Source organism: Zingiber officinale, chromosome 6A (genome assembly GCF_018446385.1).
Source record: "Zingiber officinale cultivar Zhangliang chromosome 6A, Zo_v1.1, whole genome shotgun sequence".
NCBI lineage: Eukaryota > Viridiplantae > Streptophyta > Magnoliopsida > Zingiberales > Zingiberaceae > Zingiber > Zingiber officinale.
Genome location: NC_055997.1, coordinates 138,136,771 through 138,208,859, shown reverse-complemented (window position 1 = coordinate 138,208,859; position 72,089 = coordinate 138,136,771). Strand labels below are relative to the sequence as shown.

The 72,089-nt window shown below is 37.9% G+C and overlaps 3 protein-coding genes and 1 pseudogene across 3 annotated transcripts; 1 reads left to right on the top strand and 3 right to left on the bottom strand.

Annotated features, from left to right (window-relative positions):
* Positions 1-17,156: 17,156 nt before the first annotated feature.
* LOC121994477 lies at positions 17,157-18,430 on the bottom strand. Its single transcript, XM_042548493.1, has one exon. It carries the CDS (start codon positions 18,361-18,363, stop codon positions 17,533-17,535), a length of 831 nt encoding a protein of 276 aa, XP_042404427.1. The 5' UTR covers positions 18,364-18,430; the 3' UTR covers positions 17,157-17,532.
* Positions 18,431-36,151: 17,721 nt separating this feature from the next.
* On the top strand, positions 36,152-36,307 carry LOC121998955 (annotated as a pseudogene).
* A 3,787-nt stretch (positions 36,308-40,094) lies between these two features.
* LOC121998300 lies at positions 40,095-41,678 on the bottom strand. The gene has a single exon (XM_042553155.1). It carries the CDS (start codon positions 41,453-41,455, stop codon positions 40,187-40,189), a length of 1,269 nt encoding a protein of 422 aa, XP_042409089.1. The 5' UTR covers positions 41,456-41,678; the 3' UTR covers positions 40,095-40,186.
* Positions 41,679-43,387: 1,709 nt separating this feature from the next.
* Positions 43,388-52,952, bottom strand: LOC121998299 (uncharacterized Rho GTPase-activating protein At5g61530-like). The gene is made up of 10 exons (XM_042553154.1): positions 52,817-52,952; positions 52,509-52,591; positions 52,119-52,390; positions 48,665-48,727; positions 48,573-48,591; positions 47,695-47,793; positions 47,538-47,615; positions 47,212-47,456; positions 44,222-44,381; positions 43,388-43,907 (listed from the first exon to the last, which is right to left on the bottom strand). The coding sequence occupies exons 2-10, from the start codon at positions 52,567-52,569 to the stop codon at positions 43,762-43,764; spliced, it is 1,143 nt and encodes a 380-aa protein (XP_042409088.1). The 5' UTR covers positions 52,570-52,591; positions 52,817-52,952; the 3' UTR covers positions 43,388-43,761.
* Positions 52,953-72,089: the final 19,137 nt, after the last annotated feature.

Sequence of the window (72,089 nt, the reverse complement as noted above, 5' to 3'; positions counted from 1 at the left end):
CCCTTCAGTTATGTTTATTAGCCCAGTTAAATGCATTAGTAGCATTTAAATTAGTAACTTTGCTCACTACAGCTTATATGGGACTATGGTCCAATGGGTAGGCTCCCACAGTCGCCTCTAGGTTCAGATAACCTAGCTCTAGGTTCAGATAACCTAGAAACAGCATGTTATATCAGTTAGCTATAGATATTAGTATTTTATTTTCAGTGGCACTGTACTGGATTAGATATCCATTGGGTTGGACTCCCACAGTCGTCCCTAGGTTCAGACAACCTAGTAAACCCTGCTAAATTCGGGACTTGCAACCCCGGGTCTAGTAGGGATGCGCGCACAGCAAGTACAGTTGCCGGGCCCAACAGCATGTTTATTATTTTCACTTATTATGTATTAGTTTTCAAAACTCCACACAAGTTATGCTAGTTGAGTTTGATTGCAGCTTCAGTTTAGTTAGTTTAGCTCAGTATTATATTTCAGTTCAGTTCTCTATGTTAGCTTTATAATTGGTTGTATGCTATGCCATGACTAGTTCAGTATGCCATGTTTATATGATTGTATGCCATGCCATGCTAGCCTGTCCAGTATGTTTTCGAATAGCATGTTTTCAAATCATAACTGCATCGTATGCATGATTTTGTGAGGTAGATGGCTTCTTACTAAGCGTTAGCTTACAGATACTACTTTTCTTATACTACAGATACAGGTAAAAGAAAAGTGGATTAGCAGTGGAGGCTGGAGGTCAATGCAGATGAGGGTGTGTGTGTGTGGAACTGGAATGAAAGATCTCAGGGATCTAACAAGTTTTAGTTATGCATTAGAACTCGTTAGCATTTACTTTCAGCTTATTAGTTTTGATACTTTCACTTTCATGCAATTTAGATTTGGGACGCATTGAACTATGAAAGAATGTTTTAAAATGTCAGTAATCATGTTAGAATGTTATTACATGTTGTTAGAATAGTTTCTGATGCATTAGTTAGAGGTTATGTGGGGTTTTGGCACGCCAAAGTGCTGAAGTCTGATTTTCCGGGTGAAATCAGACTCTGATCGGTCTCCAGACCGATCAGAGCCTGACAGTGCCACTGGATCGGTCCGCCAGATACAGTATGCTACAGTATCCTCCTGGATCGGTCAGCCGACCGATCCAGTACAACACAGTAGCGAGTCCCAGGTCTCCAGGTGCCTGGATCGGTCTGCAGACCGATCCGGACACACTTGGATCGGTCAGCTGACCGATCCAGCCTCTGTCGGATCGGTCCGCAGACCGGTCCAGCAGGGCACAGCATCGCAGCGAATTTGATCGATCCGTGGATCGATCGGCAGCTAGTTGGGAAGTTTAGTTCCTAGTCCCTAGCTTAGTTGGAATGTCCAGTTCCCTTTTCAGCATGTGTACACCAGAAAAGAAGGTCTTTAGACCTTTCTTATCAGCTGTCTTAGTCATAGTAGAGTAAAATTTCAATTTAGACCAGTTTTCCGCACAGTATAGCTTAGCAGTAATGTAGCGATTCGCCTTACAGCCTAGTAGTTAGAAGGCGGGTCCTTACAGCCGGCCCCACGGATATGGAGGGAGGTTCATGCAGGTACACAGGCCATAGGACTGTTGCTCCGCTTTCTTCCATTTTTCTGATGATTGACTTGAGCATTGGAGGGCCAACGCTTGGGACCCTTTCCTGGCCCGACACTGATGTTTCTTGTTACAGAGCGCAGCGGATTCTACACGTGGTCAACCCAGAAGCCACATACCCATTAGACTTCTTCTTGATTTTCGGACAGGATCTTATTGGCACCATATGTGGGAATGTAGCATGTATATGATAAGTGAATATGGAGGATGCTGGATGACTCACCACGGTGACTTTAATAAAGGAGGAGTGAGATATGCTGATACAAGCCTAAGCAGCAAAAATGGTGGAGCAACAACAACAGCAAGCGCTGGTCGAGCACTAAGTACATAAGCCCGCGGCATCAGCAGCGGATCAGCAGGCTAGATATAAAGACCGAGCGGAACATGTATCTGTTCAGGGGCAGAATAAGAAGTCGACCAGCACCTATGAGGACGCATCCAATGCACTGATCCCCTTTCATCGTGCATTATTCCAGACTCCCTTAGAGGAATAATGCCGAGCGGATAGGGAAACAGGATCCTCCTCGGGCGACGTGCCCGTTCGGGATTCATGGAAAGGGAAAGCGCCAAGAAATGATGATTCTCCTAACGGATCAACTGACAGTTCTCTCAGGGGATCTTGGATGACCCTCTACCCGATATTACGCCCCATTGACGATCAGAGAATACAATGGAACAACCGATCTGGATGAACATATGACCAAGTTTGATAACGCGACCACACTCCATCAGTGCACCGACGGAGTGAAGTGTTGGGTCTTCCTCACCAATCTTTCAGGATCAACGTAATGCTCGTTTAGACGCCTATCGATCGGATTGATTCACAGCTTCAAAGACTTTCGAGCAGTATTTTTCCACCACTTCACCAGCAGTTGCTGCTACCAGAAGACAAGTGTTAATTTGGTCGTGTTGAAGCAGGGGCAAAAGGAGGCACCGAGGGTCTACATTAAGCAGCTCAATCAGGTGGTCATGAAGATTCCATCACTCCTAAGAGATATTGGTAAATATCTTCTCCCGGGCTTACTCAAGGAAATTCTTCCGCTCCCTCATCTAGAGGCCACCAAAAGACTTCAACCACCTACTCAGGTAGACTACCGAATACATAAGCGTGGAGGAAGCCTAAGCGCCACAAAGGAAGGAAGTGCTTGCTGAGCATACTGTCACCCTTGAATGACGACCGACCAGTAGCCATCAACCACCAAAGGGCCCTCGATTAGGAGTAGCATAGCTGCACCAGAAGCCAAGAACATATGTTGTGAAACATGTGTTATCAGAATGGCCGAAGAACGTAGGTCAGCCCAAAGCCATGAAAGGCAAGACTTGGATGTCGTTGTTTTTCTCGTTCCATCAGTCGACGACGTATAACACTCGGGATTATTACCACTTAAGGCCGATTTCCAGCCGACATACTCCTCCAAGATACCGTCGTCGCTCACTAACTCTCGAGCGACGACATCGACGACAGTTGGACAGGTGAAGAGAAGAAGATAGGCAGACGAACAATGTCATCGTCATCCTCAAAGAAGAAATAACCAAAATCTCGTCTGAGCTTTTACTGAGTAGACTAGATCCTCAGCTCGGAAAAAGGAGAACCAAAGCAACGCCGCTCGGGGCGAAATTGGAATAATTATCGATGTGCCAACCGACAGTGATTCCAACCGAGCAAGAAAGTCGTACGATCGACGATTGGAGATACACGCTGTGGGATGTAGTAAAGAGAAGGCTGAGGGACCAGAGATCAGTTTCGGCCCCTAAGACTTAGAGGGAGTAGAGATCTCTCATGACAACGTCTTGATCATTCGAGCAACAGATCACTGGCCCAAAAGATCCTGTTGGCGGGATACTTTTGGCCCACATTACAAGATGACGCCGCACGGACAGTGGCCACTTTCTTGTCGTGTCAAAAGTATCATAACATCCTGCACCAACCCACTAAGGAGATGAAAGCATCCATGGTGTCTTGTCCGTTTGACTAGTGGGGCATGGACATTGTTGGGTCGTTTCCCATGGCGACTGAGCAACTAAGATTTCTACTTGTGGCAGTAGATTATTTTTCAAAATGGATAGAGTTTGAGCGACTAGGCAAGATAACCGAGCATATGGTCATCAAATTTATATGGCAAAATATCTTGTGTTGGTTCGGCAACCCTGACAGGATCATTTTGGACAACGGAAGACAGTTCACAGGATGGAGGTTCAAGGAGTGGTGCGAAGGTTACTAACAGACTTTCACCTCAGTGGTCTACCCCTAGAGTAACGACCAGGTGAAAGTCACTAATAGGGAAATCCTCAGAGGGTTACGGGCTCGGCTCGACCAAGCTAGAGGCAGCTAGGCAGATGAACGCCCCAGCGTATTGTGGGCCCATCGCACCACACTAAGGGAGACGACCAACATAACCCCGTTCCATCTGGTGTACGGGGGCGAAGCATGGTTCCAGTGGAAGTTAGAGTAGAGTCCGACCATGTGCAGCTCTACGATGATGGAAACGTTGAACGAAGACTCATGGAGCTCTACTTGCTAGATGAAGTACAGGATAAAGCCGACGTCCGGCTCATAGCATACAGGCAGCGCATGAAGTAGAGCTACAACCGCAGGGTGATCCTAAGGTCATTACAGGTCGATGACTTGGTATGAAAGAGAGTGAAGTCGGTTGACGACATCACCAAGCTAGAAGCCCCAAGGATCCTACAGAGTCATTCAGAAGCTCCACCGGGAGCCTACTACTTGTAAAATGAAGACGGGAGAAGGCTTGAGCGCCATAGAGCGCAAATCATCTCTAGCCCTATAAGGTCAGTTGAGAGGTACGTGGTTAAATTCAAATACACTTATATGAATGTACGTCCTATATGTGTAGGGAAATAATGAATAAAGATCCCAACTTCTAGACTTTTATGTCGTTCGACCAAATTAAAAGTCGAGCGGTGACTAAAAACCCTTGTCTACGCAATCAACAATCGAGCGGCGACTATAAACCCTTGTCTACGCAATCAACAGTTGAGTGACGACCATAAACCCTTGTCTATATAATCAACAGTCAAGCGACGACTATAAACTCCTGTATACAAAATCAATAATCGAACAATGACTATAAACTCTTGAGTCTACGACAACAATCGAGCGACAACTATAAATTTAGAGAATTTTACAAACTACTAGAGGGGATACAAAAGACATCTTGGAAAACGAAAAAAAGAAGGTTATTTGAGATAATCCAGCACGTCATCTGGCAGCAACTCGGTCAACTTCTCCCGATTTATAATCTTGTTGGTCATCGCAAGAGGGAGATAGCCACTGTCCTTTAGTTGTTGGATGACCCCATCGATGCTAAAATTGAAGAGGCGAAGCGCCTGATCCGTTAGTTGGTCGTTGAAGGGGATCGACGGAGATAATTACGTTTGAAGACTTCAAATTGACCGGGCTCTTCCTCTTGATAAGCTTTGAAGGCCGCTCGTGACGCCTCAAATTCAGCCTTCAGCAAAGCCAGCTCGACATCCTTGGCGTCGAGCTAAAGTTTAGTAGCCACTCATTCCTCCGATTGGCTCTCCCGTTTGGTCGCTAGAGCGGACTCCACCTCCTTCGGATTTTGCACTAAGACCCTGGCCTCTTTATTTTTATTCTTTACGCCCTTTATGGCGCGAAGCTTTCGGTGTTGGTGGAGTTAATTTTGGTCTCAAAGCTGCTAGCCTACTTGTTGAGCCGTTCCAGTTGGGAGGCTTACTTAACACTCTTGTTCCACTCAACTTGAAGTTGTTCGGAGCTCCTCTCCAGATCGGCCTTCAATTGGGCCACCTATGCAGTCAGTTGCTCAAAATGAGCTTGGGAGGCCTCGGAGGGGCCGCTCTGGGCATGCAACTATTGGAGTTCATGCTCCAAAAAGGCTAGTCTCTAGCACATGGCCAAGTTCTCGACCCAGAACTATAGGAAAAATAAGTTAGTAAATGCTGATCGGGAAATAAGCAAGTAAGCATAAAGGTAATATACGTACCCCAGTGTCCTTCTAAGTATGGCTGCCTATGACCTCCCTTGGGAAATGGTCATCACATGGGTCCTAGCATCGACCCATACTTGTGCTAGCAGCCCTTGGATCCGAATTTGGTGTTCAGGGAAACGCGACTCAGAGTCTCCCGGATGGCGCCACGCATCCATTAGTAAGTGGATAATGGCTATTATGTGTCTCTGGCCACTCGGACCAGAAGGCTCGGAGGTCGCTTGACCAGTGGACTTAGGCAGGGGAGAAGATCGGATTGTGAATACCTAGGCGGCCAACAGGGAGGAGTGTGGAGGCATATACTCGACGGGCGGCACACATATGGTCCCTGACGGCAACTCAAACAACGAAGGTGTCCGGTCAGAGGATACAGAAGTGAGAACCATGACGATCCCCTGCTTAGGAGGGGTGAGTGATGAAGTCTCGACCCGCTCGGAGGATGGACGCGAGCCGGTACTGGCGGGGGTCTGCAAGGCCGAGGTTGCCAAACGAGACGAGGCTTCCCCTCAGTGCCTCTTGCTTCGTATAAGAGGCTTGCCTGAGGTAGCCGACTCCGATGGCACCGCGATCAGCAACATTGAAGGCTGATCGAGGGAAAGTTCCGCTGTGGCAGCTGCGACATCGTTAGCTGATGTACGACTTGCTCCGGCCTCACTAGTTGGATGGCTCCCTCCCAAATCGCCGGTTGGGTCATCGAATTGGTTGACCCGCTGTAGACCACAACTCTGTAGCTCGGCAATGTCAATGGCATTAATCTCGACGTCCGCAAGCTTGCTCTTGTCGCTCAGACGTGTTGTCAACATGATTTGAGCTGCAAAAAGGAGGAAAAATCAGTTAGGTTTAAAAGACTGAGGAATGAAAGAGCATACCTAGGGTGAGGGGCAGCCACGTTTGGATTGGACTCAACCCGAACACATAAAAGACATTCTCCAGTAATAACATGTGTATATGGTATTTCTAACAGGCCAAGCTGGAAGCTACTTGAAGGTAGTCCTATCGGCTTTGGTATCTGCTGAGTGACAAAGCCTTCATCACTTCCATCTGCCAGCTGGTCGGAAAGTCGGACCGAACGGGGAAGTGAATGAAGTGCTCCCTCCAATGTTTATTAGAGGACGATATTTTTTCAAAAAAAGACAGAGCCCACTCGGGCTTGGAATAGAAAGGTCCATGGCTCAGAGAGTTTGGGATAATAAAAATAATAGAATACCCGAGGCATTAAGGGAATGTCATGCAGACAGAATAGCACGACTACCCCACACAGTAGTTTAAAGGAGTTCGACATTAATTGGCGCAAGGAAATAAGAAAGTATTTACATATGACTGAGAAGAAAAGGTGAATGGGAAAGCGAAGGCTGATGCAGAATTAGTCATTAAAGAAGGGTAAGAAGCCAGTGGGAGGTTGATGGAGTCGGTCGTAGGTAGAGGGGATGACAATCTGATAGTCAGAGGGGAAACGATAGGTGAGTCTCATCTGGTCAATCTCATCCTCGTTAAACTTGGATCCGGAGGAAGTGTACTAAAGCCCGGGGATGGATGGAGGAGGTTGAGGGGGGCGACTATAAGAAATCGAGAAAGAAGCGAAGAACAGATTCAAAGAAGGAAAGAAAGGAGAGGCTTACTAAGAAAGGTCGCCGACGAAGATGAGGAGGAGGAGAAGCGTCACAGAACGTGCTCGAGGTTGAAAATGCGAGGAAGTGTGAAGACGACGACGAGTAAATAAGGGCTTATAAAGCCCAGCGAACTATTGCTCCGAGTCGTCCGATCAAGGGTTACGAAAAATAATCACAAGATCTGGCCGTGGAATTTGAAAAGGGGTCTGTCACATCATCAGCGGATATCCATTTGTCACGTCAAGCATGAGGCGACAGAGAGTAGGACACGGGTAGCCGACCACGGGAAGCCATTTATGGGCTTAATTAAAAAGCATGGGCAACATGCTCAGCTATAATGATCGAAAATTTACACAGTCTCCCATAAATTAACATGACGTCAGCAACCATCAAAGGGCGCTCATCTGAGAAAGTGCCGAGAAATGAAAAATTTGCTAAGTGTTGTCATTAAATATTCTGATCGGCACAGATCTCTAACTATACAATAGTCGAGCACGGTTCAAAACCTAGTCTTGTGAAGTAAGATCCGAGCGATAGCTACATACTTAGGTCAGTAAGATGAAGCAGAACGACGACTAAGAAGATTATACAATCCAATTGGAAGATCACCAAAAACACTACCTGTCCAGTGAGTCAGACTTACAACCTCCTTCGACTAGACTTGAGGGGAAAACATTGCAGGCTGATCGAGGGAAAGTTCCGCTATGGCAGTCGCGACATCGCTAGCCATTGTACAACTTGCTCCGGCCTCACTAGTTGGATGGCTCCCTCTCAAATCGCCGGTTAGGTTGTCGGATTGGTCGAATGGCTATAGACAATGACTCTGTAGCTCTACAACACCAATGGCATTAATCTCGGCGTCCGCAAGCTTGCTTTTGCCGCTCAGACGTGCCGTCAACATGATTTGAACTGTAAAAAAGAGGAAAAATCAGTTAGATTCAAAAACTGAGGAAAGAAAGAGCATACCTAGGGTGAGGGGTAGCCACGTTCGGATTGGACTCAACCCGAACACATAAAAGACACTCTCTAGTAATAACCGGTGTATATGATATTTATAATCGGTCAAGCTGGAAGCTACTTGAAGGTAGTCCTATTGGCTTTGGTATCTACTGAGTGACAAAGCCTTCATCACTTCCATCTGCTAGCTGGTCGGGAAGTCGGACCGATCGGGGAAATGAATGAAGTGATCCCTCCAATGTTTATTGGAGGACGATATTTTTTCAAAAAAAGACAGAGCCCACTCGAGCTTGGAATAGAAAGGTCCCTGGCTCGGATAGTTTGGGATAATAAAAATAATAGACTACCTGAGGCATTAAGGGGAATGTCATGCAGACAGAATAGCACGACTACCCCAAACAGTAGTTCAAAGGAGTTCAACATTAATTGGCGCAAGGAAATACGAAAGTATTTACATATGGCTGAGAAGAAAAGGTGAACGGGAAAGCGAAGGCTGATGCAGAATTAGTCATTAAAGAAGGGTAAGAAGCCAGTGGGAGGTTGATGGAGCCGGTCATAGGTAGAGGGGATGACAATTTGATAGTCAGAGGGGAAACGATAGGTGAGTCTCATTTGGTCAATCTCATCCTTGTTAAACTTGGATCCGGTGGAAGTGTACTAAAGCCCGGGGTGGATGGAGGAGGTTGAGGGGGGACGACTATAAGAAATCGAGAAAGAAGCGAAGAACAGATTCAAAGAAGGAAGGAAAGGAGAGGCTTATTGAGAAAGGTCGCCGGTGAAGATGAGGAGGAGGAGAAGCGTCACAGAACGTGCTCGAGGTTGAAAATGCGAGGAAGTGTGAAGACGACGACGAGTAAATAAGGGCTTATAAAGCCCAGCAAACTATTGCTCCGAGTCGTTCGATCAAGGGTTACGAAAAATAATGACAAGATCTGGCCGTGGAATTTGAAAAGGGGTCTGTCACATCATCAGCGGATATCCATTTGTCACGTCAAGCATGAGGCGACAGAGAGTAGGACACGGGGTAGCCGACCATGGGAAGCCATTTATGGGGCTTAATTAAAAGCATGGGCAACATGCTCAGCTATAATGATCGAAAATTTGCACAGTCTCCCAGAAATTAACATGACGTCAGCAACCATCAAAGGGCGCTCATATGAGAAAGTGCCGAGAAATGAAAAATTTGCTAAGTGTTGTCATTAAATATTTTGATCGGCACAGATATCTAACTATACAATAGTCGAGCGACGGTTCAAAACCTAGTCTTGTGAAGTAAGATCCGGGCGACAGCTACATACTTAGGTCAGTAAGATGAAGCAGAACGACGACTAAGAAGATTATACAATCCAATCGGAAGATCACCAAAAACACTACCTGTCCAGTGAGTCAGACTTACAACCTCTTTTGACTAGACTTGAGGGGAAAACATTGCAGTCTGATCGAGGGAAAGTTCCGCTATGGCAGTCGCGACATCGCTAGCCATTGTACAACTTGCTCCGGCCTCACTAGTTGGATGGCTCCCTCTCAAATCGCCGGTTGGGTCGTCGGATTGGTCGAATGGCTATAGACAATGACTCTGTAGCTCGGCAACGCCAATGGCATTAATCTCGACGTCCGCAAGCTTGCTCTTGTCGCTCAGACGTGTTGTCAACATGATTTGAGCTGCAAAAAGGAGGAAAAATCAGTTAGGTTTAAAAGACTGAGGAATGAAAGAGCATACCTAGGGTGAGGGGCAGCCACGTTTGGATTGGACTCAACCCGAACACATAAAAGACATTCTCCAGTAATAACATGTGTATATGGTATTTCTAACAGGCCAAGCTGGAAGCTACTTGAAGGTAGTCCGATCAGAATTAGTATCTGCTGAGTGACAGAGACTTCATCACTTCCATCTGCCAGCCGGTCGGGAAGTCGGGCTGATCGGGGAAGTGAACAAAGTGCTCCCTCCAATGCTTATTGGAGGACGACATTTTTTCAAAAAAGACAGAACTCACTTGGGCTTGGAATAAAAAGGTCCCTGGGTCGAACAACTTGGGATAATAAAAATAATAGAATACCCGAGGCATTAAGGGAATGTCATGCAGACGGAATAGCACGACTACCCCACACGACAGCTTAAAGGAGTTCAACATTAATTGGTGCAGGGAAATACGAAAGTATTTACATATGGCTGAGAAGAAAGGGTGAACGGGAAACCGAAGACCGACGCAAAATTGGTCGTTAAAGAAGGGTAAGAAGCCGGTGGAATGTTGATGGGGCCGGTCGTAGGCAGAGGGGATGACAATCTGATAGTCAGAGGGGAAACGATAGGTGAGTCTCATCTGGTCAATCTCATCCTCATTAAACTTGGATCTGGTGGAAGTGTAGCAAAGCCCGGGAATAGACGGAGAAGGTTGAGGGGAGATGACTATAAGAAATCAAGAAAGAAGTGAAGCGCAGATTCAAAGAAGGAAAGAAAGGAAAGGCTTACTAAGAAAGGTCGCCGGTGAAGATGAGGAGGAGAAGCGTCACAGAACGTGCTCAAGGTTGAAAACGCGAGGAAGTGTGAAGACGACGACTAGTAAATAAGGACTTATAAAGCCCAATGAACTATTGCTCCGATTCGTCCGATCAAGGGTTACGAAAAATAATGACAAGATCTGATCGTGGAATTTGAAAAGGGGTCTGTCACATCATCAGTGGATATCCATTTGTCACGTCAAGCATGAGGCGACAGAGAGTAGGACACGGGGTAGCCGACCACGGGAAACCATTTATGGGGCTTAATTAAAAGCATGGGCAACATGCTCAGCTATAATGATCGAAGATTTGCACAGTCTCCCAGAAATTAACATGATGTCAGCAACCATCAAAGGGCGCTCATCTGAGAAAGTGCCGAGAAATGGAAAATTTGCTAAGTGTTGTCATTAAATATTCTGATCGGCACAGATCTCTAACTATACAATAGTCGAGCGACGGTTCAAAACCTAGTCTTGTGAAGTAAGATCCGGGCGACAGCTACATACTTAGGTCAGTAAGATGAAGCAGAACGACGACTAAGAAGATTATACAATCCAATTGGAAGATCACCAAAAACACTACATGTCCAGTGAGTCAGATTTACAACCTCCTTCGACTAGACTTGAGGGGAAAACTTGTGATGCTGTGATAAGAGGCCCACCAAGTGCAGGTCAAGGACGGAGGTAGCAGATGGTGTGGAGGTCAAAGTCAAGGCCAACGTGGAGGTCAAAGTCAAGGCAGTCAATGCCAGAGAACCAACGAGTTCACCAAAGGTGGGCTGAGTGGAGGTCTACTACAGTTGTCGATCGGGCATAAAGTGTCTGATTGGCAAGTGGCTTGTTTGAGCAGAACACCTGTACAACCAAGAGCATTAAGGCAAGAACGTCAGATGCTCATCACAAAGCGGAGGAACGCTAAGGCTACCAAAGTGTTGGTCCGGTCGGGTCGAAACGATCAACTGAGCCAAGGGATTATGAAGACAATCGGTTGAGTTCGAGAGGGCGGAGATCCTTGGCAGAGGGGCTCCTCCTCTCGGCTAAACAGTGAGACCTCTCTCATATATCTTAAGATCCCTTTGGGAGATAATGTCGCTAACAATGAGGTATGGTCAACATGCGGATCGTACGACGAAAGCTTTTACTGTCTTATAAGGGATTTGTATATTTTTTTAAGGTATGACATCAGAGCCACTTTTCTGAGATGTCATTTTATAGGATAATTTGGAGAAAGTGCCCATGACTTGAGGCGTGTGCACGTCGCCTACTGGGGCGCTATATAAAGAGGGGGTCCATGCACCGACGGAGATACGCGTTATTCACTATTCACACCTCTGCTTACTGTTGCTTTGTTTTCTTCCATTTTTTCGATGACTGACTTAAGAATCGGAGGGCCAACACTTGAGACCCCTTTCCTGGTCCGACATTGACGTTTCTTGTGTTGTAAAGCGGAGAGGATTTTACACGCGGTCAACTCAGAAGCCACATTTCTAGCTAGACTTCTTCACGATTTCGAATAGGATCAATGTCAAATCTAAGTTTGTTCAAATATCAACAGTTGATAGGTGAAACTCATAATTAGCAAGTTTCCTAATATAAAAAAAGTCGTTTGAAATCTTTTTCAAGGTCCTAAAGATTTTGTTATTTTTAATATTTTTTGGATTATTTTATAATTTAGATTATTTTTCATCTTTTGTAAAGTTAAGGTTAGGGTTCTGAAAATCTTTAACATCTATTTAGTTGTGAAGAGTTATTTTTTTATTAATAATATTATACCGCTTCCTTTTTTTAATGAAATAATAAGTTTTTATATGTATATTATCTGATATTTTATAAATCAATAAGTCTTAGTATTATTATGGTAGAATGTTAAATAAATTATTAGTTAATTTAAATTTATATATGTGATAATGTCATTTGTGGTGACAAATATTGGCGATTATATATATAATTATTAATCATTTACTATAAAATTTCAAGAGTTTTTAATATGCTTGTACGATTTTACGATTCAATCCTGACCAATCCGATTCTGATCACAAATCAATTTTGCGTAGAATCCGATTCTGATCCGATCCGGTAAGATATGCAACATGATTATGCAAACTATGTTGGCGATAGCTACATCCACTGAGTTTGAGGTTTCAGAAACTCAAAGACACGCTGCTATCCAGTTGATGGATCGTGCACGGACGTACAAAGACAAAATCAAGACTAAAATAAAGGAAAGTTGCAACAATTTGATCGACAAGAAAGAGGTTCCATGGTATACAACTTGACTGAGTTTATTTATTAAAGATGCCTTGCGATCCTTACACAATTAATCATTTTGCATGAGAAAGAAAACTATAGTGGAGGGAATTGGAGGGCCTCGCTACGAGACAGCATATCTGTCTTTTTTCCAACAAGCTTTAGTGAGGACCGAGTGTGAGTGCTGCTTATGATGCCACCACTTGGCTCTTTCAGGAACGCAGTGACAATCCTGAATTCCAATTTCAAGTAAGGGCACAAAGGCTGTCCATACATCATGAATTGCCATAATATCATGAGGCATGTACCTAGAAAACTGTAAAAACCTAATGTTTTTTGACATGCCCGACACCATATCCAAAACTCTACTGCAACAACTGGAGTTTTCAATTTGATTTACTGATGATTTAGCACTCACTCCTTGATACACTTTCTGTGATAGTCCAAGCATATCTTGTAGTAAGTAGCCTGACCTTTGCTCATGTCAATGTCTTCGTGAAAAATCTTCAACTTATTTTTCTATCATGCAAAATCTTAGTTGGGGTTTATCTTTCTCAATTTAGCTACACCAAACTTGTGGCGTTTGTTTCAGTACATATAAAATCGTTTTTAATGCTAAGGTTTTATGACCTGATCCTGATGGGTATATACACTTATATATGTGGTTAACAAGAGTTGCCGTACAGTACTTAGTGTGCCTATTTTTCTGTCATTTGTGTCAGCATTGGTTAAGCTATTAGCTACCTGGGTTGACATTGGAGGCAAAGCAAATTCAGAGAAGTGAAACTTCAGTTTTCCTTCCCAAGAAGTCAAAGCTTACACATGTTAACATCGACACACAATCATGATCCAAGCAAAGACACTCCTGCAATTAGTGTGCTAAGCTTAATTGATGGATCACTTATCTTAACACTCAAACTATTAAGAAAAAAGTAATCAACTTATGTATCTTTATTAAAATAGGTTGTATTTGATATGAATTCTCATGGAAATTATTATTATAGTTAACATAGTATACCGATACATATGTTTTGGGTACAATTATCATAAATATTTCTAACACCGTTCTAAGAGTTTATTCATGCTTTACTCTATTCTATATCCAATACTTTATATATTTTGCTGGGTAATCAATCTTTGTAGAAACAAGAACACATGCGAATGAGAGGCTATCCACCCTGCCCATCTAGCCTCTTGAACAATCCAATATAACCTTGAAGATTATTACTTATTTTATCTGTAGCAATCTTGGAAAAGTGTGTTTTGAATATGTTATTGTATCTAGGCAAGTTCTATATAGTAACTTAGGAGTTCGTCTACCTTATGCTAAATTCCTAATAACAAATATATTGAGGATTTTTCTATGTTAAATTGAAGTCAATTTCAATTTTTTTAGTGACTTGTGAAAGGTTTTTGGGCCACAAATGCACCATTGAGCTACTTTCACTAAGGGTAGGCCAGCCTAAACTTTTATCTTGGCCAACCTAGAATTTAAATTTCCCCAACCTTTTCAATTTCATATTTTTAATGGTTATTGTCTACTTGGATGAACAAAGGCCTTCTTCTAGGTTGACCTAAGGATTTAAATATGTGGGTACCAATAATTTTTTTTAGAATTGGTTAATAGTTATCCATCAACAATTATCTAGATTTTTCTCTAGCCTAATATGTATGTTTGGTTGACCTAACCTCAAAGATAAGATCCATTTCTCATTGTACCTATTAGAAATTCACTATAAAAGGGGCTTAGAGAGTTGTGATCTTGAATATCATTTTATCTCTAAGTGTTGTTTTGAGTAGTTTCGCCTTTCTAGGTGCCTTGTGTTCATATTATGTTGTATATGCACATTAGGGCTCGATTAGCATGTTAACTCATTCATTTTCTAGTATTATAGTTACTCATTTACTCATGAGTTTTGTTTTCTCTGCTTGAACTTCCATTACTCTTAAAGAGAGGTATATATAGATCGAAGATCAATCTAGTGGTTTCATCCTTTATGAAAGATCTAAGATTTGAACTTTTTTTTTTTTTATTCCATTCGCTTGGATATGTGCATTTGTAGTTTAAAGATCTAACATCTCCGTCTCACACCACCCCAACTTTGATGGCATTGACTTCAATCGTTGGAAGATCAAAATATACTTTCTTCCAACACAACTTCAAGATGATGATAGAAAGAAGTTGACACAAACGGAAAGAAGTTAAATAAAGACAAGTGATCACATGACCATATAAAGTACATTGCATATGAATGGGCGATGTACACCTTGTTATGAGGACTATCAAAGAAAGCGCTTAACAAATAGGTACATATTAGTATGCTAAAGAACTTTGATCTCAACTAATTGATTTACACGAAAGGTCCTTCGAGTCCAAGCTCATTGAGCGAGACTTTTTAAGAGTATAAATGATGATCCGCTAGATGAAGGAAAGGGAAATTGTAACATAGATGCATGGATGATACTAGAAGATCATCAACAAATTAATAGTTAGCCATTGGGGGATAGATGACCGATATATGAGATTGTGTTGAATGGATTGCTAGGAACCTATCTCAATGTATAAGAACTTAGTGAAGATAACTCTTGAAGACTTGTGTACAATTATGGGGCTTCATGAAGCCAATTATATCAATCAAAAGGAGGAGGAGAAGAAAATTCCCATGAAGAAACTATCTCCACCATTCATTGAGATAAGCTTGTTAGATTGTTTGTATTTTTCATTTAATGATGGTGAGATAATACAAAAAACTGATGAGAATGAATCAATACATGAGCACAATAAAACTCGAAGAAGATGCTCCATAATGGAAAGAAGAAACAAGAAAGAAAATAAATCTAAAGAAAACATGGCCTACTAAGAATGCAAAAAGAGACATTATCAAAACAAGTGCCTAGACGTCAAGAAAGAAGAACAAGGTAAAGCAAATAAGAAAAAGGCCTTCATTGTGGCACAAGACGACTCTCACTCATCTCATCTGAGGAAGAAGGTTCCCCAATACTTCCCAATCACAAGACCCTAATCGTCATCATAAATGAAGAAGAACTATTGTGTTGGATGAACTAACACAAGAAAGCATATGCAATCTGAAAGCCATCATCATTCAAACACAACTTGCTATTACATAGCTGACTGACATCACTAATTATGGTTTTGGGCATGCAAAAAACCAAAATGATACTTAAAACCCACCTGAGCTTTCAATCAATACTTAACACATTCAAACAAATGCTGCCATTTATATTTTGATAGATTCAGGGATGGTCAATGAACTCACATTTTGAAGCATCTGGACCAGAGTGGTCCCATCCATGTCTTTCTCAAATATGCCTAAAGACGACTGACTTGACTACTGAGCATTTTAATGAGGTTGTGCTCCAGCTGATACAGCTACGCATTGAACTTGACCAGCAGCAGTATCGTACACCAACGCCACAGACTAATCATTTTGAGTTGTGTCAACATTTTTGGGCTGTTAATTCAACGCTAATATGATCGGTCAAATTGATGTTATCCAAAAAAAAAAAAAAAACTGATATATAGATATATATATATAAAATCTGTTTGTTTTTCCTGTGCAGCTATGATGATATATGCATTATCCAGAAACAAATCTACAGACCAAATCCACATGTTCTGTGAAAGTTTTGCCTGCCTACTCGAGTATACAAGACACTTTGACTACTGTAGCATCCTGCAGCAAATAAATGGGTGTTGGAAGAGTTGTTGGTGGGACCAATTCACATATCCAGCCTATGAACTTCAGAATTTAGCCTGTGCAGCCATGATAACATCAGAAACTTCTACTGTTTCACTGCTAAGAGTTTGTGGTAATCCTTTTTATGTTTGTCTCTTAAATCAAGAGAATGTTGCTGCCCTTTAACATGGATCAAAACAAATGTTTGTGTTGAGAAAAACAAGCAATGAGTAAGGAGCATGGTCGAGGAGACATGCCTGAGTAAAGGTAAGGAAACCATCATGTAGGTTAGCAATTACGAAGAAAGATTAAAAAATATATATTAAAAGAAAGGAGAAGTTGGCCTCTCAATTCAAAGGTTTGGTTTCTTCTTCTTCTTCTTCTTCTCTCCTTCTCGGCTTCAAAATTTTCAGAAGTCAGTAATGATAGTAGTCAGAAACACCTGCTTGTCTTCTTCCTGCAGATTCAAGACTCCATTCTGAATTAGATTTAATATTGGAAATTAGAGAACAAAGTAAGTGGGATCTGTCATTGTAGCTGCTAAAAGCTTGTTCCTGCCATTTCACCGGACAAGTTCATATGTTCTACATAACACCAAACAAATCCAGCAAGAAGGGGAAAAACTCCAACAAAAAAGAGCCAAATTTCTTACAAGCACAGAAAAGTATGACACAAACATACTTAACCCACAACAAAGAGACAAACGTAGATGCTAAAAAAAACAAAAAGCACGAGATGGAAAATAGTTTCCGTGCTCACTTGAAGAAGAAAAGGGCCAATTTTTTTACAACATTAGGACACACAATCTCCTGAATCACCGAGGCGCCAAGGAGTCGAAAGTCTCAAAGAAATGGTGAGATTTTGATTCGGAAAAGAAAGAAAAGTGAGTTAATGGTGGATTAGAAGTCTTGTTTAGAATTTGTAGATGATGAGGAAGCAAGGGAGCACCGCACGGTGATCAAATACCACGAGCTCCCCGCAAGTGAGGCTGACCGATTCGGCCTCCAACTCGTTTTCTGGCTCGGCCCTGACCCGGCCGGCGACCACTCGGCACACCAGCATCCCACGCCGCCCGGCCGAGCCACCCCCGCTAGCATGCGCTCTTCCGCTCCCGGAGAAGGTCCTCACGCCCTCCACCTTCTTCCCCCCTGACCACACCGAGCTGCGCACCACGCCGGCGTCATAGACCCCACCACCGGCGCCGCCGCCGCCGCAGTGAAAGCGCAGCATCTCGTTCCCGTCAGCTGCGCAGCGTACGTCGTCGGCTCGTGCTCGTGCCGCCGCGCGGCACTCCTCGAACCGGGCCACCGCCCGCGCCGGGTTGTGGACCCGGAACAGCATCTCGATCTCCCCCGGGAAGGCGGCGCCGCTGCCGCCGCAGGAGGAGGAGGACCAGCTGGAGGAAAAGATGATCTCGACCACGCGGCGGGACGATTGGCCGGCGGGGAGATCCTCGAGCGTCGGGAAGGGCACCGCGGCGGCGCGCGGCCCCGTCGCCGGCGAGGGCGGCGGGCGGGCAGGCCTCTGCTTAGCCTTGGTCTTCGCCATCGACCTCTTGGCCTTCGGCTTCGACGGCGACGAGGGGATGACGTCCCTGACGGCGTGAGAGGCTTGGCCGCAGGAGACGGAGGAGAGGAGCGGCTTCCTGGCCAAAGACGAACACGACGACGGCGTCCGGGAGTAAACCACGTCGTCGACGGAGTTAGACTTGCAATGCAGGGAGCGCAACCACCCCGTGGCCATATGGGCTGGGACGGGGACTGCCGGCGAGATGGAGAAGCGAGAGAGGAATCCCAATTCCTTTGGTTGATTAATTAAGGAACCATGTGGCTCGGCTACGGAATGGCTAAATAGGGACTGAGATTGTATCCCTTTTTTTTATTTTGAATTGTATTAACTCTGTTTGTTTTTATTTTAAAAAAAAACTTTATACGCCATAAAAAAATTATGGCAAATAAAAGTGTCAATAGAAATATTGCTAGGTCAATATTATTTATTTATTTTTATATTATCTTTTAAAAAATTATTTATGCTACCACCATTTCGGTAGTTGGTAGAGGTTTGGAAACTCAATATGGGAACTCAAAGGGTTGTTAATGTATTATTGACTTCATAAATAAGTCAAAATTTGGAATGATCAAACATATTAATATGGAGCGAATAATTCACCTAATTATTCTTAAACGACTTATCCTCATCCTATAGTACGTTAATTATTTTTTTTAAAGAAAAATCAATAGATCAATTATTTTATGATGATTCACGTGTTAATATAGTGTGGTGAATAGGAATTTTGTACATATTGTTATTAAATTAAACTGAAAATTATTTTTATCATTTATTATTTTTTCAAATGCCATGTACAGATGATACGTCAATTCTCTCTACCAAATGATTACCGAATAATCCTACCCAATTTCATACGGTATCCCACTTCAAAACGTACTTGTAAATTTAAATTTAAATTTAAATTTAAATGGCCATGTGCATGCACGCTCATGGCTTGTCTGGCAAAATGCCAAGTTTTGTTCGCAAGTCAGGTAGTGTAGTAGGGACGTAGGTCTGTGCCTGCAGGTAAAATCGCTAGACTGCATCCTAACAGGTTGAGATGAAAGATTTATATGACAAGAATTGATGATAATCGTACAAGAGTAATTTTGCTTAGCATATCCAACTTCTATGAAGGGTGCTTCCCATTCAGGTATCTTGACATCTCCCTATCAACTGAGAAACTCTGAAATTTTGATTATGGGATACTATCATTGGTAAAATTAACAAAGTATATAGACTCTCTCTTATGCTGATAAATGGAACTCATTGGCTTCAATTCTGTAAGGTGTTAGAATGTTTCTAGCCATCTATATTCCCAATCCTATATGGTGCGGATGTATTTGGGGGCCAAGGGAATTGGGGAGAATGGGGAGGGCATTTTGGTCAAATTTCCATTAGAGCTTTTAGAAGGGACGAAGGGCTTTGAGAGGAGGGTCTTTGGTTGGGTTCTTCTGCTGCCACCAAGGCCACACACGCGGACGCCACCTTTGCCATCTCCAACGCTGGCCACATCCAATGTCGACAGCCCCTCGCTCTCACGCAGCTCTCACGCAAGAGGGCGTTGCCCTTACGTGAGCACACCAACTTCCCCCTCCTCCCCCTTTCTCCTTTCCATGTTGTCGCCAGTGCCGCTTCTCCCTCCTGCTCATGTAGTTGACCACCAGCCACATAGCCGTTCGACGCTGGTCACTATGACCTCTTCTTCCTCTTTCTCTCACACTAGCACGCCGCCCCTGAACCTTCCTCATACACTGTCAAAGAGGTCACTCCCCTCCTGCTCACGCCGTCGACTGCCAGTCATCTGTCACCCCCCTCTCCTTGTCACATGCCGCAGCATTTCCCCCTCTGTGAGGGCCGCCGCCAAGGACACATGTCGTCGTCTCCGGTGTCCCTACCAGAGGCAACTGCCTCCCTCTCCCGCTTCCAAGGCCGCTGCCCCTCCTCTACACTGGCCAACATCGACGCCACCACCACTATCATCGCCTCCAACAGTCGACGCCTCTAGGGCAACTACTACCTTGGTCCTCAAGTCAACTCGCCATCTCTATTTGCATTCCTACCTTCGAGCCACTATTCTATTCCAGTCTTACAGCAGATATGGTGTTCCGACCTTTAAGATAATATTGTGTTCTAGCCTTCGAACTAATCTTGTGTTCCGTCTTCGAGCTGAGACTATGTTTTGGTCTTTGTGTCATCCAACTTGTGTACCGTGGTTCGATCTGTGTGCTACCTTCGGGTCCATACCACGTTCGGCTCTGTGCCGTTAGTTCCAGCTCCTCATCTGGCTCACATTTATCTATTCTGGTCATGACGACTCGATCAACATCACAACTAGCTCACCAGTCTACTAGAGGGCACCCCTGGGCTAGGGTACATTTTTCATACTTATTCTCCATGCACTTTATTATTCTATTATTTATTCGGGCTCTTTATAAGTTATTGGGACCTACCTCGAGCATAAGGGTGATAGGGACCGGGGTAACCCAATGGTTATCTGCAGGTAGCATTGACCAGAGGTCTTCTAAGAACTTGGTCAATATAGAAGACAATTCATCATGCCCTCCCCCTCCAGGTCATGACAACTTGGTTAACATTCCAGCCACATCATTCTGATCATTACGTCTTCTTAGCTTTCAGACAGGATCATATTTGATGTCGTCTGTGAGAACTTCACTTAATCTAGAATGTGAAGATGGGCGACACTAGAAAACTTTGCCATCATCATGATCTCGATGGATTTTGATGAACACATTATATTTTCTCCTCACTCTACGGAAATTTGGGAGTCGAGGAACCAAATCAGATCCTCAGTCGATCAGGAGGTCAGTTCTTCTATTGCATTTTCCTTCCAGCCATAGGATATGCTATAACTCTTCGATCAGAGAATAAGGGTCTAACTCCATAATTAGAAACTAGGGCCCTAGATCATCAATCTATTGGTATCTCAAGATAGTTTTGATGTGATCAAACAAGTTAGGTTAGGTCCTGTTGTGCTTAACTCTGTGTTTAAGTGTACAAGAACTTAGGAGCACAGGAAGTCGAGCAAAAGACGCAGCTAGCGAGAAGGACAGCACGGGAGAGAGTTGACGAGCTCTGTGCGTCTGAGGGACGAGGTGTTGCGAAAGAGTACATTGATGGACGAGAAGGGAGGGTGCAGTGTTTCCGAGGAACGAGAAGCCGGAGTGAAAGATTCAAAATACCAAGTATGTAGATTAAAAAAAGTATATTTATGGTTTAAAGTAGACGTCTCATCAGTGGTATAAGAAATTTGATGAAATGATTACCTCATTTGATTTTGTAGAGAATCTTATTGATGTCAAGTTTAGTGGGAGAAAATTTATAATGCTTGTTCTGTATATGGATGATATATTGCTTGTAAACAATAATAAAGATTTACTACATGAAATCAAGTCATTTCTATCAGAAAATTTTGAAATGAAAGACCTTGGTGAAATACCCTTTGTATTAAGCATACAAATTTATCCAGATTATTCAAAGGGCAATTTTATACTTTCACAAAAGGCCTATATTGAAAAGGTCCTTATTTGATATAACATGCAAAACTGTGCACCTAACGATATTCTTGTGTCTAAAGGTGACAAATTTAGTTTGTCGTAATGTCCACAATGTGAACTTGAATTAAAGGAAATACATAAACTCCCATATGCATCAACTGTCGGGAGTCTTATGTATACACAAGTTTGCATGTATCCGGATATTACATATATTGCAAGTATTGTGGATATAATCTGTAAGACTGTAAATACATTAGAGGGGGGGGGGGGGGTGAATAATATTTTTCAAAAATTATGAATTAAAATGAGTTACGTAACGGAATAAAGAAAACAGAAAACAATGCTAACACAGATAGTTTTACTTGGTTTGGAACCTATGATGACTCCTACTCAAGGCCCGCGATCGTCAATCACTTTCGTTGGGCAATCACTATCAATTCGAATAATTAGTTACAAATATTGATTACAAGAACTGAAATTAGTTGTTACCGACAAGCATAAAGGCAATTGGATAACTCGTTCTTCGAATTTCGGAGCAGCCTTTCGGTGTCATCGAAGCCTTTTCAAAGCAGCACGCAAGAATGAAACTTGTAGTAGTTGATGTTATGAAGCTGCTGGTCGAAGACCCTTTTATAGGCCCATTTCGGACGCCAAGAACCCCTCCGGGTGTCTAAACCATTACTGTCATGGTGATCTCTCATTGAAACTTCATCTGTGAAGTTTATCCACTTCCAAGCGCCCGGACCGTTGACGTGAGCTCGGCTAGTCGACGCGCTCTAACTCAACTTTGGGATAATTTTTCTAGTCCGAGCGCCTAGATCAGCTCTGGGCGCTCAGACACCCTTTTTTCATCTTTCTTCCCTGCAAAAAAATGTTAGTCCTAGGCAAATAAAAATATGTTTATCCTGCATAATAAAGTTAGCACAACATAATAAGATTGAAGTAGTAATTAGATCTTGTCTCTTTAAGACCAGGATCTAGTCAAGGTCTCAACTTAGATTTCCTAAATGGATCTAAGTTGGACCGACGCCTACACTTTCCTCAACTGGGAATGCATCCTCACGGGATATCTCCTCTAGTTGCTTACCTCTTATTTACCAACTGCAATCCCTTGACTTACCTTTGACTCACCAAGTCTTCCCACTAGTTGTCAGATCCCGCAGACTTAACTGGACTTTGGCCAGTTGTTAGGTCCCACTGAGCCAATCAGACTTCCCGCCAGATATCGGGCCCCGGGGATCTATCTGGACTTTCCACCAACTATCAAGTCATGCGGGCCTAGTTGGATTTCAGCCTGGTGTCAGGTCCTTCAGACTCGTCAACTCCTACACACTCGGTAAAGTAATTAGATCACACAACACTCTAACTTTAATCCCCTTATCATTCATTAAAAATGAGTTAGATCATTAGTGCAAATTGCACCAACACAATCAAAGTCCCACATTGGAAAGATATGGAAGGATCATGAGTTTAAAAGGATGTAAGATATCTTCATTGGTACAAGACCTTTTGGGTAGACCTTTTGAGAATAGACATGTGCATATTATATTTCATGCAATTCTCACGCTACACATCCACATCTCAATCTATGTCATTAATGACATTAGTATTATAATTATTTTTGGAGTTTGCTACACTTATAGTAATTATGACTTATTTAGTCATATGCCAATGAAGTTAATGGACTAGATTGTCTAAAAGAGTATTTAACCCATAAAATTTTGGCATTGTTGAGCTCAACTAAAGTGTTAGGACTCATGCGAGCTAGGGGAGGGGGGATGAATAACTTTGATCACTTCTCTTTAAAGTTTTGTTCTTGTCGTTGAATGCGCAGCAAAAACTTTATTTTAATCTCGACTTCACATATACAACACCTTGGTTTACTTGGTATCCGCTTCCTTGAGGTAACTAATCCAAGGGTTTACTCCTACCAATCTCTTCCACTAAAAACTTTCTCTTTCTTAGAAATTTTTCGGAAGTGGAGAAGCCTTTTACAAACTCGTCCTTGCAAGAACACCATAAGAAATAAGAAAGCAAAGATAAATATAATCGAAAATGACTTTACAATCAAACCCTTCCTTGCTTAATCTCTTGTAGCTTGGAAATATCTCTTGATGGTTCGAAAATGCAACATCACTATCCTCCAAAACCCCCAAGGACTAGTTTTAAAAAACTCCTCAAAATCCCTTTTTTAAAGCTTTTAAGTCGGGTCGGATTTCTATCTCTTCGTCAACTGATCTTACCCATCAATTAATTAATATAGTATCTGACCATTGAATGACTTCTGAACTTTCTGAAATCTATCTAATTTTGTTGATTATTCAAAAAATCAGTCGACTAATGTAAACCATCATTCAACTAATCTAATCAGTCGAATCGAATAAGCGAATCTGACTCACTCTTATTTAACTCTGATCGACATCAGTCGATTGATTTGAACCATCAGTCGATTGATGTCATCAATTAAATCGAATCAACCAAATCCGACTTGCTTATGTTCGATTTTTGAAGTCATCAGTTGACTGATATCAACCATTCGTTGATTGATGTCATCAGTTGAGTCGAACAATTGAATCAACTTGCTTGTTATCAGTCGACTAATCAAACCCATCAATCGACTGATACATGACTTTTACAAATATAGATCTCTGAATGAGATCCGTTTTCTAATGAAAATCATCTCATTCTAATATTCGAATATAAAGTTATGACCTTCAGAAGTTTACTTTGTCAGAACATTCTTGTTTCATACCAACTCCTTGTTGGTCTTTTAATCACTAAGTGTCCAATCAATTGTGGCACGCTTGGACTTTCCACAGCTCTCAGCTGATCTACTTTGAACTTAACCTAATTACTAACTAAGTTTGCCTAATTCTCAACTAGGTCTTTCACCACTTAGCCTTGCTAGAACTTCTATTGCCTAGTTCCTAGGTCTTCCACTGTCTAGTTGTACTAAGATTTCCATCGCCTAGTTTTCAATCAGGACTTCCATTACCTAGTTCTCAAGTAAGTCTTCCACTGCCTAGCCTCGCTAAAACTTTCATTGTTTAGTTTCCAACTAACCATGACTTCCCTTTGTACAATCCCCCTATGACTTTTATTATCTACTCTCACTAAGACTTGCACTACATATATATTGATCAAATATCGAAATCCAACTTAAGTCAACTCGAGCTTGGCCAATTTTGTCAACCCTAATAAAGGTCGATTTTATCAATATAAAGTATTGTGTGTTATATATGGTATTACATGTAGTGCAAGTGGAAGATTATTAGATTTAGTTGTTGGTGCAAGTTGCACCAGAATCAAACCTGAGTTTTGATGTTGTCAAAGGTTCCAAGTTAAGTCTTGTTGTGATCTAACAAGTTGATTGAGTGTGCAGGATGTCTACTCAACTGGAAAAGTCCTAGCTGGAGGCTAGGTAGAAAAGTCTTAACAGATCGTGGAACTCAGGTGCAAGTCCAAGCAGGTCAAGGGGACCCAATGCTTGGCGGTGAGATTGAGAAGTCTGGAGGACTGAAGATCAAAAGAAAAGTCCTGGGGAGCCGATCAAGGCTGAGTGAAAAGTCCAAACTGAATCTGGAGGATCAAAGTTTGGCAGGTAGGTTGAGGTAAGCAAACTGGAGGAGCGACAATGAGGTCGGGTCCCCAGAGGGAACAACCTTAGGTCGCTGATCCAACTGAAGAAACCGAGAAGGTTTCAAAGTTGAGATCAAGACAATTCTACTGTCTTTTATATTACTCATGCATTATAATATTATTGTGCTAACCTTTATGTTGCAGGATATTTTTGTTCTAACACTGTTTTGCAGGTCAGGCTTGATTGGTTGACCGAACCAGAGGATTGGTCGACCGAAACAGAAGTTATCAAAGCAGTGTTTCAGATCAGACCAAAACAGACTGAGGCCGATCAAAGCTTGATTGGTCGACCGAACAATAAGATCGGTCGACCGAACCTTGGTGACTCAGCACAGCCAGTGCATCAGACACGATCTTAAGCAAAGGAAAGAAGGGCTGATCGGTCGACCGAACAAGAGGATCGGTCAACCGATCCAATCAACATTAAACGCGCATTAATTCAAGATTCTGGCAGACTTCGACGAACAAGGTAAAAGCTTGTTCGGTCGACCGATAAAAGGGTTCGGTCGACCGAACCATTGAAGGCCAGTTAATGCAGAATTTACGAGCCAGCGTCAGACTCCAGCTGTGGGTGATCGGAGCTGGTTCGATCGACCTAACAGAGGGATCGGTCGACTGAACCTCAGTGCACCTATAAATTAAGGCTCGAGGTCAGAGGCTAAAAATAACTTTTACTGATAAAAAAATTGCTGTTCTGCAAGCTGCTCGAAGCAACAAGTCTCCATCAATCTCTACATTCGCACCGACCACAAGCTTCGACTTTCAAATTCATTTGTCAGTAAATTTATTATTGTTGCACTTAAATTATATAAGATAGTAGAGCTGTTACTATCTTATATCTCTTGTACTTGTACGATCTGCTTCTCTCCGAGGAGTTCAGAGAGAAGAGTTTTAGTGCTTTGCCCATCGGTGCGGTCAAGGATTACGAGCCTTCGAGTAGGAGTCGAGCTAGGCTCCGAACGAAGTAAAATACCTTGTCTCTTTTTATTTTCCGCTGCACGACTTCGGTTTCAAAAGAAAAGAATAGTTTTAAAGCGCGCGATATTCACCCCCCTCTATCGCTTCAAACGATCCATCAATTGGTATCAGAGCGAGGTTAGCTCTGAAATTTCTTAATCGATTTTCAAAGCAACTTTTAAAAGCTTTTCTTTTCACTATTTTTTTTGAATAATTTTTATTTTTCAAGCACTACTAATCCCAAGATAAAAGTCTTGGAAATACTTTTTCTTTTTGATCTCTGTTTTGCAAGGATGTCAAACTCATATCAAGAAGGCTATAGCACGATTCGACCTCCACTATTCAAGGGAGAGAATTTTAGTTACTGGAAGAATAGAATGGAGTGTTACTTGAAGTCTGACATCGAGCTCTGGTTCACAATTTTGAAAGGATATACTCCCCCAACGAAGGATGAAACAACAATAGAACCAGAAGAATGGACTCCCCAAATGATCAAGAAGGCACAACTGAACTACAAGGCGATCAACACCATTCAGTGCGGACTTACGATGGAGGAGTTGAACCTAATTGGTCCCTACGACAACGCCAAAGACTTGTGGGACTTACTAGTCAAATTACACGAAGGAACCAACGACTCGAAGGTAAACAAACAAGATCTTCTTTTAAATAATTTACTTAATATAAAAATATTTCCTGGAGAGACGGCCTCGCAACTACACGCCCGACTAAAGGACATCCTCAACGGTCTTCACTTGATCGGACACAAACTCGAAAATCGCGATACGATAAGGTACGCTCTAAACACTTTTCCAAAGAATGCTTTGTGGGCATCAATTGTAGATGCGTACAAAGTTTCCAAACATCTTTCAATTCTTAAGTTAGATGAATTGTTTTGCGAGTTAGAATTACACGAGCAATCTAACATAAGTCATGTCGAGAAAGGAGTTGCTTTGTATGCAGGTTCAAGCAAAGAGACAAAATCAAAAACGAAGATCGAGTCTGAAAGCGAGTCAGACTCAGACTCAACAAACGAAGAAGAACTAGTCAACATGGTCCGAAGATTGTTGACTAAGAAAAAGTTCAGAAGAAATATCAAAAAGACTCCATCGAACCAGATCCAAAACAAATCAGAAATGATTTGTTATGGATGCAACAAAAAGGGGCATTTCAAAAACGAATGCCCAAATCAGAAAGAAGAACGACCCAAATCGACAAGACGAAAGAAGGCACTTCAAGCAACTTGGGATGAAACCTCTTCCGACGAATCCGACACGGAACAAACAAAGCACTCAAGCCATCTTGCATTTATGGCAAGAAATGAAGATTCCGACTCCGAGTCCGAGGACGAGTACGAGTCCGAGATCGACATCAAAGGCAATGGATCGGAAGATCCAAATATGGTAACGATTTATTCAAAGTCAAATTTACTTAAAGTAGCTAAATGCTTGTTTAAAAAATTAGCAAAATCGGAAAAACAAAATAACTTGTTACTTAAGGAAATAGACCACCTTAAGCAACAAGTTAACTTGAGTGACTCAGCTAACCAAGTTCAAGTCGGAACTTCAACTCAAGTTGAAAAACTTGAGGAAGAAAATTCCGATTTGAAAGGTCAAGTCGAGCGACTCAAGAAAACGTTGGAAAGGTTCGAAATGGGATCCAAGTATCTAAATATGGTACTTGGATCGCAACGAGCCGTGTACAACAAATCAGGACTCGGTTACAAACCCAAACAAACAAACAAACCATACTTATCATTAATTAGTCAAAATGTTAGAAGTCAAGTCCAAGCATGGGTCCAAACAAAATATTTAATTAAACAAATTAAACCAAACCTCTACTTGGTCCCTAAGAGTCAAATCCATTACTTAGATAGACCATATCTAAGCTATGACTCAGGGGGAGTAACTAGAAAAACAATCCAACCAACTTAATTAAAACAAACTCAATACTTAGGATTAGGATTATTAGAACGGTTAGATGAAAAACGTTTACCAAACCCTATAACATAGCACTGGAATGGATTGGGATGATAGTACGTCAAGGAAACTCTGTCGAAGGCATGTCTAGGTTGAATATGGAATTCTACCTAGTGCACTAGACTTAGTGGATCTGACCAAAGCTATCCCAGTCAAACATGGGCTAGTTAAACCAAGATTTAGTATTAAGTTTTTTGGGCAGAAACAGTTTGGAAAGTTTTCAGCAAGTGGTCTAATGATATTCAAGTAGGCCATATGCATCGCCACTGAACTGAAACTTATCCTTAGGACGCCTGCTTAATTAACCCAAAGCTAAGTTTGAATCTAACATGGGTTCAATAACCTTTTTCAATAAAATTAATTCTAATTCAAACTAATTTCAATTCAAACTAAAATTAATTCTAATTAATTCAAATCTGTTTCAAACTAAACTTATTAAAAATTATTTTAAACTTATTAAAAATTATTTTAAAATTATTAAAAATCATTTTAAAATTATTAAAAATTATTTTAAACTTATTAAAAATCATTTTAAAATTATTAAAAATTATTTTAAACTTATTAAAAATTATTTTAAACTTATTAAAAATTATTTTAAACTTATTAAAACTTATTAAAAATTATTTTAAACTTATTAAAAATTATTTTAAAATTACTAAAAATTATTTTAAACTTATTAAAAATTATTTTAAACTTATGAAAAATTATTTTAAACTTATTAAAAATTATTTTAAACTTATTAAAAATTATTTTAAACTTATTGAAAAATTATTTTAAACTTATTAAAAATCATTTTAAAATTATTAAAAAATATTTTAAACTTAATAAAAAATTATTAAAAATTATTTTAAACTTATTAAAAATTATTTTAAACTTATTAAAATTATTTTAAAATTATTAAAAATTTATTTTAAACTTATTAAAAATTATTTTAAACTTAATCAAAATTAAAACTTTTAAAATTACTTTATATTTAAAACTTAATCAATTTACTTGATTCGAACAATAAATAATACATATTAATTTCATGTAAATCAATTAAAGTTCAAAACTACTTATTTAATCATTTAACCACACTTTGGTCTCATCCTACATTTTGTAGGATTCCAAAGCTCTGGATAAATGGATTTTGGATAGCGGGTGTTCCAGACACATGACTGGGGATCAGCACAAATTTACCAACATTGAATTCAAAAATTTAGGGTCTGTTGTCTTTGGAAACAATGGCAAGTTAAAGGTAATCGGTACAGGTGAAATTCAATTATAGTCAAACATTTCAATTAAAAAGGTTTTACTTGTTGAACATTTTAATTATAATTTACTTAGTATAAGTCAACTTTGTGATTCAGGTTTTAAGGTTCAATTTTTGTCTTCTAAATGCTTAATAAGTTACAATGACTCAACTAATGTTTTACTGAAAGGTTTTAGAGACAAAAATATATACTCCATTCATCTACCTAAAACAATATCTAAATGTCTTCTAGCAAATAATGATGAAACTTGGTTATGGCATAGGAGATTAGCTCATACTCACCTTAAAAATTTATTAAAATTAAGCAAAAATGGTTTAGTTAAAGGTTTGCCAAAATTAGGAAATCCTTTAAATAAATTTTGTAATTCCTGTCAACAAGGTAAACAAATTAAATCAACTCATAAACTTACAAATCAAAATAGAACAAATAAAATACTTGAACTAATACATTTGGATTTACTTGATTCTCATGGAATAAAATCTTTTAATGGAAATCTATATTGTTTAGTAATCATTGATGACTACTCTAGATATACTTGAGTAAAATTTTTATCTAATAAAAATGAAACCTTTGAAACATTCAAGCATTTTTGTAAACAAGTAGAAAATGATAGAGATATTAAAATAAAAAGGATAAGAAGTGATAATGGAGGAGAATTTAGAAATCATAATTTTAATAATTTTTGTTTAGAAAATGGTTATCACCATGAGTTTTCATGCCCTAAAACACCACAACAAAACGGCTTAGTAGAACGTAAGAATAGAACCTTACAAGAAGCTGCCCGAACCATGTTAAATGAATACAATACACCAAAATACTTTTGGGCTGAAGCTGTTAACACAGCTTGTTATGTTCAAAATCGAATCATAATTAATAAAGATCAAAATAAAACATCCTATGAAATTTATTTCAACAAAATTCCTAATATAAAATATTTTAAAGTTTTTGGTTGTAATGTACATATTTTAAATCTTAAAGATCACTTAGGCAAATTCACTTCAAAAACTAACCTAGGAATTTTTCTAGGGTATTCATCTACAAGTAGGGCCTATAGAGTTTATAATAAATCTACTTTGAAAATTGAGGAAACGACAAATCTAACATTTAATGAAATTGATAACGTTTCTACTACTCAAACTCCTTCAAATGGTAATCAAGAAGACGATGAAGAATTAACCAACCTTAAAGAATCTGAAAATTCAAAATTATTAAAATCTAACCCTCACCATCCAGTCAATCAAATCATAGGAAATCCTGAATTGAGGGTTCAAACAAGATTTGCTTTTAGAAATCTAAGTCAAATAGCATTAATATCTAAAATTGAACCTAAAAATATAAATGATGCATTAATAGAACCTGACTGGGTAATTGCAATGCAAGAAGAGTTAAACCAATTTGAACGAAATCAGGTTTGGGACTTAGTACCTCCACCGATAAATAAAACGGTCATTGATACTAAATGGGTGTTTAGTGTTGGTGCAACCTTAGGTCAAGGTTGACCTGGTTGACCTGGTTGACCTGACTCGAGTTGACCTGACTCGAGTTGTATTTTGATGTTTGATGAGAATAGAAAAGTTCTATTCTGATGTTTGACGAGAATAGAAAAGTTCTATTCTGATGTTTGATGAGAATAGAAGAGTTGTATCTTGATGTTTGACAAGAATATTGGAAAACTTGGGAGGTTGTGGGTGCAACCCTTGGTCAAGGTTGACCTGGTTGACCCGACTTGAGTTGATCTTTTTCGAGAAGTCCAAGCAGGGAGCTTGGCACGGGAAAAGTTCAAGTATGGAGACTTGGCACGGGAAAGTCCAAGCAGGGAGCTTGGCATGGGAAAAGTCCAAGCAGGGACTTGGCACGGAGAAGTCCAAGTATGGAAGCTTGGCATGTGGAAGTCGGAGAGGGCTTGGTAGCTCGTTCTCCGGACTGTGGTCAGAGAGGGCTCGGTAGCTCGTTCTCTGGACCTGATGGAGTCGGAGAGGGCTCGGTAGCTCGTTCTCCAGACTATGGTCAGAGAGGGCTCGGTAGCTCGTTCTCTGGACCGGATGTCGAAGTCGGAGAGGGCTCGGTAGCCCGTTCTCCGGACTAGGTCAGAGAGGGCTCGGTAGCTCGCTCTCTAGACCAGGAAGGCAGATAGAAAATCCTGGTGAGTGAAGCCAGGTGAAAGTCCTGGTGAGTGAAGCTAGGCAGATTGGAAATCCTAGTGAGTGAAGCCAAGTGAAAACCCTAGTGAGTGAAGCTAGGTGAAAGTCCTGGTGAGTGAAGCCGGGCAAGGAAAAATCCAGATGGATCAAGGATGATCGGACATCTGGTGTTGAGAATGTCAAGTAGGTCAAGGGAGTGACCGGATACTTGGCACGAAGAGAAAAGTCCAAGTGGGTCAAAGGGATTGACCGGACACTTGGTGGGGAGTCTTAGCAGGTCAAGGGAGTGACCGGATGCTAAGCATGATGTACCAACAGGTCAAGGTTGATCGGATGTTGGTGTGGGAGCCTTGGGGGAAAAACCAAGCTCTGGATCGATCTGGGGACCGATCCAGTGATACGGCTGATCGGTCTGGTGACCGATCAGTAACCAAACAGAATGCTTCTGTGGATTATCTGATCGGTCTGAAGACCGATCAGGCAAGCAAAGGAAAGAAGGGCTGATCGGTCGACCGAACAAGAGGATCGGTCGACCGATCCAATCAACATTAAACGCGCATTAATTCAAGATTCTGGCAGACTTCGACGAACAAGGTAAAAGCTTGTTCGGTCGACCGAACCATTGAAGGCCAGTTAATGCAGAATTTACGAGCCAACGTCAGACTCCAGCTGTGGGTGATTGGAGCTGGTTCGGTCGACCTAACAGAGGGATCGGTCGACCGAACCTCAGTGCACCTATAAATTAAGGCTCGAGGTCAGAGGCTAAAAATAACTTTTACTGATCAAAAAATTACTGTTCTGCAAGCTGCTCGAAACAACAAGTCTCCATCAATCTCTGCATTCGCACCGACCACAAGCTTCGACTTTCAAATTCATTTGTCGGTAAATTTATTATTGTTGCACTTAAATTATATAAGATAGTAGAGCTGTTACTATCTTATATCTCTTGTACTTGTACGATCTGCTTCTCTCCGAGGAGTTCGGAGAGAAGAGTTTTAGTGCTTTGCCCATCGATACGGTCAAGGACTGCGGGTCTTCGAGTAGGAGTCGAGCTAGGCTCCGAACGAAGTAAAATACGTTGTCTCTCTTTATTTTCCGATGCACGACTTCGGTTTCAAAAGAAAAGAATAATTTTAAAGCGCACGATATTCACCCCCTCCCCCCCTCTATCGCTTCAAACGATCCATCATTAGTCTCCATAAAATGTGCTAATATGTTAATTAATGATACACGGATTGCCATTGTAGATGAACCTATTAAAGTATATAACCTAATTTGTTTGTTGAATCATGAGTTTGTGGTATTAGATGTGGACTCATATATGCAGAACTCATTAGCTCATTACCATTAGCATTGATTGGTAGCTCACAGGTTTGAGCCCGTTATGTTTACAAGGGTGTGATCCTCGTAAGAGAGGAAGAAAAATGACTTTTTTGCTATCCCCATTTGACCAAGATTATGAAGCTGTTGCCCTCACACCTACGGAAGATAACGCCCTAAGATTGATTGATGTTTTGATCTTCAAGTTCTTCTAGTGACACTAAAGACAAGGATGTCTCTAAATTTGGATTTACAATTTTCTATTATTTTATGTTTCCGTCTTTATTTTACATATATGTGTTGTAGATTTCTGATAAAATTCTGTGTTGGATCGTTTAAATTATTTTGTTAATTCATACGTAGCGATCATTTGGAGGAATATGTGAATTTCTATCACAAGCATCCTCTAAACTTTATCTAGAGGAATATTTGTTATTCATCTCCTTTACCCTAACCATCTGCTAGCCCGACCATCCGCTCCTACATTTAGATTAATATTATGGTTGGGTGAAATGCAATATCCTCTAAGCATATACTTCATAATTAAAAAGAACACACATTCTTAAATTAAAAATTCACAGCGTGCGACAGTGATATAAAGGTAAGAGCAATAATATACACAGGAATAAATATTAAAAACTATTTCACTTTTTTAGGTCATATTATTTTATATGCCTATCTTTAAATATTTTCTTACAAATTTTTTTCTATACATATCATTTTTCTAAAGGTAATTATATGACCATATATATCCTCAGCAAACACTTCGTTTATTTTAGACTCTATGTTAATATATTAATATATTTTACAAATCAACTTCAATTTTTTATATATATTATTAGTTTTTTTTAATTGTCTAGATAACATTTTAACGAAATTGTTTTTTTATAGAATATGAATATCATCATTCTACTTCTTTAATTCATTATTATTATTGTTATTATTTATTTTTCATTTTGAGGTTGCTTTCACCCAGCTTTTCTTAGCTGCTTTTGCTTAGCCAGAGGAGAAAAAAATTAAAAATTAATAATAAAAATAATCAAATTTCTTTCTTTTTTTAAGTTGACATCTATTCAATTCTTCGAATCATACTGTATACATTGTGTCACAGTTGAAATTCAAACATTAAATTTTTTAATTATTTATTGAAAAACCTAACCATTAGACCAAAAATAGTAATAATAATAATAATAAAATTTCTTACCTACATTTCACATGTAGGTCCCAATCTTGTTTGTTAAGTGTTGGTTTAAGTGTCATTTTCTGAACAAACTAAGCTCTCTATTTTACTCGTTAGGATCTTTCAACCCCTTAATGCCTAAGATAAGAACAGTTGTTCATGTCAATTAAAAAGATATGGATGCCTTAGAATGAAAGAGTGAAGTTACCTCATGTGTTATTCAACGAAAGTGATGACGCCAATTGATTGAAAATGAATCAACATTTTTAATTGACCTAATGGATGATTTGATCAATTGTGTTCCTGGTTATCATGATTTGATGATCCATGTACATGTTGAATTATGCAATCTATAAAAATTGAGTTGATAATTTCTCATGTTTTGTTATCACTTGTTGATCTAAGATCCACCATCTAATTTTGCTTAGGAGATATGACATAACATTTTTTTCATTTTTTGATATTGATAGTTTAATTTATTATTTAGGATTTGATTGACAACTTTTAATTTGAGTTACTAGTCTGATCTACAGAACTTTGAGTATTGTCTTTCTTGTCGTTGGGCTATATTAATTATGGACTATCATTATTTGGATCGAGTTACATGGTAAATGGTAACGAGTTGTAGTGTTAATGTATAATTTGACTTAATTGTTTGAATCTTAGTTTGGTAGTTTGGTCTAATAAACTACTTCACACTCTCTTTAGATAAATTATGGGGGGCATTTGTCCTAGCAGCTATTTGTATAGGGAAGTTAGGCATCCAGCGATGTGTTTTGTACTTATTGAAAATTGATCCCAAGTCCTATTATATTGGAGCAACCACCTATGTACATACCAACTGTGTCAACCCATGGGAGCTAATAATAAATGCATTATATATGTTTTTTTTTTTACTTATCCAGTTATCCAACTCTTCGAATTGACTTTATCTTGGAGGTAACCGACATAACCTTAAAAAAAATTTCCACCGACCAATAAGAAATGCATTATTGAATATAGTTAAGTTGAATTTCATTTTGATATAATATGAGCTCAAATGTATTCAAATTAAAGTTAAACAAATAAATACAACTAGCAATTCATGCAAAATTAGATAAGTTTGAATGATTCAAAACCCTAAATAAGGTTAAAGTGTTGATAAGCCTCCTAGTAGTGTTGCTCTTTTTCATCAATATGTTAGATTCTAGTGTTTTGTTGATAGAGGCAAAGTTGTTGCTTATGCACTAATTCGGTGTTGGATTGTAGACAGCTCCCACCTTCCGCTATTGAATAGTGCTTGATGGTAAGCAATGGCCGTCTTGCATTAACATTATAAACTTATATACCACCTCATTACTTTTTGAGATGCCTTATCCCTTAGCTTGTTCCTTTTATTGTTGAAATCAAGTTCTTGTGCACCTTCATGTGTGGCCAATGAGCGATGATGCATTCAAGATATTTTTTAGTATCAAATGCTATAGAAAACTCAACCAAGCTAACAATTTAAGCGGGAAGACTCGACCAACCATTGAACCGAGTGGATCATTTGTTCATCTAAATTAGATTGGCTCTATCCTCAAATACATGAGGAATCCAACTAGAGAATTGAGCAACTAACCAATAATGTTTGTGGACCCAATCTTGTACTAGGATGATAACAAATTGATATCAATGCTTGCCATGAACAACTCCCAGCTAAGTGTATTGGAGTACACGAAGAAAGTAAAAGAAATACTAAGAAACAATAAATCAAGAGGAATATGTTATTATTATTTAATTAAGAATCTAAACTCTTTAATGATTAATTTTGATGAAGCACATAATTAAATTAAGTTAATGTATCTTTTTTCTTTTCATACTGAAAATAATTTTAAGTCTTATTAGTAATTTTCTCTAGAAATTTTTTATATAAAAAAATATACATTGTCATAATTTTATTTTGTCTCACATCTTTGAATTGGCAACAACGTGAGAAGAGAAACTTATATAAATACTTTAAATTGACAACATTAAAAATATACATTTCTCAGCCTTTTTGCTAAGATCAAATGTAGTATTTGTTTTTATCAATTTAATATTTGATATAAAAAATTAAATTAATTTTTTATGAGGGAGAATCTGTTACAGTAACTTGTTGTTGGGGTTCTCAAGTGTTGCCCCGGACACTAATCCGATCACTAATAATGTTGAGTAGAACAACTACAAACCAACGTCAATCAGGGTGCCAGAGGAGGAACAACTCTAAAGGGTGTTGCCCAACATCAAGCTTTGAGAACAAAAGAGTATTTCACCTTGCTACTAATGTGGGGGGCCACTTTAGACGTACATCAAAGGCATTTAGTTAGGAAAATTTAGAAATCACCTCCTGTGAACTAGAAGAAGATGCATATTATGAACTTGTTCATAGAAGAAGATGCATATTATGATTTTTGTAAATTGAAATTGATATTTTCAAACTATTGTGGATGGAATGCAAGGAGCTTGCGATAACCATTTTAGGTCGCTAGAAGGATTAAAAAAAAAATGAAATAATTGGCAAACTCTACCCAACACACTTTAAATGACTAGCTTCATGAATCGAGAGGTCTCACACTCTAGTTGAACAGTTGAAGATAAGCCCTATAGATAGATCTCTTACCTCTTGATTTCTACCTCTCTAGGAAATTGAAGTGAAGGTGTATTGCCCCAAAGATCTTGTGAACACGATAAACCCACCTCTGACTCCTTTATGAACAAAAGTCATGTAAGCCTAGAGAATTGTAATTTGAATACTGGCCTAATGCAAACCCCCACTACTGATCTTCTGGCAATTAACTAACATTGAGAGTGAGATGGTCCGATGGGGTAATAAAGGCCTTTGTGATGGAATTTCCATTTCTCTCCTTATGATCGCGCTATAGCATAATAATCCATCAAATGATTCAAACAATCTACCACAGGATCTTGTCGAAGATCTACAACATATATGCGAAGAACTTAGAGAAAGCATTAAACGAAAACTATAAATTAACCCCTAAATTCAGAGACATCCTCATCTTCATTTCCGTTGGAGGAATCTTAATATCAAAACACCAAGTAGTAGCTATAAGACATGATCTTCCTAGAGGCGGATGATGGCTCTGTAATAATGGGAAAACAAGAAAGTCATTCAATTCCCTCTCCTACGGGAATCACACCCTTATATACATATTGGGTCCAAATCCATTAGTTATCCATCAATGCTAATAGTGATAAACTAATGAGTTCTGCCCATATAAGCCAGCATCCAATAACACATAAACACGTGATTAAACACCAAATTAGATCATGTCTTTGATATATATATATATAAAATAAATTCGTGTGTTAACGATTAACATGTTAACCCACCTAGAGATTAAATCCAACACTTTTCTCTCTCTCCTGTCCCTCTTTCTCTCGACACCTCATTGCTCTGCTTTGTGAACACCGCCATGCTCACTGAGTACCTTGGCCTCCTCCGATCGGTCGAAACACCCTCATGTTTGATCATCGAAATATAATTAATCACGAGACTTTGATTTTCTTTTGCTACATTAGTTAGTTAAAGCTCCTAAAGAACTTTAACTGGAAAACTGTGACTCACGGCATTCCAAGGATCGGTAGCACCAGCCAAGATATAAGTGCAGAAGCAGAAGCAGCCAATTATTTGTTAGATTTTCTCTTCTTTTTCTTCTTTCTGGCAGTCCTCCATTCATGATTCTAGTGGGCCGATTCAATAAAGTGAAAAGCTGGGGACAAATATAATTAAAGCCATCGGAAACACGTACTACAGCTTTGGGCTTTATGGCACCGGGAAATTATCAGCATGTGGAGTCTCTGCTTGTGGTTTGTGCACCAAATAATTAAGCTACGACTGATTTCGCCTCAGACGAGGTGGGCGGCGTCGTTGGTCAGCCTTTCTCCTCCCACGCCTTAACTACCACGAATCATATAGCTCGGTGGTCACTTTTTTTTTCACCTTGTTAAGCATACTTTTCTTACTTTTCTTCTGGGCATGCAGCAACTGCTGCAACTGTATCGGAGGATTAATGGTTCACTGTTCAGCTTTGTGTTCTAAGGTCGCATGTAACTAGACTACAAGCCTAAAACCAAATAGAAACCAATGAAGCTTTTTGTTGTTTCGTAAGCTGTAACGATATCTTTATTATTAACTTAATTCTTCTTCTTGGGTTAGTGATTTTCATCTGTGTGATTTAAGAAACATGCATGCATGGATTCAAAAAGACAATATCCATGATCACAAGTACCCCAGCCGTTTACTAGTTTAGCAGCAGAATAGTGGAGACAACAGGGATTGATAACTAATCAGTTGTAGTGTATCTCTTCAACCCGAATCAACATCTGCAAGTTCTGAAGAGCTAATTTCATTCTCTTCAGGGGAATTTCATTGCTCGGGCGTGGATATTCAGTCATTAATTGAAGGACGTTATCATCGTTCAGTCCTGAACGCCATGCCATTTCTTTGAAGAAGCATGAGCCCATTGACAAATAACTCTATTAATCTTTGGTAAGTTAGAGGAGAAGTCCTGTGGGTTTGAGGATTAGAGGCTCAGTTTAATCGTGGAACTCAGTAAGTAGGATCTGAAGACATGAGAATCATTAGAAATTACATTAAGTGATTATAATTTTTTTTTATTTTTATCTTTAGACATGTAATATCTTATAACGATGTTCTGTTTGCCTAGATAATATGTGAGCTGCATGGCTTGATAGTTGTGAAGCCTTTGATAAAGGACTCCTAAGTCATATTTTTTTTCACCAACTCAAGTCTTAGAGCTTTGCATAGACTTATAATTGGTTGTAAGTCAAGTGAAGGGGATTACCCAATTTTAGTTAGTTAAAATCGCATTCCAATTGACTAAGCAGATCAGTAGTTGATCAATCGATCAATTCATTTTAATTTCTAATGAATAAAAACTGCTTTAAGTCTAGTTGACTAGTCAGCCAATCGTCTAATGACCTAGCAAATGACTAGGCAATCAACTAACTAGAGTGTCATTGGCTTTCAATATCTACTTTTGTGCACTTGCGATCCACTAGAATTATTCTTTTAAAAAAGTAAACTGAAGGTGGCTAAAAGGTATCTGTTTTAAGAGTCCAAACTATATAAGCACTTAGTGAGCTTTTACGTACTAAGACTCAAGTGATACAACTACAAGTAATGGTGGAGCCAAGTGAACATGCACCCGGGCTGTAGTCTAGGCCCAATGACAGTAAAATAAAAGAAAAAAAGCTTAGTTTTACTTTTGGAAAAAAAAAATGAACAATAGTGGAAGGTAGCCGAGGATGTCCGTGTCGACATAGTCCACAACCCGAGTAGATCATTCATATTTGGCTCCACCATTAACTACAAGTACTCAAAATGATTCAAGATCTTGGAGAAAGATTAGAAGATTTTAATCATCAAACTCTGGATAATTTATCTCTTTTTAATTTTGTATTCTCATATTCATAAATAGGTGAGAACTTTTTGTGATAATTTATTGGAGTACACGTGAAGTCGTTAGTTTAGCGGTCTTTTTAGGATAACTCCATATTATCTGAAAGAGATAAATCATAAAGGACATTAGTACAATGATCTTTTATACGAGGGAGCTCAGAGATCTAACGAGATATTTTATATCAATTAAAAATTGATCCTAAAATTTATTGAAACAGTTACTCAATAACGTCAACTTGTGAAACTCTGGTGATAACTTAGGATCTCTTACCAAATAATTTTTTAAGGATAATATCTGAATTAACCGTCCGTATAGTAGGAGCCGAATCTCCAAACTATATTATTTTTTCATGTTATCAAGAGATTAATTATTGTGATAATAAATTGGTCGTCATTATAATACTTTTATTTTGTCGAAATCTTTTATAGGTTATGCCCAAATCCACAAGCCACAAAATTCTACACCAAATGAACAAGAAAAAAATAAATAAATTATGCCTTGCGAGAAAATCAAACCGATATTCAAAGAAGTTGAATAAACAAATAAATGCACGACAGGCTGATCATGAACAATAGCAATCTCCTTCAACGCTACTTGGCTGCTTGACGAGCCGCTTCCAATCTCTGCAGCGTAATCTGCTTTCTAAACTTGGCTATGAACTCGTCGGCCTTCTTGTCCACTTCGTTCCCGTCTCCTCCTCCAAATTGCGAGCTTTTTTCTACCATCACCGATGCCTCCACCTCCTCCTCCTCCTCCTCCTTGCCAGAATCAGAAGGGGGAGCAATTACGACCTTCTCTGTATCAATCTTTGGGGCATCCTCCGCCGCTGTCCCCTTTACGTCCTTGGCTCCAGTCGTTCTGCAAGATCTTGGAACGGAAGAACCACCAGGCTTTGTCGCCGATTGGAAGAGGTCGAAGACTATGTCGGTGTTAATGTGGCCGCTTTTCCGCACCCTCCTGCTCAAGTCCTTGAGTTCGTCTTTGAAACTTTGCTTGGTGATCTTCTTCTCTGTGGTGGAAGGGAATCCATAGCAGGGAAATGGCGGCGGAGGTGGCGGCGCAGGGGGTGGCTTGCCCCTCTTCTTGTAGGAGCGGAAAGATGAAATCTTTGAGATGTTTGAGAGATCATCCGGGGAAGAAGGCGAGAGAGGAGGCGGTGGTGGTGGGAAGACCCTTGTGGCTTTGCTCGAGCCCTCTTCCTCCTCCATCTCCATCTCCATCTCCATCTCCATCTCAAAAATCTCACCTTGCGCATTCGTGGAATCTAAAGGCTCCGCATTTTCCATTTCTGGCGCTGAATCCAAGTCATGGAGGTGCGATTTCAAGCTCCGGACCGGCAAGAAAAGAGGCCTGCTGCCGGCGCTCTCATCAGCGACCACCACCACCGGGTCATTTCTCTGGTACTGGGAATTCCATACTTGCGTCTTGGTTTCGTCGAGAGAGCCATGGAGGTAATAGAGCTCATCGTCATCGCCGTCCCCATCGCCATCCTCGAACACCGACGAAAGATGGAACATCTTGGAGAAATACGAGTCATACGACACGGAGCCCTTTGCTTTCACCGCGGTGGCGGTCTCTTTCACGGCATCGAAGTCGGCATTCCGGTGGCTGAAGAGGCCGTAGGATATGGCGACGCCGAGGAAGAGAAGGTGGAGGATCTCCCATGCCGTTGCGAGAATGCTTCTGGTGGCGGCCTGAGACGGGAGGATGGAGAGGAGCGCGACGACGAGGGAGAAGCAGATGGCTTTGTGGAGGAGGAAATTAGATGAAACTTTTCTCGGGATAAGGGACGACGGTGATCTCAGAATTTGAGCAGGGAGGCTGCAGGAGAGTTGCAGAGGGGAGTCGGACTCTGCCATTGATCTCAGGCACCACAGAAATTATCTGCTTTCTTGTGATTTGGCCAAGATCTCTGTTTTGGTCGATTTCGAACGAAGGAAGCTGCCATGTAAATAAAAGGGAGGGAACTAAATAAAGAAAAAGGTAGAAGGTGATTTTTTTTTTTTTTTTTGAAGAAGCATTGCATTATTGTAAAAAATAATCCAAATAAGTTGTAAACATTAATTTTCATCTGTGATAATCACTATTGTTCAGGATTGATTATATTCATTTCCAAAAAAAAAAAAATGAAATGGTTCAATTTTGTGCATAGGGTTTCCTTTAAGTTTTGGAATAAGAAGAAGGATTAAAGGTGGTGGCTTTAGTTTAGGACTTTTCTTCACGTTCAGGTTATACATTGCTTCTTTACAGGGCTTGATTTGATGCCTTGAGGAGAACGTGAGATGCTCTTGGGGGATGAAACTTGCACTAAATAATTAGAAAGGGAGTAGAATTGTTATCCAGCTTCATTCCCCTTATCATACACTTTTAAACTACATTGATTTATCTCCTTCCAAAAAGTGTCTGGAGTGTTATTACATTTTTATATTATATTGAAAATTTAATTATCTTTAAACAAATATACAAAATTGAAATTTGTAAATGGATTTTTGTTTCACTTTCTTTATTTAGTATTAATATATCCTAAATCCCAAATTCTAAGGTTTAAAAGAAAATTTACATGATGCTCACAGTATAAATATTACAAAAAAACCTAGGCCAAATAGGAAAGAAATCACGTAATTGTCTAAAAATATATTTAGCAAAATTTTTAGAAAATAAGAATTAGTCATTAATTTCAATGTTGCGTGACAGTAAAATCTCATTGATTAATAGAAATATCTAGAAGAAAATAAAATATACTTTAAAACATATATTTTAAATAGAAAATGTAAAAGAAAATTTTAAGATATATATATATATATATATATATATATATATATATATATATATATATATATATATATATATATATATATCCGTTATATTTATGTTTCTCTAATGTCGATCCTACGGATATGAAAAGAAATAAATATAGATATATAGGCGTTAAACACATGATAATTCTTGAAAATTAGAGGACATATTCTTGAAAATTTGGTCCATAAGGATGACCCACTCCATTTATGAATGATCCATTCATGCATTGATTAATTTTAATGGCTCCCACCTATATAACAAATGAGGATTATCAAAATCAACCAATCATAATAAATAAACAATCTTAATCCATAATTTATGGACAAAAAGATCCCCTAGAGATGTCATTACAGAAGCCTATAGATCATGGAGGTTATAATTAGTACAGAATTTATAGAAGTACTATAAAGAAAATTTTATTCAAGAAAATGTTCATAGATAAATGAATACATAATTCTTTAAAATGTAAATTTTTTAATATCTTCCTATTTTAGTATTAGGGAGAATCTGGACTATTTATTAATTAATTTTAGTAACGCTCAAATAAAATTATATTAATATTTTTTTATAATTTTTTAAATTTTATATCTTAAAATGGATAAAATCTAAGTAAAAAAATTTCTATAAATAACATAGATCGAGGAATTAGAAGTATACATTTTTCGATTTTTTTTAACTAACATCAAGTGTAATATTTATTATTATCAATTTAATATTTAATATAAAAATTTAAATAAATTTTTTTATGAGAAAAAATTTATTACAGTAACTTACGATTAAAATTCTTGAATGTCACTATTATATTACACTACTGTATGAGTTTAGCACATCTTTACTAAATCTAATTTATAGACGATATTAATTTATACGTATTTATGTATTATATTATACATAGGATACTAATTTATATATATTTATATATTATATTATACATGTAAATACAGCACAGGCAAAAGGATAATTGGGTTTCAAAAAAAAAAAACAAAAAACGGTGAAGTTCAAGCTTCGGTGAACCTGATTAACATACTGTATAATTTGTTCACATTATTTCCTTCACTGATCAACATTACCACAAAACCATTGACATTATTCTCTTTAAAACTCTGGAGAGAGAAAAATTGTGAACGAGTGTACAGTGTCTATAGAAATACAATCTATAATCCATGAAGAGATAGAACTGAATCTTTTTTGGATTCTCCTAGGGTTCAGCTGCACTGTATAAAGGCTTTGTGTAAATCTAAAACATACTCCAACCCTTTTTGTAATTCTATACCAAGGCTAATCTTTCCAATCATCAATCTGAACGAGAAGGATAGATTTTACATGAGGCAAAAATCTCATTAAGTTATTGAGTGTTCAAACAGAATCATCTCCATGTTGTCTCATTTGCATCTGTGAATATAGCATTGTGATGTTCAATGAGGCACTGAATCACTTCAATAGCACCATAATCAGGTGGCAAAACATCATCCAACGGGATTTGTGAAGACACATCATCATTGTCATCCTCATCTGTTACAAAGGGAAAAGACAACAGAAGGAGAATATAAGAGAAAAATACAAACAATAATGCTACAGATATAGGGATGCAATAGCATGTATGCGTTTTTTCCCCCTATGAACGAATCAATTAGAAACGTTGATCTTGGAACATCCAAAAGGACGCTTAAATTGATAAGATCTACTTCTTTCCTTCCAAATTTTTAAAATATAGTTCGTATAGTTGCAGGTGATTGGTTCATACATATGATATATTGTTGGAATAAAATACAGGTAATCTCCTACACCCCAGAGTTTGTCCATGCAAGTAGAGTTCCAAAACTTACCCAAATAGTCAACCAAAGTGTTCTGGTTCAAAGCCTGCTCCATGGTTGCCGAAGGATCTTTAGATGTATAGAAGAAATGATTGTAGATATCTGCTCTTGTATCACCTTTTAGATGCAAAATCACAGGTGCGATCTCCACTGACAGACTATGAGCATCCATCTGCATTAAGTAGTTTGGTTAATGATTAAAACCTCTAAAAGGATATGTACAAGAAAATTTCTCTACCTATGATCACCATCTAGGATGTTGAACAAGATAGAAGTTGCAAAAACAAAAGTGCATCTTTGTTTTCAAGGGTTTGGTTTTTCTCTTCTCTCTTTGATGACCTTGTTTTCAAGGGTTTGGTTTTTCTCTTCTCTCTTTGAGCACGCAACATATGAGGGAAGAAGAGACCTAGCTGCTATACATGTGAAATCCTAAAGAACCACTTAAAAGAAGTTGTTAAAGTTTTAGATCTACATAGTCATCCATCACATCCCAATGAGAGATACCTTGGTCTATGATTTCATAACACTTTATGGGTCAATACTATGGGTTCAACTTATCTAGCCCAATTTTAATTAAAATCAAAATCAATTATTAGTTACATCAGGATAACTTCCATCCTAGAGCTTTAAAGATAATTTTGAAATGATAATAAAAAATAAAAATGAAAGCAGGCATACCATAGACACCAAACATGCCTTAATGAGAAAAAGATGCATAATAAAGGACAAAGAAAGAAGATAACATGAGAATAGTTTCTTGTTGCCACATTGGAACCAGCAAATACTGTGGCCAATTAATTCAACAATACATCCCAACTAGCTTCCGTGAGGAAGCCATGATTTTCTAAGAGTGAAAAGACAGTTATTAAGGCTAAAATCAATAAAAGTTGACAGAAATTAGTTCAATTATACGAAGGATTTAAGACAAGCTACACTAAGGCAGTGTCTACAAAACCCAATCAGACTGGTCAGTTAAACCAAACTGAAGTCAAATCTGGTTCAGTTTGGAATAGAAACCCAGAAAGATGAAAAACCAGAAAAAAAAAATATTTGGAAAACCTGGAAACTGGTAAGAGATGTATGTTTAAACTAAATTTGCAGCTATGTTCAACTAATGCAATGATTGGTCATTAACATGATACCTTAACACAAATTATTTACTGGCTTTTCATTTCTTTAGAAATAAATAAACAAATTTGAGGCTATGTTTTGCTCACAGATAAGGGGAATACTAAGTCAATTTGATTTAACTTATATGTTAAATAATTAAGAAATAGTTTTATTAATATTTTAACGGATTTCATATTACAAAATTGAATCAATTAAATTTGATGTCTATTATGATGATTATTGGATAAATTCTAGCATGAACTAATTAAAACATCAAAAATTCATACTAGATTTAGCAATTAAATGTATATAAAATAATATATGTATCCCTTTAAAATAATATATCATAAATCATATTTGTTTCTAGATGTATATAAATATTTAGCTATAAAAACATAAATCATATTTATAATATTACTTTAAGGTTCAACAAGTTCAAACAATTGAACCATCAAACTAGAAGCCTCACCAGATGGATCTTCTGTCAAGTTCTTGTAACATTGCCCCAAGGCACCTGTACAATGGATGTTTGTAGTAGTTTTTGTGAGAATTTAGGGTAGTTTATTCAACCCCTTTAGTCAAGGTTTTCATGATCCTACATTTTGAATCTTGGCATTTGGACCTCCTTGAGAAGAAATGCCCAACACTTGAATTCACCTCCTACGTTAAATTGAGTATTAGCGTTGTGTTTATTTATATTTTATTTCCTTTGTGATTATACCCGACACAAATATACACACAAGCACCACTACTAGCACTATTAATATATATTTGTGTGAGATATGAATTGATTTGGGTGCACCGTCTTATTTACCCCCTCCTCTAGGAGAATCATCTTCAAAACCCTAACAATGTCTAGTAGTTAGATAGGTTAAGATATTTTAACTACGTGGCAAATAAACATCTTTTATCATAACCATATTTGTATTACAAAGACATAACATATTAACCTCAATGGATAATCCACTAACAACAATAGATGCTATGCATTTTCACATCAAGTAGATACACCTACTAACAAGATACATTTCATTTTTGTCACTAAATTCATTATTTTTTTAAAAAAAGAAGGAAATATCAATTAACACTTTAAGCTAACTTAACTAATATCAGTAAAATAACTTGTGGATAACTAAGAGGTTTAGAATGGTTCACATCACATTATCAGATACAAAACTAATGAAAATTAGCTAATGAATCTAGAAAGCAAGTAACAACTCAAACAAGAGTAGTAACTATGTTCATTTCTTTTGCAAATCAAAAGCCCTTTTACGATAAAGTAGAGTTAAAATACCATCCAATGCCAAACAGGAAAACTTCACAGTATATTGGACTGTATCAGGTGCTTCAACTAAGGTCTCTAGTGTCAGATAAATAGTTATGAGAGGGTACTGTAATAGCATGTAACTTACATGACCAAGCTAAGATTTGTTTCAAAAATCAAAATAGTAAATAATGAAATAACTTCAAAAGCAATATGGATTAACTCATAGCATGTTAGCTTCTTCTATATAAATTTATCTCCAAAGCTTATTAATTTTAGATTGTTCACAACTAAATTTTGAATCTTATACAAAGTTTTTGCGAAAAAAAATTATATTCTTAAATCTTAGATTACTACCAACGTTAACACCGTATACAATTTTTCTCTCCTAAACCTATCAATGTTAGGTTGTCTGCAACTGAAGTCATGATTCTCATACAAAGTTTTTGAAACAAAATAAAGTTCTCAAATCTTAGATTACCACCAACATCAAAACCCTAGAATCAGTGCAACACACTTATTTGTAGAAAACATAGCAATATGTGACTTTTATTAAGCAGTTCTCATAACAAAAAGGTATCTTACAGAAACCATCCAACATGAAACCAAGATGTCAAGGGAACACTACCTTGTTAACCAATGACTTCTGGCTAACTTGGAGCAGCAAAGAAGTTGTAAATTCTAGTGTCATGTAATTTACATTTGGAAGCTTCTTCAAAACATCTCTGAGCTCACGGACGCCATTCCTTGCATCTCTAATTTCCTGATACAAGGCAAATGTAGCAAGTGGCTCCGGGAGGCTGGCAAGATAGCACTTGATTAAAGCAGCCACATCAACTGGCTTTGTAGCCTCTGGTAAAGATGCATTCCAGTCTGCAACATTCAATCCCAACATGAAATCAAGAATCACTTTTTCAACTGATAAACATCAAAGAGAAGTTTCAAGGGGTGCACCTTGGTTGTAAAGTGTAATTAATTGGCGGACAACTTTCCTATCTCCTTCAGTTTTAAACAAGTACTCTGAGTTTAATCCTAGTGAAATAGATGGAAATATAAGTTCATAGATATCTGGGAAAATAGAAAACTTTCCAGGATAGACATCTGAATCCACCTGATGTAATGAGAGATTCTGCACATCTAACTAATATATAAGGAACTGGCTTTGATGACTGCTGTCTTTGCACAGTTACTTCAAGTGGAACCCCAAACACTGAAAGTTCATTAGTGCCATAAATTAAAACCTGGGCTAGACCATAGAAAGATATAGCATAAACAAACATACAACCTAAATAAATGAAGATTCACTATGGAGTGCAATCCTGATAGAGAGCTTGCATGTACTGATAATTAATAAAGCCATAGATCCATTCATAACTACTCTATCAAGTTATCTTGAGCATGGAATTCATTGTTTTTTAACTTGTAGATTTGAAACTGTAGAGGACAAAAAAGAAGATCCAGAAAATGTTCTTGATTACGTGACCTTTGTTCATAAATAGTATAACAACTAAAACCATATAAAACAGAGAAACATAGATTATCATAGTTACCATGTAGGGTGATTTGAATAGTGTGTTGATTTGAACTCTCATTTCAAAAACAATATTTATTCATTTTAAATGTGAGGCAACATCTAAAATGGACAAATTAATTAACATATGCAAAAACAAATTAAAAATTGATTGAATGTTTCACTGAAATAAGAATGAGACATTAAACATAAGATTGATATCATCATCATCATTCATCTTTGTCCCAACTCACGACTCTTTGAGGTCGGATGGATGAATCTTATCCCTCCATTAAACTCTATGCAAGGCAATATCATTAGTATATTCAAATGAATAAAATCATACGTTTCTAACTATAGTCTACAGATTCTATTACATATGATCAAAATCTATGCTGTGATGCACTACCATAAGATGTAGCTGGTAATGTAAAGAGTGTTATAAACAAACGTTTAATCCACAAGACTGCAAAACTCACCATCAGTACTTGCAACTCCCTGCAAATTAAATAGGAGCATTAAGAATGCAGTCAAATGCAAGAAGCCCTCTCATATTGCCAGTATGGCATACCTTTTGCCAGCGTTCAATGTTGTTTAAAATGTTCTTACTATGGCCCGTAGTCTTCTTAGCTGCCTGAAAATATGGCAAATGCAAAATTATGAACTCAGACTACGTTCAGAGTCTAATTGAGCTAATACATTGGAGAAGAGCTAATCAATTGGTGGAGGGAAGATAAGGACAGTTAAACTGGAAAAAAATTCCAACTAACTGTATGTCTCACTGTGGAAAGAAACAAATGTCAAAGTTCACACTCCTTGGTAGGACCTAGTATAGCTTTGCTTAGCAATCATTAGGAATAAGATGCTTCTCTAACAACAATTGTCAAAAATAAAACCACTTAAAAAACATGGAAGCAAGAAATACAAATAACATGAAAAACAAAAAAAAAACACATAAAAATAAGAGGAAAACTTATCAAACATGAAACATAGATTTATGTGGTTTTGGCAAACTTGCTTAGGTCCCCAACCACTCAAAGATATTTCTATTATCTTTCCATCAAATATACATCATATCCGGCATTTGGTATGCCACCAGTATGCTTTTGTCACATATTCACAACCTATGCATGAGATGGGTTACTCCTTTTAGAGACCAAGGATAAAAATCATGCAAACCTTTTATGTTGACCAGATCACTATGAGACTGGTTCAGGGAAATTGTAAGTCCAGGGCCAAAAAAGATAAAGCCAGAAACATCTAACACGGAATCACTAGGGTGAGTCAATTTGGTCAACAGAACACCAAGTCATTAAAAAAGTCAGTGAAACACCAAGTTGGTGAAACACATGGTTGGATCAATGAGTCAAGCAGGCCATCTTCCATCTCCATAACTGCAGAAATCACTTCCAGTTGGGAATTCGGACCCTCAATTCTATGAAGACATTGCAACCCAGTGAGTTCACCTCCAAGCATGGCCTCCTCAACCATGGTAGCCATCATGTTACATAGCACATCAATTAGGCTTATTAATACCTACAATAATTCTGCACTCGGACTCTTAGCAAAGTCATCTGGCTCTCAAATTTGCTCATGTAGCATCAGTTTTTTTAGTGGTGCCTTAATACTAACCATGGAAACGAACTTAGGCTCTATAGATTCCTCAGTTCTACAACTATCTTAAAAAATTGACAACCAGCTGGCAGTCATACCTAAAGTGTGCAATGTGTGATACTATCAGTGTCTATGTCCACCCACACTTGCATCTGATATTGCTTTACTAAATTTGTTGTGTACCTATATACAACTCACAGCAGTTGTTATGTCTAGTATGGTACATATCATGGAGCACATTAGATTACCAAACTCATAAAGCAGAAGGTGCTCCCACCATGGGGTCACCTGCTTCATCTAACCTAGACGGTTCACCCTTTCACAATCTAAGTGACCAGCTACAGGTGTTGTAACTGACCTTCAAACGTGATTTCCAACACTTTTAACACCTTTCTATATATATTAGTATTTAGTATATTACCTATGATAATTTTAAATTTCTTACAACCCAGTCAAAAACAATTCTTTGCATGACGATCTGCATTGTTGCCTCCCAAATCCATTACAAACTCATTTGACAATCGCTCAACATGTTACACATATAGAAGAGGAGTATAATACAACAATTATCAAAATATTAACATGATATCTTGGTCCACTTGGAATCTCACAACCTTGTTGTATTTAAGAATTCATCAAACTTCATATACCAATATCTTAAGATTTGTTTCAGATTATGCAAGCTTTTGCTCAACTAGGTTTTCTTTGTCATGACCTTAGTAGATTGAATTGCATCATATAAATGTTCTCTTCAAAATATCATTAAGAAGTGCAATTTTGACAACCCACTGCTCTATATGCAAGTTCCCAATAGCCATATCACTCAGTATCAACCAATAGTAACTAGCTTAACAAACAAGCCTTTCTGTGAAGTAGCTATCTTCTTTTTTTATATTTAAAGTGTATAACAACCAAGCTCACCTTGTGTCTGTTCCTACTGTCATGGTCCTCAACTATGTAAAATCACTTGGCATGCCACTGTCCTTTTGCCTCTCGAAAATTCTGTCAGATCTCATGTTGTTTTCCCTTTTTTCAGAGATTTCATTCTTCCTTCATGGTCAACTTTGACTTCGTCAAAAATTAAGTATACAGCACTCAAATATAATTCTCGAGTTCACCACCATTAGTCAACAAGTAATTTAGCAGACATAATATGTTTAGTGGCCCTAGATAATATTCCTTCATGGACTTCTCCTTCATTATGTTAAAGATAATCTTACAAGCCACCACAGACAACTGCTAGCGGTTGCCAATCCCATCAGACACCAATCTACCATTGACTTCGAACTTGAATTACAATACAAAAAAGGTTGTTGCAACTTCTGATGTAAATAATCCTCAATTCAACTTCGAAAAAGAGAAATTGTTACCCCTTCAATATCAAATTTCACCTTTATTTCTGCCACTACATTTTTCTTATTCTTTCCTTAATGAAGCTAGTTTTGGCACTGAGAACAGGCATAGATGTGTTACCAGTTGATAAGATGCAATATTCTGTCAGTATTAGAAACAAAACCACCAACAAAATGTCATGGAAGCAAGAAGTACAAAGAATTACAAAAAAATAATAATAAAATAAAAACAATCGAACAAGAGAACAAAATTTGCATAGATTAGAGAGCGTGCACATGAAGAAATGTGTACAAAGCAACACATAGCTGGTGTGGACAGAGAATGATCCAGGGAGTAGAATCAAGTCAATCTGGCATCAATATGTGTCCAGGAAAGAAGGAGCTAGTTCAACAGAGAACAATTGGATTCTTTGAAGATTACACCATAGCAGCAGCATATGAGAATATTGAGTTGGTGTTCACTTGGTTGAGAACTCATAGTTAGGAATCGTCAGGTGGGTACATCTAACCAAGAATAACTAGATCAAGTTGCTAAAACACTTGATCAATAGATCAGGAATTTCACTGCATTGCTCCAAGAATACAAGAGTTGCATTGGGTTGAGGAAGTTGCCTTGCTAACATTGATGTGCGACCCTTGTGTCCTAGACCAGCTACTATGGAACTCGACTCTCAAAATGTTCAGTAGACCATCCAATTGGATTGTGTTTCACTAAGTTTTCAATTCATCCAACATCATAATCAAGCCCTGTATCTCAACTATCTGGAAGCAGGTGTATTAATAATTTGTCACCATTGAGCTTTATACAAAACTATATTAGCAGTAATATTCAAATAATTAAAATTTTATGCTTTATTACATTGACTAAAGTTTTTCTTTGGCCTCTGTACTTGTTACACATACTAAAGTTCTAACAAAAGAAATTATTATTGCATCAGTACGTCTGGTACCAATGACAATCAAAAGGTTAACCAAGCATAATCAAAGATGCGGGTTGCAAGTCTTTATGATAAGTGTTGATGCATACACAAGCTTACAGGGACCTAGAGCTTTCTTTACCTCTTCAACCTTCAACTTCCCAATTACAGCCTTCTCTTTAGTCTCTGCTATACCCTTTCTCAGAAGTTCTCCCGTGGAAGTAGCAGCAGAGCGGAAGCGCTGCTGAATGCTCTCTCCAGATGCAGTTGGATTCTGCTGCTCGCTTGATTGTTGTATGAGAGTCCACCTATTCTTCAACAACGACCCAACTTTCCCCGCCACATCTGCAACGTTCACCCCTGCGTTTTTGGCCAAACTCCCAGCTGATTGCCCAGCTTGCTTAAGCCTCACTCCTGCAAGAAGGGAACATCCAAAATCTGGCATCAGATGAACGATCACGCTCCTACTCCTGATTTTAGAATGTGAAGCTATGGGAAACAAAAGAAAAAACAAATGAAAAAAAGAAAGTACCTGAGGAAGAGAAAAAGCCGGACGCTTTCTCACGCCACTGCGATGAAACTTCAGGTTGCATAGCGATCGGAGACGAGAACAACCTTCAAATAAAACGATCAAGAAGAAGTTGACTACATAACGCTACAGTATGGATGAAGCATAGACGAGAACAACTCCAAATCCAGTTTTTTTGTTTTCTAGTCAGAACAAACGATTAATCTGTGCGATAAACGAGATTTAAAAAAGAAAATCGAATCATAAAACTCTTGATTATGGAGACGCAACACTCTGATGGGATGAAGAGAAAACGGAAACTCTGCTCTTACCTTCTATCGCTTCGATTTCACTGGCGACGGGAAAGGGGAATCAGTGGGGGCGTAAGGCCGCCGAATTGATAGAGGAAACGTCAATGGATCATGATGAAGGGGGTTGAGAGCTGTCAGTCTCCTCTTTAATAAATTCATAATTACGCCAATTAAAGAGCGAGATTCCTTATCTTTCTTTTCTTTTGATTTAAAAATAAAAATGAAAAAAAGAGAGATTATGTTTATTTATTTGACTGAAAATTTATAATATTTCTGGTCATATTCAAAATTTGACTTAATTATTTTACTTACGTGAAATTTTTTTATCATAATTTCTTTTCCAGTCAAAATGAACATAGATTTTTTTATTCTAGTTCCAATTTTTTATTATAATTGATTGTTGAATTTATTTAATTACAAAATATGATGTCATTAATAAATGCTCGCGATGGATGATAAACTAATTTCATCACTTAGTAGTTGTCATAAAAAAATAAATTTAAAAAATAAAGTATATTTCATTCAATTTACTGAAGAATTCTTTCATCAACAAAAATCTTACTATTTGTGACATATTTTGTTATCACCTGAAGGATATTATTTATGGATAGTATTTTTTTAATAAAAAATATTGAGAAAAATATGTTATAAAATTATATATTTTCATTTTTTACTTTATTAGTTAATTATATTAATTTCAAGTTTTTGTATTTTCATAAAAATATGTAAAAAATGCTATAAATAAAGAGTGAAAAAGATGAATGCTCTTAATGAGATAAATATTTTGTGATATAATCAAAGTGACCAAGCATAGCAAATGGTATGCCTTATATCAAAGTTATTATTTGAGAAAATAATGGAAAAATATAATTAGCTTGGACAAAATAATGCTAAGGGCGTGTTTAGCTCAGGATGATTATTGATAACTTTGATTATCTACTAAGATTAATTGGTTTATATTAAAATCAATTTCTGACTATTGTAGCTTTACCGTCACATCAACAAAACGTCATCAAAAGAATTATAACTCTAAAATTTGATTACCTCGATGACTTGGTCTTTGTTTGGATGGAATGAGGAAAGAATCATTAATAGACTGGGAAGGGAAAAGGAGGAGAAGTAAAGTATTTATATTCCTCTTGTTTAGGAGCAGGGTCAGACCTAGGCATAATCTCAAGAGGCAACTGTCTCAGGGCCCATCATCTTAGGGGGCCCAATAGTTGGAGCACAACAGATGAGTCTTTGTAATAATCGAGCTAAAATTAAAGAATATATAGAAGAGTGTATTCCTTAAAATTTTAAAGACTTAATTATAATTCAAAAACTTTTATGTAAAAGTGCAAAATAATAAGTTGAACCCTATTTTCCCTTTTTCTTCCACATGTTCTCGATTTTTCACTTCCCCTGCCACCAGCAACTAACACCGTCGCTCTGCGTTGTTGCTATCATTTCGCGTCATCGTCGTTCCACAAAGCCACACCTGTGACATTGCTCCCCTTACTATTGTTGTCTCTTGTCACCTTCTATCAAAATTTTGGAACGAGGATGTATCAATCGAGGCTCAACAATCGCTACCTAAGTTGCAGACTTGATGTTGTCCACATCATTGTCGACGTGTTGACATTTCTTTCTTTCCTATTCATTGATTCCAATCAGTGCAACTGTGCAAGGTTCGTATCTTCTCCGGTGGGTTTGATAATGTTTCAATCTGGGTTTATTGTTGTAACCCTATTTCTCTTTACCTATTGCAGAATTTGTCTTTGGTATTTGCAATTCTGATCCCATGATAAACTAAGTTGGTTAGATTTGGTTTGGTCATCTATGGATATGGTCTAGTAGCACATAGAGACCCTTAAAGTGTATTGGAGACTCTAACTAGAAGGAGGATTTGTTGTGTTTGGATGGTAAGGCTCGATAAGGCATGAGACATAAGGTTAAAGCTTCCATTTGTATCTTTCAATGGTGTTGGATTTTTTTTATTTTTTATTTTGTCTTGATGATTAAGGTCATTAGTAATAATTGGAATCTTATTTATATCTTGCATATTTGGTTACAACTAAGGGGGGCATTATATAGGCAAAAATACCAAATTGAAAATTCTTCCATTGGGGTGGGTTTTCTCGTAGTTAATGTAATTCCTTAGAAAAATTTGGACAACATAAGACTGTAAGAGTTTTAATATTTTTATAATTCTTACATATTGTTTAGGTAAAATATATAATTAATGGCTCACAATCCCAAACATCTGTCTGGCTATCAGAAAAGAAAGAGAAAACAAAAGGAAGAAGCATTAATTCAAAGTTAAGTAGGAGATATTGATAAATATTTTTCTAGTAACAAGAGAATGATGGTAGAAGAAACAATTGATAATCCAACGAATATGGAACAAGAGAATGAAAACAATATTAATGTTGAAGAACTTGATCAATCTTTGGATATAGAATTGATTCAAACCCTCAGTGTAAATGAATCGAATGATGAAGATGATGTGGATATGGTTAATAATCAATCTGAAAATCAAGAGACTTAGTTTCCACTTAATATTGATGATCCAGAAAATTGGGATAAGATTAATCAAAATATTCGGGATTTTTTAGTTGAAAGGGGTTCAAGTAGAGTTGGTGGTGTTTTGTTTCCTAAGGACAATAATGGTAAGCATTTTGATGCATCACATTACAAGAGATTACTACCTAATGGCGAAAAAAAAGATAGAAAGTGGCTTGTGTATTCAATTTCTTCCAACAAAGTATTTTGCTTCTGTTGCAAATTGTTCAAAACTCAAAGTACCATGTACAAAATTGGTCAATTGGCTAATGAAGGGTACAAAGATTGGCATCACTTGAGTCGTAGTTTGAAAAATCATGAAGTAAGTAAGGAACACATTGATTGTATGATTAATTGGATTGAATTGGAGAAAAGGTTGAAAAAAAAATAAGACAATTGATGATAGCATACAAGTAGAAATCAACAAAGAGGAGTATTAGAGACAACTATTAAAGAGGATAATTGCTATTGTGCATAGATTGGCAAAAAAATAACTTGGCATTTTAAGGAGATTATGAGAAAATTTATGTTGAAAATAATGGCAACTTTTTACAAATGATTGAAATGATAGCTAAGTTTGATCCAATAATGAAAGAACACATTCGTCGGATACAATCAAGCGAAACTCATTATACATATCTTGGCTCCAAAATCCAAAATGAGTAGATATAGATGCTAGCACATAAAGTGAAAAAATCATTCATTGCAAAAGTTAAAAAGGTCAAATATTATGCAGTTATACTAGATTATACTCCAGATGCAAATCATGAGGAACAAATGTCCCTTGTAATACGTTGTGTGGATGATTCAACAAGCTCTACAGTGATAGAAGAATATTGGGTTGAATTTTTGAAGGTAGATGATACATTAGAACATGGACTTTTTACTGAGTTAAAAACTGTGTTGAAAAATCTTGGACTTAATCTTGATGATATAAGAGGCCAAGGATATGACAGTGGATCAAATATGAAAGGAAAGCATAATGGAGTACAGAGAAGATGATTAGATATTAACCCTAGAGCTTTCTATACTCCTTGTGGATGTCATAACCTAAATTTGGCATTATGTGATATTGTAAATTATTGTCCTCAAGCTATGACATTTTTTGGAGTAATACAACGGATATATAAATTGTTCTCATCTTCTACCAAGTGATGGAAAATTTTCAAACATCGCGTGGAAGATTGAACACTTAAGCCATTGTCACAAACCCGTTGGGAAAGTCACGTTGAAAGTGTGAGACCGATAAAAGAATAAATTTCAAAGATAAGAGATGCTTTACTTGACTTAGTGGACATGGGTGATGATCCAACATGAAAGAGTGAGACTGAGTCTTTAGCATCACATGATCTTGAAAATTTTGAATTCTTGGTTGGTTTGGTAATTTGGTATAAGTTGTTGCATTCAGTAAATATTGTGAGCAAGGTTCTCCAAGCAGAAGATGTAGATATTGATGTTGTTATTAAACATATAAAGGGTCTTATGCTGAATTTTGAAGAATATAGAGAACATGGATTTGAAAAGGCTATTAATAAAGCTAAACAAATGGCAAATAAATTGGGAATTGAAGCTTCATTCAAAGAAAAATGTATTATTAGAAGAAAAAAATAATTTGATGAAACTGTTACAAATGAGGTAACACAATCAGCGGAGGAATCTTTCAGAGTTAACTACTTTCTCTTTTTGATTGATTAAGGGCATTTTTCTCTACAAAATCGGTTTGAACAATTTTAAAAATATGAATTTTTTTTTTATTTTTATTCAGTGTGGAGAAATTAAAGTGTTGATAATGATAATTTGTTAAGATCTTGTAAAAAACTTGAACAATGTTTAATGCATAATGACAATTCTGATATTGATGGATATGAGTTATTCATGGAGTTAAGTCTCTTGAAGCATTCTTTACCAACAGAAGCAAAAAGAGCAATAGACGTGTTGAATCATCTCAAAGATGTGGATGGTTGTTATCCGAATGCTTATGTTACTTACAGAATTTTGTTGACTATACCAGTTATAGTTGCAAGTACCGAAAGAAGTTTTTCGAAATTGAAATTGATCAAAAATTATCTTCGATCAACTATGTCACAAGACAGATTGAACGGGTTGGGCATGCTATCAATTGAGAAGAAAATTGTGGAATATCTTGATTACTTATGCTTAATTGATATTTTTGCATTAAAAACGTCAAGACGTGTTATATTTAAGTGAGTATTGGTAATATCTATAACTTATTATTGTTTAACTAAATTACATATATTGTATATACAATTTCAAATTACTATTTTGCTTTGTATTTTGTAGGTCTTAATAAAGAAGACTTTTGATTAAGAAAAATTGATTACACAATGTGAGGGGCCCAATTTTGAAATTTTGACTCAAACTTATGAAAACTCAGGTACAACCCTATTTGGGAGGAAGAGAAAGTTTATTAATATAACATGTGTTATCTTATTTGGGAGAAAAAGGAAGATAATGAATATTAAATATATAAAATTATAAAATTATCCTCACTACTTCAAATTATTTATTTACTCGAAGATTAGAAAAATAAATCTAGGTTGACATTGAACCAACTGACAAGCTAAATCCATGTAGATGACCACAAATAATGAGATAGACCTTATTGTTATTTGAAGTGTTATGAACCACTATAAGCTAACAAAAGAAAGAAGAATGCATTCAATTGTCTGCCAATTTAATTACTGTCATCCAGGAAAGGTAAATTAATGATGATAAATATTTACAAAAGAAAATTTTTAAGAGGACTGAATGAGAAACATCCAGTAATTAAGGTGGAAGTTTTTTTTGCAGTTCTAATATGTTCATGAAATTTTAGTTCATACGATATCAGTGACAAGATCATAATGTAGAATGAACAAAAAAAAAGAGATCGTAGAATATATACTTTTTAGAACAAGGAATCAAATTAAACCATCTAGAATGGCGAATTCATCAGAGAGATGAGAAGAATTCGAAACAAAAGCGTGTGGATAAATGTTGCAAGTTATTAAGCATTCACCTTGTACACAGCAAAGAATCAAGATTCTGTAAAAAGATCTTCAATGAGTTATGGCTTTGGAGCAGGGAACTTGGTGGCGACGTAGGGATTTCCTCTGTCGTCCCCTGCTCGACATCGACGTCCCTCAGACTGAAGGAAGATGGACCGGTGCTTGCCCTCCTCCCTGGCTCCAGAGTCTTCGTAGTGATCGAAACATCGTTGACACCGACCGCACTTGGGGAGCACCCGAGCTTCCTCTCCATTGTGAGCTCAAAGAGGCAGACAGCGCACTCGAGCCCACCACCGTCCTTGAAATTGGCGGAGCGGTAGATGGTGATGGGGAGGGAAGCGAGGGGAGTGGGGTCGAGTCCGCACAATGCATGGAGGTGGGGCGGAGGTCAAAGGCAACGAAGACGAAGTGGGACCCGTGCTAGAGCGGTCGTAGTAGAGATAGAGCTTGGCGTAGAGTCAAGGGAAGAAGATGAAGACAACACATGCATTTGGGAATTAATACTATGAAACAAGGATGAAATTGAAATAATTGTTTTTTTTTATTTAGTTCCCTTACCAAATTAAGGTATGAGAAAATCTTCTATTTCATCGTTAGAAAGGTTAGTGCGTTTGGTACGCGTATTTTCCATTTTCATTTTCTGAAAAATATGTGTTTTCTGAAAAATGGTGTTTGGCCAACATGCTTAAGGAAATATAGGCCAATATCGATCAGGATAACACGCTTAAGGAAATTAGGTCAATATCGACCAGTATAAGACTTTAAGAAAGATGGGCTAAATATCGGTCGGGCTTATACATTTAAAGATAGATAAGCCAAGATTATCTAAGTTAGCGCATCTGGATATAAATTAGTATCGGTCGGGTGTATATGATCGTCCGAGTATGTAAAGGTACAAGGTCTTACAGGGTATATAATATATCATCGGATGATTAAGACATATGTTGAACAATAGTAATCACTCGCCTGGATATAACTTAGGTTCAAGCCCATCCTAGACAAGCATGGTATAATATCAAGTTGTCTATAATTTAGTAAAAATAGGGCAAGCAGGCAGGGGCAATAAATATACCTCGATATAACATGTAAGACAGGGTGATAAGTATACCTCGATATAACATGTAAGATAGGGCGATAAATATACCTTGATATAACATGTAAGATAGGGCGATAAATATACCTCGATATAACATGAAAGACAAGGCGAGAATAAATATTTCAAGAATATTCATAAATAGCTTAATGAAGATATATGTAGTATGTGATTGTATAACAGGTCTGCTAATTTGGCGGGAAGAATGTTTCTAGACTTTTCTGCAGGCATTAGGCGGCAAAGGAGGTACATCTGGGGTACAAAAAAGATTCCTTAAAAGCTATTTTCTGCAAGTACATGACTTACGCCATCTCATAACAAACTTTAACAAACCGGGGTCCACTTCATGACTATGGAGGTTATATGAAGTGGTATAAAAAGGGGAATCCTCTCCGTTGGCCAGGTATGCTCACACTCACCACATTCACCACTATCCATTACAAACCCTAATTTCGATCATTGTTCATCTTCTTCCTTCCACACTAAGAGAGATCACTGACTTGAGCGTCGGAGGGCCTAGCCAGGGATTCCCACCCCGGCCTTAGGTCACTGACGATAGTGTTGGTTGGCCTCTTGTGCGTAGGAAGTCATCGGAGCTCTAGATCTTGGTATTTTTCGCAGGATCCTTCCTTCTGTCCTTGGGTCTTTGCGCAAGGAGGTGTTCTACGATTTTATCCTTCCGGATCCGCTTTGGTTTTTTTGGATCAGGCGTCCTCAGGTATTCTTCTTCATCAGGAGTAAGTTCTCTCCCCAGCTTTCCATTTTGTCAAACTTCTCAGACAGGATCAAATTTGGCACCGTCTGTGGGAATTTCACCTAAATCTGAGATTGCAAGATGGAAGATGCTGGAAAATCGAACCTACTCACTATTAGTCGGGAAGATATGGATTTCCTTATTAACACTTATGTCTAGAAGGCTCTACAACAACAACAACAACAACAACAACAACAACAACAAGCTCATACTTGAGCTACGCTGCCAGTAGCTCATAATCCGACGACCTCGACTACTGATCATCGAAAGGGAAAGGAATTGGAAGAGGAAGATCGTATGTACATTACTCCGACCATTGCTTCTCTGACTAGACGCCCTCGAGCTTTTCTTCGTACTCCTTTCGAGCAGGGAGGACGAAGGCCTGTATTTCAAGAATCCTCTGGCGAGGCACCGGACAAAGAGAAACGTAAAGCTAAAATGATGGTGGCTAGTGATAGCTCGCCAGAGAGAATTATTTCTCCCTTTTCTCAAAGTGTCCTGGATGATCCACTTCCTAAGCGATATCAAAATCTTCAAATCGGCGAGTATACTGGAACCACAGATCTAGAGGATCATCTATTAAAATTTGAGAACGTAGCATTATTATAACAATTTTCTGATGGAGTAAATGTCGGATGTTCCTTACAACACTTGGAGGAGTTACTCAACGCTGGTTCAAAAGATTGTCCGAAAATTCTATCCGAAGGTTTAAGGATTTCAAGAAGGTTTCTTGCATTATTTTTCTAGCAACAAGAGGTATCACAAAACTCCTTGGAGCTTATTCTCAATTAAACAAGGATTTAAAGAGGCCATCAGAGCCTACATCAAGAGATTCAATCAGGTAGTTATTGATGTACCCAATGCTACTACTGAGATATTGGTAAGTGCTTTCTCTCAGGTCTTGAATGATAATGATTTCTTTAAAGATCTGGCGAGAAATCCTCCTGCCAATTTTGACTCATTAATTGAACGTGCTACTGAATTCATTAATGTTGAAGAAGCTCAGGCTGCACGCAGAAAAGAAGATACTACTTCTTCTCCCGCTCCTGTTAAGGAAAGGGTTCCTGCTTCCGTCCCTCCACCGAGAGGACCTCGAGTAATCCCCCCCCCTCCAATCGTCATACAGAGTATCGTCCACAAGCCGTATAACATGTGGAGATGCAACAAGAAGCACCAAGGAGATGGTGCACTTATCACAAGACCAGCAGTCATCATACAGAAGACTGCTTTGTTTTAAAGAATAAGAGAGCAAATAGGGATCATTATCAAAGACAAAACTACTATCGAAGGCAATATCCCAGACAGCAAAGTCCACTCAAATTAGAATACCGCCCGGTCGAACCTCAACAAGGGGTATTACCAAACTCGGCCGGTACATCACAGGTACCTGAGAAAGCTCAGCCTAAGGCCATAACAGCTAGACAAGATGAAAACAGGAGAAATGTTGCCCAAGGCAGCATTAATATGATCGCGGGCGGGCCTATTGATGGAGATTCCAATAGGGCTAGGAAGGCACACGCAAGAAGACTTGAGATCCATGTTGTGGGATGCAGCACGGAAAGAGCAGCAGGGCCAGAAATTAGTTTTGAGCCTAGAGATCTTGAAGGGGTAGAAATATCCCATGATGATGCGTTAATAATTAAGGCTATGATAGCCAACTACACTATTTCTCATACCTTTATAGACACTGGTAGTTCCGTCAATATTATTTTCAAAAAAGCTTTTAATCAACTACAGATTGATCCAAGTGAACTTCAACAGATGGTGACGCCTCTATACGGATTCACTGGTAATGAGGTACAATCGCTTGGCCAGATAAAGTTGGCCATATCTTTAGGGGAGGAGCCCCTCATGAGAACAAGAAGATCTTACTTCATGGTGGTGGATGCCCCATCTACCTATAATGTGATACTGGATCGACCGACCTTAAATGAGTTTAGGGCGGTTGTTTCTACTTTTTGCCAGAAAATTAAATTTCCTGTTGATGACCAGGTCGGGGAAGTACGTGGTGATCAGAAGACGACTCGTAAATGTTATGTGGAAATTGTTAGAACTGAAGCTAGTGCCGCCCGAAAAATGCAAAGAATGGAGGTTAATGTCATTCAAGAGAAGTCACCTGTCTTGGTTTATGAGGAGAAGGAAGAAGTCCAGATACAGACAGGTTGACCTAAAGCTGTCACTTATGTTGCGGCTGATCTTGATCCTACGTTGAAAATAGAGCTGGTTCAATGCTTAAAGAAAAACAATGATATTTTTGCTTGAACGACCAAGGAAGTCACGGGTGTTTCTCCTTTAGTAATGGAACATTCTTTACATGTCTTCCCAGATGCTCGGCCTGTCATGCAAAGAAAGAGGAATTTTAGTGCGGAGCAAAATCAAATCATTAAAGAAGAAGTGGCTAAACTGATGGAGGTTGGTTACATCAGGGAAGTGCAATTCCCTAGCTGGTTAGCTAATGTCATCCTGGTCTCTAAACCAGGAAATAAATGGAGGGTATGTATTGATTTTCGTGATCTTAACAAGGCCTATTCAAAAGATTATTATCCTTTGCCCCGGATCGATCGATTAGTAGATTCCACGGCTAGGTGTGAATATATTTCAATGTTGGACGCCTATCAAGGCTATCATCAGGTCCCTCTTGCTAAAGAGGATCAAGAGAAGGTCAGTTTTGTGACATCTGAAGGTACTTATTGTTATAATGTTATGTCTTTCAGACTAAAAAATGCAAGAGCAACTTATCAAAGACTTATGAATAAGGTCTTCCAGAAACAGATTGGAAGGAATATGGAAGTATATGTTGATGATATTTTAATTAAGTCTCTTCAGGCTACTAATCTCTACAGGGATGTAGAAGAAACTTACGGAACATTGAGGCAATATGGTCTCAAGTTGAACCCGGGCAAATGTCTGTTTGGAGCCAAAGGGGGAAAGTTCCTGGGCTATATGGTGTCTGAGCGGGGAATAGAGGTCAACCCAAGCAAAGTCAAAGCACTTCAAAACATGGAGCCACCACGCAACATGAGGGAAGCTCAAAGACTCACCGGCCGGATCACAACCTTGTCCAGATTCATTTCAAGATCGGCCGATCGTAGCTTCCATTTCTTCAAAATACTAGAAAGGCTAACAAATTTTAATGGGATGAAGAATGTGATAATGCCTTCCAAGAATTGAAAGATTACTTGTCCACCCTTCCCGTGTTGGCTAAGCCTGTGGTACGAGAAACCCTATGGGTATATTTGTCAGCTAATGAAAATGCTGTAGGTTCTGTGTTAGTTAGACATGAAGGGAAAGAGCAACAACCTGTATATTTCTCAAGCCATTTATTAAAAGGAGCCGAGTGTAGATATACTACACTCGAAAAGTTGGCCTATGCATTAGTATTAATTGCCCAGAGGTTGCGCCCATATTTTTTAGCACATGCAATTATTGTATTGACCAACAGTACTCTCGGGCGGATGTTGCTTAACCCAGAGGCATCTGGTCGGTTGATCAAATGGACGATCGAACTTAGTAAGTATGACATACAATACCAACCTCGCTTGGCCATCAAAGCACAAGCTCTAGCAGATTTCATCATAGAGGTCCAAGGTCCTGAAGAAGAAAGTACTTGGAAAGTATATGTAGATGGATCTTCAACCAGACAAGGTAGTGGAATTGGTATTCTCCTTATATCTCCCAGGGAAGATAAGCTTCAGCTTTCTTTCAGGCTGAATTATAGAGCCACTAATAATGAAGCAGAATATGAAGCACTGATAGCAGGGTTACAAGCCGCTCGCCATGTGGGGGCAGCCCGAGTTTGTATCTATTCTGACTCTCAATTGGCAACCCAGCAATTATCAGGTAACTTTGAAATTAATAATGATAGACTCAAGTTATATGCTGAGGCATTTTACAAATTAAAAGCTCAGTTTATATGCACCAAATCGAAGCGACCCCGCTCTGATACCATATGTTGGATCGAGAAGAGCTAGGGGGGGTGAATAGCGCTCGTGGCTATTTTGTTCGATTTAAAACACTCGAGATAATAAATGCAGCGAAAAAGAAAAGAACACAATCAAACGCTAACACAGATTGTTTACTTGGTTCGGAGCTTGTGACGACTCCTACTCCAAGTCCCGCGATCGTTGATCGCTTCCGGTGGGCAACAACTATAAGCTCAAAAGATTATTACAAACTTATTACAATTTGAACTGTAAAGAAAGTAATACCGAAAACAAGAATATCAAATTTGGAGCTCCAAGTCGTCGGGATGTTGCTACAGCACTTCGGGAACTTCTTGTTAGCAGCTTGTCGTGGAAGGATCGCTTAGAATGTGTGTTATTAAGCTGTTGGTCGAAACCCTCTTATAAAGAGTGTTCAAGGTGCCTCCATTAAGCTCCAAGGTGCCTCCAACACTTTGAGTCAGCCGTGTGAATCAACGCTGAAGAATTCGCCGCTTATCCACTTGAAGGCGCCTCTATACCAGTCCAAGGCGCCTCCAAGCACTGGTCCAAGGCGCTTCAAGCTTCGTCCGAGGCGCCTCCAGCACCTCTTCGCAGCCAACTCACAGTCTGCACTCGAGGCGCCTCCAAGTTCCATGGAGGCGCCTCGGACACTATTCATCCGAGGTGTGATTAGCTCCTTTGTTCCTGCAAAATATGTTAGTTCCAAACACATACCCTGCAAAATAAAGTTAGCACATAGCTATGAATAAGATATTGACAGTTTTTCGAACTATCCGGGGCTGACTTCGGATTTCCTACCGAAAATCCTAAGTCAACTCGACGCCTACTGTTCCCTCGGCGGGGAACGCGTCCTCACCTACTCCACTCAGGAGAGTTACCTGTTACCAGTGCGATCCTCCAGATCGACTGGACTTTTGCTCAGCGCTCGATTCTTCCGGACTTTCTGCTAGACACCCGCTCCCCGACCCGCCCAGTCTTCCACCTGGTTCGCAACACCAAGACTTTCCACCTAGGGTTACCTGTTGGAGCAAGACGCACTAGAGGGGGGGGTGAATAGCGCTCGTGGCTATTTGTTCGATTATCGGAAAACAATCGGAGTAATTAAAATGCAGCGGAATAAAATAAACACAAAGACACAAAGGGATTTACTTTGTTTGGAGCCTAAGGCGACTCCTACTCGAAGGCCCGCGATCCTTGATCGCTTCCGGTGGGCAACAACTATAAGTTCGATAAGAATTACAGATTACAAAATGTAACAGCAATTAGAATAACTTTGTACCGACAACTTAAAGAAGAGAAAAACGAAGCTCCGGGTCGTCGGAATGTTGCAACAGCACTTCGGAATGACTTTGTTAGCAGCACGTTGAAGAAGGAAAGCTCAGAACTTGATTCATTGAGATGCTGGTCGAAACCCCCTTATAAAGGGTGTTCAAGGCGCCTTGAAGGCTGTTCAAGGCGCCTCCATGCTGCCTAGTCTTCCGCGTGGATCAGATCTGAACTGGTCGAACTTCATCACTTGGAGGCGCCTTATACCCTGCTCAAGGTGCCTTCCAAGGCGCCTTATACTCCCTTTAAGGCGCCTTCGATGAACTTTCGCAGCCAGCTCAACTTTTGCACCCGAGGCGCCTCCAACCTCCATGGAGGCGCCTCGGACACTATTCATCCGAGGCTTTAGGTTGCTCCTTTGCACCTGCAAGATACGTTAGTCCCAAACAATATCCTGCAACACAAAGTTAGCACAATAAACATGATAAATGAAGTATAGACAGTCTCCGGACTGTCCGAGTCAGAATTCGGGTTTCCGACCGGAAACCCTAGGTCGACCCGACGCCTACTGTTCCCTCTACGGGGAATGCGTCCTCACCTACTCCACTCAGGAGATTTACCTGTTGCCAGTCGATCCTCCATATCGACTAGACTTTTGCTCAGCACTCGATGCTTCCGGACTTTCTGCTGGACATCCGCTTCCCCGGCTAGTCCAGTCTTTCACCTGGTTCGCGACACCAGGACTTTCCACCTAGGGTTACCGCCCCCTAGGACTTTTGCCTGAAGACATCAACCTACCAAGACTTTTCGCATAGGGTTACCACCCCCTATGACCTAGGGTTACCACTCCCTAGGGTTTTACCTTTTACCTAACCGCAGCTAGGACTTTCCTGAAATTCTCAAGTAGACTTGTTAGATAACAGAGAATCTTAACTTTGAATCCCTTTGCCATTATCAAAACTTAGGTTCGATCGTCGGATGCTTCCTGCACCAACAATCTCCCCCTTTTTGATTATGGCAACAAAAATTCAAAGTTAAGAAAATAATGTCATTAAAAGATAAGCATGAAAATACAAGCATAATGATAGTTAAGTGCAGAGCTAAATTAAGTGCAGAGCTCCCCCTTAATATAAAGACTCCCCCTTAATAAAAGCTCACTTTTTAAAATTTGAATTTCTTCCATTCTTTGAATTTTCTTCTACTCTCCCCCTTTGCCATATATCAAAAATCAGTTGAAAGCAAGTTTTAAGATTTTAAGAAAACAATCTTTTTGAGAGAAGGAAGAAGAAGGCTTGTGACTTAGTTAAACGGAATATTTTTCACCTAAGTTTAAAAGGCTAATATATGGATGATTTCGAATGATGCCTTTAGCCACTTTTAAGATTTAGTTGTATTTAGAAAGACATACCTAACTAAAGTTAAAAAAACTTAACTAGATTTTTTTTTTTAATTTTGGAGCCAAATTATTTGTAAAGAAATTTGAAGTCTCAATTTACTTAGCAAAAGTCTTTTGAAAGCCATGAGTTAAATTTTGCAAGTAAATGCAAGTAAAGAAATATGCTTTTTAATACTTTTAACTTAGAAAAGTATTTTAGCATTTAGAGTTAAAATTTATAAGGTGGCTAAGTTTGACACAGTTTGAAGGTTGCGATATGAGTCACTTTAGCTAAGCCTTTTGCAAACAATGAATTTTGAGAATGTAGGTTCAGTTTAAAAGGTACTTAGCGTTAAAACTTAATTTTGAAAAGATAGGAGTAAGAATTTGTTATTTTTTCTTTCCTTTTTTTTTTTTTGGACAAAGAGGGAGTGACTAAATGTTTAATTTAGGTTATTTATTTTAGTTGGTCTTTAAGTCCAAGCATGAGGTTAAATAGATTTTAAGTTATCAAGATTGTTTTGTTCAGGTATCAGAGCCCTAAAGTATGAGCATGCTCAAGCTTCAAATCTCCATTTCCTTCAGGGTTAATTCCATATTCTTGTAAGTCTTGTAAATTTAGGGGAGAAAGATTTTCAAGTTAGTTTTTCAAGTATTTTTCAAAGGATTTTGAAACGATTTTTAAAAGAATTTTGAAATAATATTTTGAAAGAATTTTGAAATGATTTTTAAAAGAATTTTGAAATGATTTTTAAAAGTATTTTGAAATGATTTTTAAAAGTATTTTTGAAATAATATTTTAAAATAATTTTGAAATGATTTTTAAAAGAATTTTTGAAATAATATTTTAAAAGAATTTTGAAATGATTTTTAAAAGGATTTTGAAATGCTTTTTAAAAGTATTTTTGAAATAATATTTTAAAAGAATTTTGAAATGATTTTAAAAAGAATTTTTGAAATAATATTTCAAAAGAATTTTGAAATGATTTTTAAAAGAATTTTTGAAATAATATTTCAAAAGAATTTGGAAATGATTTTTAAAAGAATTTTGAAATGATTTTTAAAAGAATTTTGAAATGATTTTTAAAAGAATTTTGAAATGATTTTTAAAAGAATTTTTGAAATAATATTTTAAAAGAATTTTTGAAATAATATTTTAAAAGAATTTTGAAATGATTTTTAAAAGAATTTTGAAATGATTTTTAAAAGAATTTTTGAAATAATATTTTAAAAGAATTTTGAAATGATTTTTAAAAGAATTTTGATAGATTTTGAAATTAAGTTTAAAATAATTTTGAAAGATTTTGAAATTAAGTTTAAAATAATTTTGAAAGATTTTGAAATTGAGTTTAAAATAATTTTGAAATATTTTGGAATTGAGTTTAAAATAATTTTGAAAGATTTTGAAATTAACTTTAAAGTAATTTTGAAAGATTTTTGAAATTGAGTTTAAAATAATTTTGAAAGATTTTTGAAATTGAGTTTAAAATAATTTTGAAAGATTTTGAAATTAACTTTAAAGTAATTTTGAAAGATTTTGAAATTAAGTTTAAAATAATTTTGAAAGATTTTTGAAATTGAGTTTAAAATAATTTTGAAAGATTTTGAAATTAAGTTTAAAATAATTTTGAAAGATTTTGAATATAAGTTTAAAATAATTTTGAAAGATTTTTGAAATTGAGTTTAAAATAATTTTGAAAGATTTTGAAATTGAGTTTAAAATAATTTTGAAATATTTTTGAAATTGAGTTTAAAATAATTTTGAAAGATTTTGAAATTAAGTTTAAAATAATTTTGAAATTGAGTTTAAAATAATTTTGAAAGATTTTGAAATTAAGTTTAAAATAATTTTGAAAGATTTTTGAAATTGAGTTTAAAATAATTTTGAAAGATTTTGAAATTAAGTTTAAAATAATTTTGAAATATTTTTGAAATTGAGTTTAAAATCATTTTGAAAGATTTTGAAATTGAGTTTAAAATAATTTTGAAAGATTTTGAAATTAAGTTTAAAATAATTTTGAAAGATTTTTGAAATTGAGTTTAAAATAATTTTGAAATATTTTTGAAATTGAGTTTAAAATAATTTTGAAAGATTTTGAAATTGAGTTTAAAATAATTTTGAAATATTTTTGAAATTGAGTTTAAAATAATTTTGAAATATTTTGAAATTAAGTTTAAAATAATTTTGAATTATTTTGAAATTGAATTTAAAATAATTTTGAAATATTTTTGAAATTGAGTTTAAAATAATTTTGAAAGATTTTGAAATTGAGTTTAAAGTAATTTTGAATGATTTGAAATTGAGTTTAAAGTGATTTTGAAATTGAGTTTAAAGTAATTTTGAAAGATTTTGAAATTAAGTTTAAAATAATTTTGAAATTCATTTTGAAAAGATTTTTAAATAATTTTGAAATTCATTTTGAAAAGATTTTTAAATAAATTTTGAAATTCATTTTGAAAAGATTTTTAAATAAATTTTGAAATTTATTTTGAAAAGATTTTTCAAATAAATTTTAAAAGAATTTTGAGTTTTGAATTAATTATCAGTTTGATTTTAATTACTTAGTCATCTCACCCAATCTAAATTTTCAATCAGAGAATCCTATAATTGTTGTGAGATGAATTGAGGTTCTATTTAAGGGTTTGGTTTAACTTTATGTTAGATTCAGGTTTAGCTTTGGGTTCAACAAGTAAGCATTCTTTGGATAAACTTCTGGGCTATGGTGAGTCACGAGGAACTCATTAAAGTAACCATGCCTTCGAGGTTTTCCAAATAGTCCTACCCATTGAACTTAATACTAAATCTTGGTCTAACTAGTTAGGATCCATTTAAGGGTAGATTCGGTCAGTTCCACTTGGCCAAATGCACCAGGTCGAAGCCATATTTTCCTAGACATGCGATGCCCAAACTTCCCTAACGTACTATCATTAAAAAATTTCACCAGTACTGTGGGTCAAGTTAAACCTAGCCCATTTTGATCTAACCTTAATTACCCTGTCGGGTAGTCTACTCTTGTTTACCCATTTCGGGTAGATTAAGTTGGGTTACCCTGTCGGGTAGTTCAGTTGGGGGTGCCAACGAGTCTGGATCCTCCATCTATTTTTATTTAACTTAAGTTGAAATTTACTTTTAATTTTGAATTAATTTCGAATTGAATTTCGAATTTAATTTAATTTCAAATTTTTAATTGAATTTTGAATTTTGAATTTGAATTTGAATTTGAATTATGTTCTTAATATTGTTTTTCTATTAGCTCCTCCTGGATCATAGCCTCGATATGGTCTATCAAGGTAATAGACTTGATCCTTGGGGACCCAATAGTGACCAGTTCCAACTTGATTAACCAAGTTGGATTTTGGCACCCATGCTTGGAGAATTTTTCTATTATTTCTATTAACTAGCGATAAGTATGATTTGTATTTTATTTTAGTTTTAAATCCAAGTCCAGTTTTATTGTAAACGGCTCGCTGTTTTCCAAGAATCGGATCCAGATTCTTGGAGCCCAAGGTGAACCGTTCCAACGTGTCCTTGAGTTCTTTAATTTGAGCTTTCAAATTGGAATTTTCTTCCTCAAGTTGTTGGACTTGAGTTGAACTTTCAATTTGAACTGACTCAGTTAAAGAGCTCGAGTCAGTCGCTTCCTTAAGGGTTGTTACCTCCTTTTGGAGCGACTTAACCTGGACGTTGGATTTAGCCAACTTTTTTAGCAAGTAAGGGACTATATTTTTTAAATCGTCTAATTGAGTTTCGGAGAGTAAGGCACTTACAGTGGGGTTAGGTCCTTCGGAAACGAATACGGATTCGTGGCTTCGCTCGGACTCTATTTCTGACTCGCTTTCCGTTTCGGATTCAAACTCAGACTCGGTGACGATAATGTTCGCTAGTACTGGTAGAGCGAGAAGGCTCGTTTGCTCTTCTTCGTCCGATTCGGATTCATCTGATGACTCGGACCATGTTGCCTTCAGTGCTTTCTTCGTCTTGCTTGTTCCTGCAAATAACGCAACACCTTCCTCGGCCGGAATAGTATTAGTATGCTCAAATAATTTATTTATTAAAACATGCTTACCTATTTTCGTATCAGGAATACCTTCGTGTAGGTCAATCAGGTTCTCCCACAGCTCCTTGGCACTTGAGAATTGGCCGGCGCGATTCAGCTCCTTATTCGTTAAGCCACACCTTTTGCATTTGCTTCTACCTTTTTGATAAGGTTCGCGTCCCAGTTCTCGTATGGTAGTGGCTTGCCGGCGCCGTCAGTTGGCAGTTGAAGCCCGGTTTTGACGATCATCCAGACTTCAAAGTGAGTCTGGAGATACGCCTCCATCCGACCCTTCCAATCTCCGAAATCATCTCCGGAGAAGAGCAGTGGGCAAGCAGTGTTGTAGCCTTCTTGATGGGTCATTTTTAAAAAGACGATCTCGCAAAATAAACACAATAAACCTTGTTCCAAGACTTAGTCTTGAATTAGTAGTGCGGGAGAAAAATAAAAATAGTAATTCAGGAATTTTGAGAGAAAAAAAATAATAAAATAATATTAAAATAATATTAAAAAAAATATTACTACAAATTTTTGAAAATGCAATATTTCGCTAATTCCAACCAATGGTGAAAAGATGAAAATTAATTTTTCAAAAACAGTTTTGGAGGGAAAAAAAACGAAAGGCGTGAATAGTGGTTGCACCAGTTCAAAGCGACCCCGCTCTGATACCAATTGTTGGATCGAGATGCGCTAGAGGGGGGTGAATAGCGCTCGTGGCTATTTGTTCGATTATCGGAAAACAATCGGAGTAATTAAAATGCAGCGGAATAAAATAAACACAAAGACACAAAGGGATTTACTTCGTTCGGAGCCTAAGGCGACTCCTACTCGAAGGCCCGCGATCCTTGATCGCTTCCGGTGGGCAACAACTATAAGCTCGATAAGAATTACAGATTACAAAATGTAACAACAATTAGAATAACTTTGTACCGACAACTTAAAGAAGAGAAAAACGAAGCTCCGAGTCGTCGAAATGTTGCAACAGCACTTCGGAATGACTTTGTTAGCAGCACGTTGAAGAAGGAAAGCTCAGAACTTGATTCATTGAGATGCTGGTCGAAACCCCCTTATAAAGGGTGTTCAAGGCGCCTTGAAGGCTGTTCAAGGCGCCTCCATGCTGCCTAGTCTTCCGCGTGGATCAGATCTGAACTGGTCAAACTTCATCACTTGGAGGCGCCTTATACCCTGCTCAAGGCGCCTTCCAAGGCGCCTTATACTCCCTTTAAGGCGCCTTCGATGAACTTTCACAGCCAGCTCAGCTTTTGCACCCGAG

Coding starts and splice junctions, on each gene's coding strand:
- LOC121994477 (XM_042548493.1), bottom strand. CDS start 18,363: ATGGCCACGGGGTGGTTGCGCTCCCTGCATTGCAAGTCTAACTCCGTC.
- LOC121998299 (XM_042553154.1), bottom strand. CDS start 52,569: ATGCAACCTGAAGTTTCATCGCAGTGGCGTGAGAAAGCGTCCGGCTTT. Junction 48,728..52,118: donor GGAAGTTGAAGGTTGAAGAG/GTAAAGAAAGCT, acceptor CCATATTTTCAG/GCAGCTAAGAAGACTACGGG. Junction 43,908..44,221: donor CACTTTGGTTGACTATTTGG/GTAAGTTTTGGA, acceptor CCTTTGTAACAG/ATGAGGATGACAATGATGAT.
- LOC121998300 (XM_042553155.1), bottom strand. CDS start 41,455: ATGGCAGAGTCCGACTCCCCTCTGCAACTCTCCTGCAGCCTCCCTGCT.